Genomic DNA, 72,089 nt, shown 5'->3' with positions numbered 1-72,089 from the left:
TTCTGCGAGTAATGAGCTGATTACAACCGTGAGAGTTGTATTGGAATGGGTGTTCAGATTGAGTACCACTAATCGGGTCGTGGTAGTGTATAAGTTATCATTGATAGACTAATTAAGTAGAGTATCTACCTAGTGAATTATTATTCTTTCTTATCAATAGAGAGTCGTATTATTATACGAGGAAGGTTGCGGTGCAAGCATAGAATTCTAGTAACGATGATGTATAGAATGAGATCCCGGATTCGATTTTCGATGTCGAGGGAGTTTCAAAGGTGATTGTGTATAAGCTCGAGGAAAAGCATGGGTCCATAGAATGATGGACGGAATAGCAAAAATATTTAGGCATGTGAAATGCGATGCTATAATACTTGATGTTGATATAAATACATATATGTTTTGTTCTCCTATGACAAACCTCTATAGTTCAGAGGTAGGTTCCAAGCCAGATATTTTGTGGCAGTATATTTTTTCATATATACAATTCTCTTCAATTCGTTCTTTTCTCTTCTTTTCATTTCATGTAAGCTGAGAAGAACAACCCTTCCAGAAAGGGGAGGTATTGCCGAATGACTATCTATCTGTGTGATAGAAGCCTAGTAGGATACCATCTATTGTTTAATTGCTTGTCAAGTACTAAAGGCTGGCCACCTTCTGTACTAACTATGCGATATAACAAGTGTTCATGATCATAGTGATCTCTCAATAAATTCTTTTACTTCTATATGAAGGATTAAGCTTTCGAAAATAGAAACAGCTGAAAAAGGAGTAATAAAGTTGTGGTAGTATTCGGAATGGAAACACATTCGTGATACTAAGGTTGGCATGGTTATTAAAAGGTTATAGAATGCTAACGAGCAAAAGTATAACCAGTATAATATTAGGAACGGAAGGTAGTAGCGATTACGAACTGGAAAAGAATGGGTATTGAGAAGCAAAAGCTCTAATGTTAAAAGCTATAATGAGAGTCTGTGCAATAGACTTGAAAGAGTTTGGAATGATCACTTAACACGGATTGAGTTTTCTTACGATAATAGATCATATGTCAGTATTGAGATATCGCCTTATGAGATCCTTGAGGGAAGACAATGTCGATCTCCCTTATGTTAGGATGAAGTTGTAGAGCGCAAGATGCTCGGACCCGCAGTAGTCCAAAGGATCAAGGATATAATAGATTTTAATCAGAGGACGGCTGGTAGTAGCCCAAGATGGGAACACGAAGTATGTTGATTTGACATGAAAGGACAAGGAATAGGAAGTGGGGGACCTAGTGTTGTTATAGGTATTCCCTTGGAAAGGAAGGATGAGGTTCGGAAAGAAAGGGAAGCTAAGTCCACGAATTGTTGGACCCTTGGATATATTAAGACATATTGGGAAGATAGCATATGAGCTAGCCCTACCCCCGAATATGTAGCAAGTTCATAACGTGTTCCATGTATCAATGTTAAGAAAATGTAATCCGGATGCCAGATAAATAGGGGCATATGAGCGCATAGACATGCACCCAGACGTAACCTATATGGAGCAACCATGAAGGGTTATAGATCGAAAAGGGACAAGTGCTTAGGAGAAGGGTTATCAAACTAGTCAGAGTTTGGTGGTAGAACCATAATGTGGAAAATTGACTAGAGAGTTAGAAGGCACAATGCTAGAAAAGCATCCCCAACTGTTTTCTATCTGATTCCGGGACGGAATCCTTTTAAGGAGGGGAGACTGTAATAACCCCAAATTTTGGAGATTTTTGAAACCCGGATGAATAGTAACTTTTGCTGACAATGCTGATTAAGAAAAATTATCAGACCACGATATATAGGAGTACTGTTATGGAAATTCTAAGATCGTATTAGTATTCCATAAAGAAAATAAGTGTATGTAAAAGCTGTCGGATTTTGAAAACGAGCATTTTTATTTTTCCCCGAGATTTCCACCAGACATTAAGGGATTTAAGGAATTAATATTAAGATGAAGGATTTTAAATTCAAGGATTATAAAGGAGAATTAATTTAGGTATTAAAAATACCAAGAAGATTTTATCAATAAAACCATTAAGGTATTTAACCAAACGATCAACGAGATTGAGTGATAACCGGACAAAGAAATGAATAACGACTCTTGTAAATACCTTTGCAAGTGGCAAGGCAAGTGGATGGTTGATCAAACAAGAAACCAAGTGATAGTTAGGAAGGAATGGCTAGTTAATTATATAGTTAACTAGGGATGATCTCATCTCACCACAAATCACCAACACATGGCAAATGGTGAGATCATCTTCCACTAACTCCTTTGTTTATTATTAACCTAGCAAAATATCAAGAGAACCCATCATTATCCACCACATTATTCCACCAACACAATAAAGCAAAAGCATTTCCTCCCCCATTTCCATTGCTCTCGGCCAAAACAGAATCAGCACACTAAAACTGCTGTATCTCCTTCATTTCTCACTCAAATATTGTGTTCTATAGCTCATTGGAAAGGTATTGAGATGGCCTACAACTCTTGTTCACAAGTCTCGTCCAAATAATCAAGGTAAGACCCTCAGTTTTACAGTTCTTTAAATAGGACTTTTAGAAACTTCAAAGCCTAACTTTGTGTTCTTGATTTCTTTGGAAAGATCAAGCTTGTAGGAGGCTCCCTAAGGCTTCCTAGCAACTTAACACCTCCCAAGGAAGGTATAAACTTCAAACCCTAGCCTTTACTTTATTTGTTAGTAAGTTTAATGGTTGGTTTTGTGAAATGAGAAGTATGGATTGTGATTATTAGTAGTTTGGTTTGATTTGGAAGTATTTTGGTAATTGAAGCTTGATTATAGTTCATAGGTCTTGATTGTGGTTGTTTGAGTTGAAAACCTTGGAGATTATGGACTGATATGGTATGGTTTAGGTGAATTTTTGTTGTATTGATGGTTATGAGTTGGTTGGTGGTTAATTGGAGTAGTTTAAACATTGGTAATCGCGTAAACATAGCCGTCATAATGTCCGATTTACTTTAGACTGCTTTTGTTCATAACATTTGGACCTGAGAACTCCCTGATAGATTATTACCATTGCCATGTTTAGATAGTTCATGTAACGAGCTTCGTTTTGATATGTAGTTCGTTTGATTCCGATGTACGGTTTAGGAGAAACGATCGTTTTAAGTAACGGCGTTTCGCGAACGAAACTTTTCCCCTCGCCTTACTTTGAAACATAGGTTAAAGACCAAAAAGGGTTAATTAGTGTATGAAACAATTATGGTAAGAGTGTTAGGCAGTTGGTAAGACACTCGCGAAGGAATTGCCTTAAAACTTGTAATGGTTAAATTATAAAAAATGGTGGAGCCGAGGGTACTCGAGTGACTTAAGAGAATCAGTAAGCGCAAAGCGAGCGTTAGAGTCTAAGGTAGTTAGAGTATAGATTTACAAGTGACTTTGGTTTAATTCCAACTTACTTGTTGTTTATAGGTTACCAGACTCGTCCCGAGCCTTTTATCACCCCCAGTCGCTCAGGCAAGTTTTCTACCCGTTATAACTGTTGTTGTGATGAATATATGTATTTGCATTATCTTGCGATAGATGCATGTTGGTTAATTAGCAAATGATGCAATATATTGAAGCTTGCTGCTATGGTATATATATATGCATGCCTGTTTCGCATTCTTTCCATATATATCTGTTGATTCAGTTGATAATACATATGCTAGAGAATAACGGTAATTTGCATATACCCTTAGTATAGGGACCCAAAGGTGAAAACATTTTCTAAAACCGGGAGTCGAGGATCCCGAGTAGATTTTATATATATATATATAATTATATATATGGTTATAGTTTTCAAAACTATTAATCGAATAAGGTTTATTCGATAACTTTATTTTATTAATGAATATTATCTTGAATATTCATTCGAGGACTTATGACTCCTTTATATTATTTATTGAATATTACTTGGATATTCATTTGAGGATGTATGACTCCTTTATTTTATTTAATGAATATTATTTATAATATTCATTCAAGGTATTATGACTCCGCTTATTACTTAATAATATTCTTTATTGTATTAAAGAATAAGGTGTCGATAATCAAACTTACTTTTGATTATTCAAATAAAGATATTACTTTCGTATAAGTATATCTTTGATTATTTGCTATTCATTTCAAGTATAAGTTTTAATACTTCTACTTCAATTATTTTATAAAGATTATTCTTTATGGGAATATTATTTAAATAATAATATTCAGACATTTTCTAAATATTCTGGGGACTGATTTACTTCATTAAATCAGCTTCACTTCAAACATTCTTAAAAATGTTTTGCGAGTCTTCAAAATGATTTTTTTTAAAAGTTAGAGCGGATCCCAAAACTCATTTTTTTAAGATCCTCCTTTCGAAGGGGATTTAAATACTCGCTCAAAACCTGAGGGATCCGGCTCTGTGGTGTGTTTTATATTCGCAACAAGGTTGCTGTTTTGATAAATGAATTGATTACTTACCCAACACTCGGGAAGTAAAATTCTTGGAACAAGTTAATCCATTAACAGGCATCGCCTGCGAAATATCGGTGAGTTCTCCTTTCCAAATAGATACGACTTCTTGGTGGAGCCCTATCAACAAGTTTCTACTTGGGGAAAGTGGGGACAAGCTTTACGTTTCAGAGTCATGGATTTCATCTGAACTAGGAGTGGCATAAGTGGCCGAGTAGCGCCGGCCCAACCTTATTATATTGACCCAAATGGCCTGGAAGTTCCGCTAAGGCGGTCCATTCCTTAGGAGTTCAGTGTTCGGTTGACAAGTAAATCCGACAGGTTCTCCTCTACATGTAGAAAATGGTGGGGTTGTACTACTACGACTGATCATCGTAAGTGGTCTTCCTGGCGCGGCAAACTCCCGTAATGAGTTCATCATCCAATTGGATAATTTCTGCAACACTACCCAGAGCACTTCGATAGAAAGGCTACGGTTGGGCGATTGTTGAGTGTTGGCAGGGTCAAGTTTTCAAAATGATGTTTACATCAAATGAAGTATCTCGTAACTTCATTTTATTTTGATAATATTTTAAAGATTTAATCTATTCAAATCTTGCCTTATAGTCTCATCTATGTGATGAACTTTTGAAGCTAATTATAACTTGAACGGTGGTAGTTCAAGTAGTATTTGGGAAAGATATAAGTATATTGGGGTATCTTGTAACTTCATCTTTTAAACTTATATCTAATTAATAATTGTCTTATGAATGACAAAGATTTTCAGAAAAACGTTGAGACAAGGTTAGATATATGAGATCACCTTGCAACGATATTTTTTTTTATACAGTTATACACTGGGACTTTGTGTATATTGTGCATGGAAGAGGACTTCCAATATTTTGAAAAGTATATATGTATATATATATACTGAATATTTTGCGACTTCATCACATTAAGATATCAACTTGGTTCATTTCTTTTGACCAAGACTTTCATGAGTACTATGAGAAGGCTCATATATTGTTAATCATTATACATATTATTTTGGTGGGCTTGCTGCTCACCCTTGCTTTCTTCTTTCATCACACAACATCAGATAGACAAGATGAACCGGACCAAGCTCCCGATTCGCAAGAGGTTAGGAGACGTTCCGCAGTTTTCTAGAAGCACTGATGCCGCCATAGCTGAGGTAGGAACTACCAATAGGCTAGGCTTTCAACTTTTGATATATCAGATTATGTATATTTATGAATTGTAATAATGGCAAAGAAATGTAAATTTATTCAGAAACCTGTTTAAGGTGTATTGGCATATAATTGTGGAATAAAACGACTTGTGATTATTTTTGGATATTCATCTCTGAGACTATAACTTGTGGTGTGTGTTTATTGTGGAGTCACAGTACAGAGTAGTTGATTATTGATTAAGATTGGGTGTTGTTAAGGGAAATGGAACTCGTGACAACCCGGATCCCCGACCCCGGATTTGTGGGTGTTACAATTAAGAACATTCATACGGGTTATAAACCCTAATTTTGAAATTCGAAAATTAAACCCGCTTTTGAGCATGTTATTGAACTCCAAATCAGACGTATGACATATGAAAATCATCAGGAAAACAAGCTCTATAACATCCAAGCATCAAATCATACAAACAATCATCCGAACAAAAATTCATATTTTTAATCAAAATAATTCGAAAATAAATAAATTTATATAAAATCAACCTTTGATTCTGCAGTAAAACAGGTTCTGGAATCTGATAGTACTCCTTGTGACCTTCAATTTGGTTACTCCAACTTTCCAAACGGATTTCACTAACACCTTAAATTTGTGGTTTGATTCTCAGAAGGGTTTATGAATATATGATTTTTCTCTGTAAAATTATATAATTATCTGTCTGCAAATGATTTTGATACGAAATAAAATACGGTAAAAGGCTATTTATAATTACGGAAAATTAGTATCCCGTTGGATCATTCCGGATATAATACAGTACATTTATTTATAAAAACTGATCCAAACGGTATCGGTTTTCGGGATAATTATCCAAATCAGTACAATTTGTACTGCGGTCTTGGTCTCAGCGCCTGGTTACATGTATTACGAAGTGATAATTGGGATAGTTTAATAAAAAGCTCCCGTTCATCGAAAATACGGGTTTTATTGATTTACCGAAATGAATATTGTATCAAAAATGTTGCGCCGGGACCCGCGCAGAACAAACTGTACGCCGGATCGAAAAAGTCGAAACATGGAATATGCTCGAAATATTACAATTAGGTTAGGAAGGAGTTCTCGGAAGAGTTTCGGGTTCCAAAAACGTAACAACGGGTGACGTCGATTGGTTCCCGTTTTTATAGAATAAATTTTAAATGCTCGGAAAAAGATTTTATAAATTTCGTATGATTCTTATAAATTCATAAATCAACATATAAATGATTAGGAAGATATGACAATTATCTATATTTTATTTTGGACATATAAAAATTAAAATACTCAATTAATATTATTTTTAAATATCCAACCACAGATAACACTTAACAATTAATTCACAGAATAGATACTGAACACACATAGTATTTATTTAGTAGCAAAAATAATTACACGATATATCCCGGATATTACATCCTTCCCCCCTTAAAAGGATTCTGTCCTCAGAATCTCCTAAGAAACCAAATGCGGGTACTTTTCTCTCATATCACTTTCTAACTCCCAGGTTGACTCTTCAACCTTTGGGTTTTTCCATAATACTCTTACTAACTTTACCACTTTATTTCTCAATACTTTTTCTCTCTCCTCTAGAATCTCTACCAGACTCTCTACATATAACAAATCTTCCTGAAGCTCTATTGGCTCATATTCTATTACATGTCTGGAATCTGGATTGTACTTCTTAAGCATTGATACGTGAAAAACATTGTGAATGTGTTCCATGTGTGGTGGTAACGCCAATTCGTAAGCTACCTTGCCAACGCGCTTTAGGATTTCAAAAGGTCCGACATATCTGGGGCTTAGCTTTCCTTTCTTCCCAAACCTTGTTAGTCCTTTCCACGGTGATACTTTCAATAATACCAAGCTTCCTTCTTCCAATTCCATGTCCTTCCTTGACTGGTCTGCATACTTCCTCTGACGATCTTGTGCGGCTATTAATCACTTCTGGATAATGTCGACAACTTCCTTTATCTGCTGCACCAGTTCAGGTCCAAGTATCTTGCGTTCTCCTACTTCGTCCCAATGCACTGGAGATCTGTATTTGCGTCCATAAAGGGCTTCATAGGGTGGCATTCCAATACTGGCGTGATAACTGTTGTTGTAAGCAAATTCTACCAGAGGTAAATGTTCGTCCCAACTTCCTTTAAAATCAATAGCACAAACACGCAACATGTCCTCGATTGTTTGGATCGTTCTTTCACTTTGGCCATCCGACTGGGGGTGATAGGCCGTACTCATATTCAGTCTTGTTCCCAAACATTCTTGAAAACTTTTCCAAAATATTGAATTAAACCTTGGATCTCGATCAGATACGATAGACACTGGAACTCCATGACGAACTACAATTTCCTTCAGGTACATATGGACTAACTTGTCGAGCGAAAATCTTTCATTTATAGGCAGAAAATGAGCTGACTTGGTAAGTCTATCCACTATAACCCAAATGGCATAATGATTAGCCCTTGTCCTTGGTAATATAACTATGAAATCCATGGTAATATGTTCCCACTTCCACTCTGGAATCTCCAATGGCTGTAACAATCCACTTGGTCTCTGATGCTCTGCTTTAACTCTCTGACAGGTATAACATTTGCTAACCCATTCCGCAATTTCCCTCTTCATGTCTGGCCACCAATAATTTTCCTTTAAATCCCTGTATATTTTGGTACTTCTTGGGTGGATGGAATATCTTGAACTATGTGCCTCTTGTAAAATTTCATTCTTTAACTCCATCACCGGTGGAATCCAAATTCTAGATAAAAATCTCAGAATACCTTGATCATCCTCTTGCGTACATAATTCTTCACCTACCAAACGATTTAAATCTTGATCCATTACATCTTCCTGACATTTCTTTATTTTCTCCAATAACTCCGGTTGGAAAGTCATACTGTACACTTTCGCTTCCTCAGGCTTGCAAACTCTAATCTCCGATTCCAATTTCTGAAATTCCTTATATATATCTTCAGGTACTGATAACATATTCAACTTTTCCTTCCGACTCAATGCGTCTGCTACAACATTTGCCTTACCGGGATGATAATTAATCGAGCAGTCGTAATCCTTTATCAATTCTAACCATCTCCTTTGCCTCATATTAAATTCCTTCTGTGTGAATATGTACTTTAAGCTTTTGTGATCCGTGAAAATCTCGCACTTTTCTCCATACAGATAATGTCTCCAAATCTTCAAAGCAAAAACTATGGCTGCTAGTTCCAAATCATGAGTAGGATACTTTTGTTCATGTGGTTTCAATTGCCTTGACGCATATGCAATTACCTTTTCGTGCTGCATTAGAACACATCCTAATCCTTTGTGAGAAGCATCGCTATAAATTACGAAATTCCCTTGATCATCTGGAAGTGTCAAAACAGGTGCCATGATTAATCTTCGTTTCAACTCCTGAAAACTTTCTTCACACTTGTCGTTCCATATAAACTTTTCATTTTTCTGTGTAAGCTTTGTCAATGGTGTTGCAATTCTTGAGAAATTCTGGACGAATCGTCGATAATATCCTGCCAATCCTAAGAAACTTCTTACCTCCGTGGGTGTTTTGGGTCTTTCCCAATTCGTAATTGCCTCAATCTTTGCTGGGTCCACTTTGATCCCTTCATTACTAACTATGTGTCCTAAGAACTGAACTTCCTGTAGCCAAAACTCACACTTCGAGAATTTAGCATATAACTTCTTTTTCCTTAAAATCTCCAAAGTTGTCCTCAAATATTCCGCATGATCCTCTTCCGTCTTTGAATAAATTAAAATATCATCTATAAACACAATAACAAACTTGTCCAAATATTCCTTGAAAATTCTGTTCATCAGGTCCATAAACGCTGTCGGGGCATTAATCAATCCAAAAGACATTACTAAAAATTCATAATGTCCATACCTCGTTCTGAAAGCTGTCTTTGGTATATCTTCTGGCTTGATCTTCAGTTGATGATATCCCGATCTTAAATCAATTTTGGAAAAGTACTTGGCTCCCTTCAATTGGTCAAACAAATCGTCAATTCTAGGTAACAGATACTTGTTCTTGATCATAAGCTTATTGAGCTCCCTGTAGTCGATACACAGTCTCATGCTTCCATCTTTCTTCTTAACAAATAATATCGGTGCTCTCCACGGGGACACACTGGGTCTAATTACTCCTTTTTCTAACAGCTCTTGCAATTTCTTCGCTAGCTCTTTCATCTCAACGGGTGCCATTCTATACGGGGCCTTGGATACTGGTTCTGTTCCAGGTGCTAAGTCGATCGCAAATTCAATTTCTCTATTTGGAGGAAGTCCTGGCAATTCGTCGGGAAACACGCCTAGAAATCATTTACTACTGGAATATCTTCAAGTTTTGCTGGCCTGACTTCTGTCAATCATATATGCTACAAAATGCTCGCATCCTCGCCATAATAACTTCTTAGCTTGCATCATTGTTAAGAACTTCTTTACTTGCTTCTGGCCCTTGAACGTTACTATCCTTTCGTCAGGCATTTTCACCATTACCTTCTTATTTCGACAATCTATCTGGGCATCATGCTTAGATAACAAATCCATCCCTAATATAACGTCAAACTCCCCTAACTTAAATGGTATCAAATCTACGCAAAACCTACTACCAGAAATATCAATCTCACAATTCTCACAAACTTGATTAACAGATATACGTTCTTGATTTGTTAATTCTACAGTCATTATTTCATTTAAACACTCAGCTGGACAATTTAACTTACTAACAAAATCTTGTGAAACAAATGATCGGGTTGCTCCCGAATCTATTAATACTTTGGCACATAAAGAATTCACATTAAGCGTACCTACCACGACATTTGTATCCTGGATAGCATCCTTCACTAACATGTCGAAAACTCTAGCCCTTGGGGTCTCATTCACTGTTGGGGTAAATCCCATAATCCTCAATGCATTACTGATTGGGGCTGGTGTCTTGCAATCCCTGGCCATATGTCCTGGCTTTCCACATTTGAAGCACGTAAATCCAATGGCTGGAACCTTCACTGCTGGATTCCGAATAGGCTGATCCTTATTTGCTGGCTCTCTAGCTGGCTGATTTTGGCACTCCCTCGAATAGTGCCCTTTCTGATTATATTTAAAACACACAAACTTGACAATCTGGAAAAGTTAGTCTCAACTGATTTGGCTGATTCACATTAACTGGACGGTTGCCCTGGCCTCCATCTCCTGCATTCTGTTTCCTGAAATTAAAATTTCTCCCTGGATGAAACTTGCCTTTCTTAAAATTCGGAAACTTCCATGGTTGTGACTGACCTTCATTCCCTTCAAATTTCCTTTTCTTGCTTTGCTTTTCCTTCTAGAACATCTCACTCTCTGTCTCTGCGATCATAGCCTTCTGTACTACTCCTGTATAGGTGTCCAATTCAAAAATGGCTACCTTCCCTCTGATCCATGGTTTCAAACCTTGCTGGAATCTTTTAGCCTTCCTCCTGTCAGTATCCACATACGACGGTACATACCTTGACAATTCCTCAAACTTACCCTCATAATCTGTTACCGACATGTTCCCTTGCTTTAATTCTAAAAACTTCAGCTCCATTTGATCCTGAACAAAATAAGGAAAATACTTTTCTAAAAATAATTCCTTAAACCTATCCCAAGTAATAACATCTGTACCTTCCAATGTCTTCACCATCTCCCACCAATAGGTCGCCTCATTCTTCAGATAGTAACTTGAAAACTCAACCTTCTGTTCCTCCTTCACCTTCACTAAGGCAAATGCCTTCTCTATTTCCTTTAACCATACATTTGCTTCAATCGGCTCTAAGGAACCCTTGAATTCTGGTGGGTTTACTGCCTGAAAAGTTTTGAAGGTTACCTGGGGATTGGTCGGTCTTTGTTGTTGTTGTGCCAGGTGAACTATTTGTTGGGCTAAGATTTGAAGAATCTGGGCTATTGCTGGATCCATGGGTCCTGGGTTCACGTTCAGGTTTGTATCATCTTGGTTGTTATTGTTGTTGGTTTCTTCATTCTGGGTGTTGGTGCGGGTATTTCTTCTAGGAGGCATTTTTCTGTAAAGAATCAAACAACTTATTTAGCTTTTGAATCAATCTTTTGCATAAAAGAACAATTTTGCAAAACAAAAATATCTCTTTTTGAAAACAGTTGTAACTAAGTACATTGCATGCTTCTTTACAGATTATAAACAATTATGGAAAACAGGGTACATGGTATCACAGGGTATAACTGGTGCAATAAATAAGGTAAAGTAAAACAGGTGCGGTAAAGTAAATGACAATAATGGAAAGAAAAAGGTACCGATATATATAGATCAAAACTTTTGGGTAGTACAAGCGTAAAGACGCTTCGGAAGTAAAAGTAAAAGGGTACAACAACCTACTCACTCGTCAGCATCGCTGGTCTATAAAGATAACTTAAAAGTCTACTGATACACACTACACACTACTGTACATACTACATAACCATAACAACACTGCTCTGCATCTCCATCTCTGAATCTCTGACTTAACTCCAAGGAAACTCCGGTCCTGCCAACCTCTCAAAGTCCTCCATCACCTCAATAGCCCAGCCCATCAGTGCATCAGGGCCTCTGCCCAATAGTGTAGCTCTATGTAGCCTAGCCTCAAGAACCCTCCGTGTCACATGAATCTCCTCTCGAAGCTCCCTCACACCACGATCAACATCAGTAGTCCTAATGATATGTTGTAGCTTCCTAATCTGGGCCAACAAGGAATCACGCTCCAATAGAAGAGCCTCATACCGGTAGTAAGGAACTGGGGACAATGTAGACTGGAATGGGGCACTCGCAACTGAATGCCCAGTGGAATCTGAATCAGCTGGTGGAGGTCCTCTAACAGGTGGCCTCATGCCTAGGGGTGGAATAGCCTACAGTGGTACGGGCTGCAACACCGGTGGAGGTAGAATAGCCAATGCTGGTGGAATAACAGGACGTGGATCTGATGATGGTGCTCCAACTGACGGCTCTGAGTGACCAGCTGATACGGGAATAAAAGAGTCGGCCATCGCTGCTATCTGAAATCATATCGCAATATAAGAGTTTCGAACCACAACGGAAATTATACTAATACCGGTGATACCATAACACTCAACCTCTCGACGTTCTATCATTCTATTCCTTACTTCTAATCGTAACCCTCTACCCATTCCCGTCAACCTAGGCTTGTGTCAGTGACTTATAACCTGTAGCTCTGATACCAAACCTGTGGCGCCTTCCAAACCCTGGTCAGAAGTTTGGGGTCCACACACCTCATTTATAACCGGCTAATAACAATAATAAAGATAATGATATTATGCAGTGACCCTACTTACCAACCACCATGGACCGCAACAGGTTAAAGTATGCACACAAGCCAAATACACTATTATATTACAAACGTTTAAATCCCAACTATTCCAAACTCAAAACTGAGTATTAAACAATATTACAAACTTTTACAAACTTAAATTATTCCAAAAGAAGCCTACAAGCTCAGCTTCATCAATCTTAATCCCTAGCTCTCGTGCTGGACCGGGGATCCTCGTTACCAACCTGTTCCTTCTTAACTGGAAAAGCATATAAACAACATCGCACAAATGAGCTAACTAGCTCAGCAAGTCACAATGACAAGACTGAGAATAATGATCATCAGGTGAAAATGGTTACGATATCAAGTGAACAATGAATTATGATTTAGAATTGGACATTATACTTATATTTTAAAAACCAAGGCTAGGCTGCTGATCAGTCACGTACTAACCCCGAGCAAAGAAAAGCACACAACATTGCTCTAACTACTGGATCCAAGGCGCACATTGGCCTAACTTGACCATTATATGGTCTGACCACGAATCTGGTCCACAATTTTATAAAAACAATCCAATTCTAACGTAATAACAGAATGAACAATAATAAACAATAACCAGAATCATTAATAACAATGAGTGCTTAACAATGAAAGGGTTTCAATCCTTGTACGGATCAATAAGGTAATTTCAAAGCTTAGATGTTGGGTAATGAAAGAATTGGATAACAAAGGAATCAACGTTTCAGGGTTTCAAAGATTTGGGCTTTCAAAGCATAAAATACAAAGATTTGAATGTGTAAGCAATCTGGTTCAGTGTTTAATATTTAGTTTGTATGTATTTGTGGAGAAGTATCGTATACTTGAGGTTCGTGTTTGGGTATACAACAATCAATGGTCTAGAAAGAATCAGGTTACGGCTCAAGATCAATAACTGGAATCAAGGTTTAGGGTTCAGTACTTCAAAGCACTTGCAATATAAAACAGGAATATCAATCACGATAATATCTCGAGAAAGTTCAGAACACTTGCCTGGTATTAGCTTACTATACTGCACTCGCTTCCAATCTCAACCGTCTTACTCCTCAACTACCTGTTTCCCTTTCCTACGTCTTGCCTCTTCTGCTCATATATCATAAGCATCTTTCAATAATCAACTCATACGATTCTATTCAACACATACTTCTATCTACCCTTCGTTTCACCCAAATCCGATTAACGGATTGAAAGTTATGCAATAAGCAAGTAAACACAAAATATATAGACCAATAGTCAATCAACAAGTCACGTATAACACATAATACATCACGTAATCAATGATATATCATTTATAAAGAAGTCTCGGATCATAAATAGGCTTTCTGGTATTTAAAATTAATTTTAAAACATTTTTCGGAATTAAAACGGGTCATTGGATCAATTTCGGGGTAATAAACAGAGTTCGGTTGGCCAATTTTGGCTCCGAAACAATTTTATAATAATTATCGAACCTTGGAAGTAATTTAAAATAACATTTTAAAGCTCGAAACTATTTTTTGGAATTTTTAAATCATTTTTAAAGAATTAATCTAATTAAATAATTAATTAAAATCAATTAATAATTAATTAAATCAATTAATCAATTAATTTTTGAATTAATTGACCAACTAATCAATTAAAAATTAACTGAAATTAATTAACTAATTAATCCAGATTTATTTTTAAATTAAAAATAATTTTCGGAATTAAAATACTAATTTTTTAGAATTTTCAGAAATTAAAAATGAATTTTTATAATAAAAATAAATAGGAAATATGATTTTTAAACATTTTTAAAACATGAATCCTAAATTTGCAACGTCTGGAAACCTCAGGGACCAAACTGCATCGTTTTCAAAACTACAGGGGCCTGTTTGCAATTTTGCCAGGCCCGCCGTCGACTCGCCGGAGTGTGGCCGGAGAATACGATTCCGGCCAACTCAGGCCACCAAACTGTCCAGATCACAACTACACTTCACCAGGAACATATTCATGCAAACAAATCATTCTAATCATTCCTGTTCTGGCCGGAAATTGGCCAAGAACATCGCCGGTTTCCGGCGAACATCGTAAACCTTCAAAACACAACTCCCTTCGATTCACTAATCCTCTGTTAACGAGCTATATATCAATTGATTGCAAATTTCATAAGGAACACAATCCACTATAAATCAACAGCTAATAACCCCTGAATCAAAAACCCCCAAATTTCAATTAAGAACATTCATACGGGTTATAAACCCTAATTTTGAAATTCGAAAATTAAACCCGCTTTTGAGCATGTTATTGAACTCCAAATCAGACGTATGACATTTGAAAATCATCAGGAAAACAAGCTCTATAACATGCAAGCATCAAATCATACAAACAATCATCCGAACAAAAATTCATATTTTTAATCAAAATAATTCAAAAATAAATAAATTTATATAAAATCAACCTTTGATTCTGCAGTAAAACAGGTTCTGGAATCTGATAGTACTCCTTGAGACCTTCAATTTGGTTATTCCAACTTTCCAAACGGATTTCACTAACACCTTGAATTTGTGGTTTGATTCTCAGAAGGGTTTATGAATATATAATTTTTCTCTATAAAATTATATAATTATCTATCTACAAATGATTTTGATACGAAATAAAATACGGTAAAAGGCTATTTATAATTACGGAAAATTAGTATCCCGTTGGATCATTCCGGATATAAAACAGTACGTTTATTTATAAAAACTGATCCAAACGGTATCGATTTTCGGGATAATTATCCAAATCAGTACAATTTGTACTGCGGTCTTGGTCTCAGCGCCTGATAATTGGGATAGTTTAATAAAAAGCTCCCGTTTATCGAAAATACGGGTTTTATTGATTTACCGAAACGAATATTGTATCGAAAATGTTGCGCCGGGACCCGCGCAGAACAAACCGTACGCCGGATCGAAAAAGTCGAAACACGGAATATGCTCGGAGTATTACAATTAGGTTAGGAAGGAGTTCTCGGAAGAGTTTCGGTTTTCAAAAACGTAATAACGGGTGACGTCGATTGGTTCCCGTTTTTATAGAATAGATTTTAAATGCTCGGAAAAAGATTTTATAAATTTCGTATGATTCTTATAAATTCATAAATCAACATAAAAATGATTAGGAAGATATGAAAATTATCTATATTTTATTTTGGACATATAAAAATTAAAATACTCAATTAAAATTATTTTTAAATATCCAACCACAGATAACACTTAACAATTAATTCACATAATAGATACTGAACACACATAGTATTTATTTAGTAGCAAAAATAATTACCGGATATATCCCGGATATTACACATAAGAATAATAAAATAATCAATTAGAACTCAAGTCGAGTTCGTCGTCAGGTTATATAGGTAGTCTTGACAGTTTTACCCTCAAGGGAATTCCGACTCTAAGTTAGTAACACCTTGCCTATTGTGTCAGGTACCAGTGGAGCCTATGGGAGAGGTTGACCCGATTGATGATGTCATGGCCCCTTAGCGTGACCCTACTCCCGAGCCGAAAGACACACCTATTGATAACTCAGATGATGAACCTACAGAGGATGCCTTGGAGGAGGAGACTGACCTTCCTGTCCCGATAGCCGATGACATTGAGATGCCCCAGGGAGATGGCTTAGGCTGGAGGGATAAAAAGATGTACCCTCTCCTGACTGTTCGCTCTCCTACACCACACCCAGAGATGTAGAGTCCTTCGCCCTATACTGATGATGATAAGGAGGATGGGATGGATGCACAGACCTACGAGGCTTATGACATATCCTCTAGCGACCCAGACTCACCTCTACCACCCCCGGCGACCACACATGTAGCTGTACACGACTGGATAGTAGCTCAGCTTAACACTGAGCTCACCGCGGCATCTGCACGCTTCGTAGAGCTACGACAGGTACTGACAGCTGAGAGAGCCATCAGACTAGGATATCCAGGGGACTTCAGAGCTGTTTCCCCGGCCATAGCCCGCAGGGAGATCGATGGGATCGAGCTCCGTACCCGGGTTCAGATGAGGATGACGGCGGTGGGAGGATACATCTCGGTAGATGACGCAGAGCTGATGTTGGCAGGAGCGATGAGGAGGGTGCGAGACCTCACACGCAGTGATAGTGACTGAGGGATGAGTGACTATTTTTATGGACCTTATAAAGGGCTGGGTGACTTGTCACCAATTTTGTTAGGATAGCTAGTAGTAGATAGCGTTCCTAGCCCTTCAGGGTACACGGTTTATGTATTTGCATTTCAGTATTTAGGACAAGTAATGATGTATTATAATCAGGTCATGTATGAACTCGGATAAGTTGTTTTGTCCCCAAGATATAATTGGGAGACCCTATGGTATATATCTAGCAATTATTAAGAAATTGATTTCCATATTATTGCACTCGATAAAAACATGCTAGATAATGAATGGCATGCTTACCTATAAATTAATCCAATTGGAAAATATTTGCTAGATATATACCATAGGGTCTCCCAATTATATCTTGGGGACAAAACAACTTATCCGAGTTCATACATGACCTGATTATAATACATCATTACTTGTCCTAAATACTGAAATGCAAATACATAAACCGTGTACCCTGAAGGGCTAGGAACGCTATCTACTACTAGCTATCCTAACAAAATTGGTGACAAGTCACCCAGCCCTTTATAAGGTCCATAAAAATAGTCACTCATCCCTCAGTCACTATCACTGCGTGTGAGGTCTCGCACCCTCCTCATCGCTCCTGCCAACATCAGCTCTGCGTCATCTCGGTAGATGACGCAGAGCTGATGTTGGCAGGAGCGATGAGGAGGGTGCGAGACCTCACACGCAGTGATAGTGACTGAGGGATGAGTGACTATTTTTATGGACCTTATAAAGGGCTGGGTGACTTGTCACCAATTTTGTTAGGATAGCTAGTAGTAGATAGCGTTCCTAGCCCTTCAGGGTACACGGTTTATGTATTTGCATTTCAGTATTTAGGACAAGTAATGATGTATTATAATCAGGTCATGTATGAACTCGGATAAGTTGTTTTGTCCCCAAGATATAATTGGGAGACCCTATGGTATATATCTAGCAATTATTAAGAAATTGATTTCCATATTATTGCACTCGATAAAAACATGCTAGATAATGAATGGCATGCTTACCTATAAATTAATCCAATTGGAAAATATTTGCAACTATATTGACTAATTTTCATTATCAGAACAATGCCACCCCGTAGAAGAGGAACCAGGGCACAGCCCGCAGAATCTGTTAACCAACAACGGAATGGACCTGACCCTGTAGTGAATAAAGAAAGTGAAGAAGACCTAGACTATAATGAATATGATGAGGAAGAATATGTAGAAGAAGAGGCTGAGGATACCCATCAGAGAGGGAACCCCATGAATGAGTTTATGGAAATTTTAAGGGCAAATCTTAACCAACAGCCCATTCCACCACAGCCGCATATTGCCCAGCAGACTGCGGCCGCTGCCTTCAGGGCGTTCAAATCCCTCAAACCCCCAGAGTTTCTAAGATCTTCCGACCCCGTTGAAGCACGGGCCTGGCTCAAGGAAATAGAAAACTCCTTCGAGATACTAGGTGTAGAAGAATGACACAAAACCATTTTTGCTTCTTACTTGTTGAAAGGGGAAGCTAATTACTGGTGGGAGTCCAAACGAAACCTCGAGACAGATGTTGTAATTCCATGGGATAGATTTACCCAATTGTTCTTAAACAAATATTTCCATAGGTTTATGGAAACTCAGATGGAGATTAAGTTTCTAGAGTTGAAACAAGATAAGATGACTGTGACAGAGTATGAGGCCAAGTTTACTGAGCTGTCACGATTTCTTCCTGAGTTCGTGAATACTGAAGAGAAGAAAGCGCGAAGGTTTCAGCTTGGTCTGAAATAGTGGATCCAGAACCGAGTGGCAGTACTAGAGCTGACAGATTACGCCACTTTAGTGCAGAAAGCCTCGATTGTTGAAGCTGGCAGTGAGCAAAGTTTGAAGGAAAAGGAAAATAGGAAGAGGAAGATAGGAAGCCAAGGAGGAGGGACCGAGAATAGGAGCCTTCCGAGCAGGCTCGTCAGGGGAGTGGTGTCCCAACTTGCGAGAGGCCCCGGATTTAGAAAGGCCCCTAGTGAGAATGTTGGCTAGGGCGACGGACAATCTAGAGCAACATTTTATAGCCAGCCCCGCGCCCCAATACCGGAGTGTCAAACATGTGGAAAGAGACACTTTGGAGTGTGTAGCCAGGCGAGAGCCCCTCTAAAATGCTATAAGTGTGACCAAACCGGACACCTTGCCACCCACTGCAACGGGCCTAGCGTGACATGTTTCCAGTGTGGAAAGGTAGGGTACATGAGGAAGGATTGCCCGACATTGAAGCCCCCAGTCTCAGGGATGAGCAGAGCTACATCCAATCGGACCCCAACTGCTAGGACCTTCAACATGACCGTTCAGGACGCTGTCCGGAACACTGACGTGATAGCAGGTACCCTTCTGTTAAATTCCGAACATGCAAATGTCCTATTTGATTCTAGAGCAACCAAGTCATTTATATTTCAAGATTTTGCTAAAAAGTTAAAACTTAACATCGTACCCTTACGTGAGGTATTACAAGTGGAAATAGAAAACAAAGAAATAATTCTTGTAGATCAAGTATACCCCAAATGCAAGTTGAAATTAGAAGGAAAAGTCTTTGAGGTTTACCTAATTCCATTTGCGTTAGGAGAATTTGATATAATCTTAGGAATAGATTGGTTATCCAATAATGGAGCACAAATAGATTGTGAGCGGAAGAGGGTGAAGATAAGAGTGCAAAATGGAAATGAAGTAGTGTTTAGAGGTCAACGACAGACCCAAAAATTTCTGACCATGCTATAGGCAAAAAGATTATTTAAGAAAGGTAATGAGGCCTATTTAGCCTATGTGATGGATACTAAGAAGGAAGTTCCTAACATACAGGACATACCCATAGTAAATGAATTTGAGGATGTGTTTCCAGAGAACTTTCCAGGATTGCCACCTGACAGAGTAATAGAATTCTCTATAGAATTAGCACCAGGAACGGCACCAGTATCCAAGGCCCCTTATCGGCTAGCCCCAGTTGAGATGAAGGAACTAGCTTCTCAACTACAAAAGTTATTAGATAATGGGATGATAAGACCCAGTGTGTCGCCATGGGGAGCGCCAATACTATTCGTAAAGAAAAAGGACGGCAGTATGAGATTATGCATGGACTACCGAGAGTTGAATAAGATGACTATTAAGAATAGGTACCCTCTCCCTAGGATTGATGACCTATTCGACCAGCTCAAGGGTGCTGTATACTTTTCCAAAATAGATTTGAGGATAGGATATCACCAGTTGAAAATCAAACCTGAGGATATACCAAAGACTGCTTTTCGCACTAGGTATGGACACTATGAGTTTTTAGTCATGTCGTTTGGGCTAATCAATGCACCCGCAACCTTCATGGATTTGATGAACAGAGTGCTCAAAATGTACCTAAATATAAGTGAGATAGTTTTTATAGATGATATTCTAATCTACTCAAACACTGAGCAAAAACATGCGAAACATTTGAGGATAGTCTTAGAAATCCTGAGGAATGAGAAATTATACGCCAAGTTCTTGAAATGCGAGTTTTGGTTAAGGGAAGTTTATTTCTTAGGACACGTGGTGAGTAGCAAAGGAGTTTTAATTGACCCCGCCAAGATAGAAGTGGTATCCAACTGGGAAAGACCAAATACCCCAACATAGGTTAGGAGTTTTATGGGTTTAGTAGGATATTATCAGAGATTCGTGCTAGGATATTATCGGAGATTCGTACAAACTGGGAAAGTTTGTATAGACAGAGAAATGTGAGAAAAGTTTTCAGGAACTGAAAAGGAGACTGGTGTCAGCACCAGTGCTCGCTCTTCCCGATAGAAAGGGAGAGTTTGTGATATACAGTGACGCATCGCATAAAGGACTAGGATGTGTGCTTATGTAGCACAAAAAGGTTATCGCGTATGCCTCTCGGCAATTGAAGGAGTATGAGATCAGTACCCAACACACGATCTAGAATTAGCAGCCATAGTGTTTTCCCTTAAAATTTGGAGGCACTACCTGTATGGTGAGAAATATGAGATTTACACAAACCATAAGAGTGTCAAATATATTTTTACTCAGAAAGAACTAAACATGAGATAGAGGAGGTGGTTAAAGTTGATTAAAGACTACGACTGTGAAATTTTGTATCACCCGGGTAAAGCCAATGTGGTGGCTGACGCCCTTAGTAGGAAGGAAAGAGTCAAAATGATAATGACATTTGGGGAGTTAAGTAAAGAATTTAAGAAGATGGAAATTGACGTGAGAATGACCGGTAAAGGAATAGAAGGATTATTTGAGATTAACCTAGTGCCGGAACTGACTGAAAAGATACAAGCATGTCAGGAAAAGAAGATGAATGAAGAAAGGGGAACATTGACCGGTGAGGAAATGAGATGCGAGAAGGACGAGAAAGGGATCATGAGGTATGCGTCCCGAATTTGGATTCCAAATGTGCAAGAGTTAAAGGATGAGCTGATGCACGAAGGGCACAGCTCCAGATATTCAATCCACCCAGGAAGTACGAAGATTTACCGTGACCTTAAGAAATATTATTGGTGGCCTAACATGAAAAAGAAGTAGCAGAGTGGGTCAGCAAGCGCTAGACATGCCAGAGAATGAAGGCGGAATATCAGCGATCGAGTGGACTATTACGGCCCCTAAAAATTCCGGAATGGAAATGGGAGCATATAGCCATGGACTTTTTGACAGGCCTACCAAGAACGAAAACCAATCAAGACGCCATATGGGTTATCACAGATAGACTGACCAAGTCCGCGCACTTCCTACCAATCAACGAAAGGTACACCGTAGACAAGCTGGTGGATATCTACTTGAAGGAAATTATAGTGAGACGCGTTGTTCCTGTTGCCATAGTATTAGATAGAGACCCAAGGTTTAATTCTCAATTTTGGAGAAGCTTCCAAGAATGTGTGGGCACCAGACTAAATATGAGTACCGCTTACCACCCCCAGAATGAAGGGAAAAATGAAAGGACTATTCAGACCGTAGAAGATATGATGCGAGTGTGTGCCATCTACTTTAGAGGGAATTAGAATGACAACTTACCCCTGATCGAATTTGCCTACAACAATAGCTATCACGCTAGCATAGGAATGCCTCCGTATGAAGCTCTTTACGGAAGGAGATGCAGCTCTCCCCTATGTTGGGATGAAGTGGGAGAACACAAAATAATAGGACCAGGGTTAGTCCAGCAAACCAGGGAAATGGTGGGACTCATCAGGAAGAGACTGGTAGCAGCTCAAGACAGCCAAAAGAAGTACGCCGACCAGACCAGAAAATATATAGAATATGAAGTAGGGGATTTAGTGCTATTGAAGGTATCTCCGTGGAAAGGAGTGATAAGATTTGGAAAAAAAGGGAAGCTAAGTCCCAAATTCATAGGACCTTTTGAAATTTTGAGGAGAATAGGACCTCTAGCTTACGAGCTCGCCTTACCTCCTAATCTGCAACAGGTGCACAACGTGTTCCACGTGTCGATGTTAAGAAAGTACCATGCGGATGCGCGACATGTGATAGAATATGAGCAGGTAGATTTACAAACAGACCTGACCTATGTTGAGCAGCAAGTAAGGATAATGGACCAAAAAGAACAAGTGTTGAGGAATAAGACAGTGAAGCTGGTTAGAATCTTGTGGAGAAATCAAAATGTCGAAGAGTCAACATGGGAACTAGAAGACGCAATAAGGAATAGATATCCCCATCTATTTTCTGATTGATTCCAGGACGGAATCCTTGTTAGATGGGAAGACTGTAATAACTCGAATTTTTGAGACCTTGTAAAAAAATTTAATGAATAGTAACCCTGATGGACGGGGAAAAATTTTTAGCCCACACTATGCTATGCATGGGAAAATGAGTTTCGAAGTTGATATTACGATTATACGTACCAAATGAGTGTATGTAAACGTTATTAGTTTTCGAAGAAAACGAACTTTGAAAAACGACCATATTTACAAATCATCGAGGATTACGGGAATCACAATATAATTACGATTTTAAAACCCTACGGATTTATATCTTAGGATGATACTTCAAAATATAAGGAATATATACGAAAGGATTTACGTCACAAACCGTTTACGAGAAATTATTACGAAAACGTTTAAGCGACCGAACGGACACGTAAATGATTAAATAAAAGTATCGCACTAATTAACCATGGTAGAAAAGTAACCATGGTTTCTTTATTAAATAGTAAGCTAAGGAAGTAGGAAGATCATCTAAGGGCTAGGAGAATAGTAAAGCTAATGGCTAAACTAATTAGCTTAGCTTGTAATCTAGAAAGGCTAGCTAGTATTGTCCAAAGATTTGCCAACATAAATCTATCCTAGGACTTATACTAGAGAATAAACAAGATATCACAAGCATTATTTCAAGAAGCAACCAAGAGGCCAATACAATTTCTCTCCCTCTCTCCCAAGAACCACTACTAGAAATAGTGCCTATGACATCACCCCTTTAACATCGGTTAGAAATGTCACCGATGTTAAAAGCAATTTTAATATCGGTTGCTTTAAAACCGATGTTAAAGGTGTTGTAAGACATCAGTATCTAAACCAACCGATGTCTATAATCATTTTTAAAAAAAATAAAAAATGCCTGCTTCTTTCTTTCCCCCGTAAATACACCAAAAAATTCTCCCTTAACCAATTTTTTTATTTTCAGTTTCCCCCCAATAACCAAAACAGTTTCCCCTTTCTCTCTCTCAGCTCTCTCATTCTCTCTTCTCTCTCTCTCTCTCATTATATCATTCTCTCTTCTCTTTTCTCTCTCACTGTCTTGTCCCTCATCTCTCTTCTCTCGCATCTCTTACTGTCTCTCTTCTCACTCACTCTCTTTAACCTAAAACCCCTAAAATTTATAAGAATTAAACTCGATTAATTCATAAATCGAGGTCGATTGGTGCCGAAGAGCCTTGAACGAAGTCTGGACTACTCGATTAGTGTGTGAAAAGTATATTTTTTGAATTTAATTTCAAATTTTATGCTTTGATTTTAATCGAGTTTGTTTTTTTATTTTATGTTTTTTCGAGTTTGATTTTAGGTCTCTAGAGCTGGGTTTAGTTAATCTTGAAGTGGGTTTACTCGATTAGGTAAGATTTCACATGCATGTGTATGTTTTGTTAGTTTAATAGATGCATGTGTTCCTGCTTGTTCTTGTTTAATTTTAATAGATGCATGTGTATGGATCCTATTTATTTTATGTTGTGTATGTTCTTGTTCTTGTTCTGTTTAGTTTATGTTGTTTATGTTGTGTTCCTCATTGTATGTTCTTGTTCTTGTTCTTGTTTATGTTCTTGTTTATGTTCTTGTTTATGTTCTTGTTTAGTTTAGGTGTGGAATTGTATATGTGTAAACATGTGTAGTTGTAAATATTTAATTTTTGAATAACTTATCATTTGGATTAGACAGCTGATGTAACCATCTACATTTTTTCAGGTAGGGGTTATGTAAGAACCCAAATTTTTGACATCGGTAAAAGATCTTTATGAATGGTAATATAATAACTTAAATTTTTGAGACCTTGTAAAACGTTTAATGAATAGTAACCTTGACGGGCGGGGAAAACTTTTAAGCCCACACTATGTAGTGCACGAGAAAATGAGTTTCAGAGTTAATATTACGATTATACGTACCAAATGAGTGTATATAAACGCTATTAGTTTTCGAAGAAAACGAACTTAAACGACCATATTTACGACTTATCGAGGATTATGGGAATCACAATATAATTACAAGATTAAAACCCTACAGATTTATATTCAAGTATGATAATTAAAAATATAAGGAATAAATACGAAAGGAATTACGTCGCGAACCATTTACGAATAAGTATTACGAAAACGTTTAAGCGACCGAGCGAACGCGTAAACGATTAAATAAACGTAACACACTATCTAAACCATGGTAAGAGAGTAACCATGGTTACTTTATCAAATAATAAGCTAACCATAGGATTATCAAGCAAGCTATCCAAATAATGTGCTAAGAAAGCTAACATAAGTAGTTTCTAGGAAGCTACCAAAGATTTGTCCTTAAGATTTGAAACCAAGAATCAACCTAGAATGCCATACTACGATATTAAAATCAATTGCAAGATATCAACCCATATTCCTAGAAGTTACCTAGAAAATCAACCAAGCTAAGCAACCAAGAGGAGTATAAATACCCCCCTTGATGCTCCATTCGGCCCTAATGATAAAGAATGGGAAATCCAATTCAAAATCTCAAGTTCTAGACATCATAAAATTATCCCATTAATTCTCAAGCCTCCTAGCAATTAAACTAAGGTAATAAAATTCTTTCATCTCTTTTTATCAAGGTTTGATGGGCGAAATAAATTCAAGAAACTAACTAGTGAATAGTATGAATAGTAACCTCTCCTTGGTTTCTTGATTTTAATGGTGGTTCTAGGCTCCAAAAATCATACCAAGCACTTCCAAGCCTCCACCATACTCAAGAACACATCTCAAGATTTCAAGAAAGGTAAAAATCTTTGGCTCAACTTTATTTAAGATTCATTTTTAAGATCCATTTCGTATGTGGTAAAAAACTTAGTTTAAGAAGTGGTATTGTTGAGATCTTGAAGTTTAAGTTGAGTAGATTTAAGGTTGATTGTTGTTGCCTCAAGAACATAATTTTATTGAGAGGAGTTTGTATGATGATGATGAAATGATGATTTTTGGTGGTTGTGTTAAGAGTTAGGGCGTAAAAAAACCCTGATCGTAAACGTAACTCCGTTAAAACCAACGAATCATAACTTTAAGTTTCTGCAGAAAGTCCCGGAGTTTTAAACTGTATTTTATTGAAAAATAACGCTTTATTATGATAGGAAATGTTATAAGGATCATTTAGGCGCTTGAATCGCTTGATTCCGATTTACGGATCAAAAGTAAAGGTCGTTTTAGTAAAAGTGATTTACGCAACAAAAACTATTACAAATCACGAACTTTGAAAATATAAAGGATCAACATAAAAGTGTTCATAAATCATGAAATTTTTACAGAGAGTAAAATATTGAGTTTCCTAACTTCCATAAAAAATTCAAATGAAAACAATGATTTTTCAGTTTTATAAAAATATCGGAGCCGAGACGGCGAGAGTAGAAACCGTAAGAATCCATAAGCGGAGCTGACGACGATAAAGAGAATGAACCTAAGATACTTAGAAAAATGAAGCGACCATGATGTGAATAAGGACTTAAAGGAATAAGAAGGGTAGTATAAGTTGAGAGGGTGCATAATAAATAGCGCATGAGTGCGAGTCGCCGTAAATTAGAGCGGGACCTAACGAGATTAATTGTGTTTATGGTCATAGATTTCCGAGCGGAACCTAGAGCGTCCTCCACCTCGAGATACCCAGACAAGTTTACAAACCCAACTCCATTTTTACTGTTGTGTTGTGAAAGGATTGTTTTACTATCATCGCTCAAATACCATGTTCGCCATGAGGCGTAGTTGTTGAATTTTCACATAATATAGCGATATTGTACAATAAGTATATATCGTGAAATGTTATTTCGCTTTAAGCATGACATATTATATAAGACCGAGGGTCGGTTGGGATTTAAGATAAAACCCGGAAATCATTCCGGAGATATTATAGGACGGGTATAAGTCCACAATAGTACATTTTAAAGGGACTCATCGTCCATTTACGAAACATTAAAACACCTCGAACTTTTAAAACGATTTCCCAACGAGCATATTCCCTTAACTATATTTTATTGATTCGGATAATAAATACTTTATACGTATTCCCTTATTATAGGAGTAGTATACTTCAACGTTTATTTATTCAAACCCGATTAATCATTATAGATTATTAATTATGTAAACACGAACTAGTTGAGGAATATTATTTAAATAAATCTTTTAGAGAGTAAACTCATTCGAGTTATCATTAATATCAATTATCATTTAATTAATTATAGACTATTATTTAATTAATTATTATTTATTAAAGGATTGTTATTGATTTAAAGATCATAGATCCTGATATAAAACATACTTTCTGATTTAGAAGCATTATTCGAATAATTTCAGATCGTCGGTGAATATTATCCCGACTTATTATTATATTGAATATAGTTTCGAGAAGAAACTTTTCCCCCTTATTAATTATCTGTTGACAACGGTCAACTCACATCCTTAGTACTTCCTCCGAAATTCTCGGAAGTACGTATATACATATATATGCACTTATATCTTAGGGAGATAAACTATTTCTATCAACAAGCAAAACGCTTGGAGAACTTCGATGTGGTTCGAGTTCTCGAGATTGATAGAATTCTTTTAAAGGACAAGGGAGGGGTAGACTTTGGTACTATGTGTGCTAGATGGGCTACCAAAGGTACCGCAGGCGAAGGTACTCAGTGTACTCAGGAACTTGTGAAGTATGTGTATACCCGAAAATGGGACACGTAGTCCGAATGCGGCAAGGGTGATACCCGAGAGATGACGGTTTCATCCTTTTACTAGTAGAAAAGGTTAATATTTTTGTAGTACGACTGATCATCATATGCGGTGGCTCCGGTGAATGTCCAAACTCTTCCTATTGGAATTGAAATGCAATACCGTAACACAAGCCTAGGTGCTGGGATTACTATTAAGGTATTCGCAGGTTAATAAAATCCACTAAAGGATTGTTTTCATAAGAAGGTGTGTATCACTGAGGAAAACTATTTTTGAAGAAAACGTATTTATCATATATGAAGTTTTTACTTGAGTTTATCATACAGTCATTTCATACTGTATATTATTATGCTGGGCATTATAGCTCACTCTTGCTTTCTTTTAAATGACACAACACAACAGATAACCAGTATGCCGGTGTGGGACTTAGTCGATTGCAGTCATGTGGAGGATCCCTGGCAGCTTTGTCTCATGTGCGCTAGAGTATCAGATAGGTATAAGATATCAGTCGTAATTATTGTAACTTCAAATAGAGGTTATAAATAATTGTTTGAGATCCTGTAAAGTACATTTGAGTGTAATAAAAGAAGATTACACTTTGTACGTCGTTTCTAAGGCTATAACTTGGGTGTGCGAGTATGAGATTGGGGTGTTGGATTATTGAATTAATAACAGGTTACACATGAGTGAAGGATGGCGTGACGACCCAGATTCCTGACCCCGGATTTGGGGGCGTTACAGAAATGGTATCAGAGTATTAAGTTATAGTACTCAGAAATGAGAGTGTTAGGAGTTTGTCTAGATGTGAGATTTCGTAAGAGCTCATATAGAGTTCATCATTGGACTATCGGATGTAGCCCCAATGTGTAGGTTAGGATAAGTGTATATTTGAGGAATTAAGGTATGACTAATGAGGCCATTGGAGATTATCAGAACGATGAGGAGAAAAATTAGAATCATATTTGATTTGGCAAAAATATGGATGTAGAACTTGGAGCTGAGTCTCTAGAGCATTTGGGGTAAAGATGATATTACCAACACCATATGTAAATTTTGATAACACGAGCCTTGATACTCGTAGTTCTTTATAGGTTGCCCGTGAAGGGCATCACATGTGAGGATCATGAAGTCTAATTATTAGCATACATTTGAGGTTATTGGCCCAAACCAGTTGACCATATCATTTTACTAAGGAGGATGGGAATGTCGTATTAATCACAAACTCACCAGAGATAGTGTCCAATATACCCTTGAGGATTCTAATTCTATTACGGAATATTTGAATGTAATATAAGAATGTCATCATAGGACGAGTACACTATGTGATATTATTAGTGCACTTAACATGTAAGGTTATGATGGTTTAGCTCAGAAATTGAGAGCATTGAGTTGATAGCATGTCTATAATTAAATGGCATATGATTATAACGAGCGATGGTTTGATCTTAAAACCTTTTTAAAAGGATAGACCAGTGAGTCTAGAGCGGAATTCTTCGGTAAAAATGATGCCAGAGGCAACGTATATATACACGTAGACCTCTGATATATTCGGTAATGTATGTTCAATTACACACACATGCCACTGAACTTATGGACTGCATCGAGATCCCTAAGAGATCTCTTTGATCTGTTCCCAGGGGGAACTGGCCACTTATAGTTAGTAACGGATGCGTGTAGCAGGCAACTATCGGCTTAACGGATGTTTTAGAATATTTCTGAGTAAGGTCTTCGAGGTAAAACACCCGAATGACAGATATACGTGCGAAGGTCAAGTTAGTAAACGATTTTAAAATGATGTTGAAAGAGAAACTATTTGAAACATGGAATTACAAAGAAGAAGAGGTGGGATCATCCTCATATGGATAATGAAGAGAGTTAGGATAATCAGTGAAATATTTTGACACATACTCACTATCATGTTACTCCCTCCAAATTGTTGATCATTCGTATCGCCTTGATAAGTCATATCAGGCAATCCTTTTCGTTCCCTACTTTGAACTTCTGATGTGACTATATTGAATAGTCTTTCTCCATATCAGGACTTGTTCAATTCTTTTAGTTAAATCCATGAACTTTCATTCATAGATTATGATCTTCTTGTTCAACTCAGAAATATTTATACCTCATTTCAATTATCCAATAGATTTTTATATATATATAAATTTTCCCTCAATTCATCGATGAATATTCATAATGAGTATCTTCATTAGATTCTTCTTTCATACATACTCTTCTCAGTCGAGATTGTAAATATCTAACAAATTGTTAAAAATGTGGATGATCTAATATCCATATATTCCTCGGGAATCCTTTTCCTCTAATCGGGATAAAATTTTATATTGAACTTTGAAATCATAATAAAGGTATCAATTTGATATTGGTATTCCGATTCAATTCTATATAAAGATCTGATAAAGTATGTGAACTAGGGTACCTATGAGTGTACCCTTTATTTTGAAAGAAATATTTGATAAGAGGCTATCGATTGTTCCGATGCCAAGACCACTCGGTTTAGAGTTATAATTGTCCTTCTCGGCCCAAATTTAAAAACTCTTTATTTCAAAATCGTCATCCAGGTAGCCACAATTTCTTCAGTGGTTACGATGTTGAGATTTTTGCAAACAAACTGAAATATGCCTAGATGCATATGTTCTCATGAATGACTAGTTAATTGTCCTAACTAGTCAAAATTTTAATTAATACGACAAACAGCCTAGCTAATCATTCTAGCTAGTTGCTATGGGCCAAACCAATTGTACTGGCCATTTTCTTAGCCGGTTAATAATATTGCTTGATATGGACTAGTTATTATTTTGCTAGTTTCACTTCCAATAAAATTTTGATTATTCATAACGCATTATATATGCCAGATTTAATTGTTGATGAAATTTTCAAAAAATGATTTACTTGAGACCTAACTAGGTCGCCCACTCAAACGAGAATTCATATTCAGTTTTATGAAATATTTTTTTCATGAAATATTTTATTCTTTCATTGTGTAATGAATATCCAATTAAAATTACAAAGTGATTGAAGAACAATATACTTCCTTATTTATTAATCATTGAATCGAATTCCTTCTTTCAAAATAGCACCTCTTTGAGACCTCAATGGTTAACCTTTGGTTGAGGATGTTATTCGATATTTATTTCATTTTTCGAGAAGAAAAGTATTCTTTCAATGGGAAAATCTTACAAAAATCATTCGTATGATGTTATTATTCAGCAATCATTACTTTCAGTGGATATTCTCCATAAATATCACAATATAAAATTCTAAGGACATGGAAGGATAATCCTTATTGTATTCTTCCTTCCAAGTTATAAATTTTCTGAGTGTTGTGACTCTTTATTCAGAGCTCATAAATTGTTCAAATGTTAGATTTTGAAATCTTGTTAAGATTATCTAAATTTCATCGATATCGTGAAAATCTTTTTCCAAGGCTAATTGCCTTCCCAATAAAGAGAAATATATTTGAGAACCGATTGTTGTAATATGAGACTGAAAGCCCAGTGCTATGATGGTGCAATCGGAGTATCGTGAGGAGTAAGTTGTCTTAAAAAGAAGAACACCATGTTTATTTATTATCATAAGTATCTTTAATATGGTTATAGAAGAATGAAAATAGGGATACAACGTGATTAGTGAGGTACACTTCTGTGAAACATTATCGGGTTAGGTGCTAATAAATTCTGGAAAGATCAAGCATGTACGAATTTGAGGAATAAGATTTTTAAAAGGTAAAGGTAAGGTTAGTAGAAATCCCGTGCTAGAAATACTCGATGATAAAAATAGGATGTTGCGTGAAGTCTAATGATATGTCTACGCAGCTTAAGGACCGTGACATAAGGCTTTCTGATAATAATCTAGAATAATTGCGATAAGGTTCGGACTGAAAGGGACAAGGAGTTTATTTATTAGGAAATTTGGAAAAAAAAAATTCACTGAACACGAGATAGAGGATATAGTCAAGATTATCAAAGGCCATGATTGAGGAATTTATTATCATCAAGGAAAGGCCAATGTGGTGGCCGACACTTTAAGTAGGAAAAGATATATTGAGGATGAAAAATATCAGAATAACTGATGAGAAGGATCGCATGAAAAGAACGCTTTATTACTTAACAAAAAGACTTAAAGATGCCTAAAAACGTAAACCGATATTAGTCGTGACAGAATATGAAAGGGGATGTCATCGAGTAGGTAAGTAAGTATTCGACAAAGTTGTAAAATAAAAATTGAAAGGCGAGGGTTAAAATTTTGGCGATTTCAATTGTCGATAACCCAAATAGGGTTAAAAGTTAATTATTACAAATTTTGAAGGAGGATTATTAAGAACCAAGTTAGCCATCGTGCTATTTGAGGATTTTGAGTGATAGATTAAATAAGACCGCTTACTTTATTATGCAAACAATAGATGTCCACTTTACAAATTGATATGAACGCGGAAGAGATAATTGGGACAGAGAGACCCCGTGATGACTGCGCCACACAAGAACCCAAGATTTAATTTCACAACGGGACTATTTCCCAAGATATTTTATGAAAAAGGACGGACAGAGGCACAACTTAGAGTTCTCAAATCGACAAGTAGAACGAGAGGACTATCTTGAACATTGAAGATACGTCTAACGGTTTACCTTTTATTTGGAAAGGTTTAGATAATCGTCTATTGTTGATAGATAATTCGTGTAGATGTACTTACCACGCTAGCATACGAAAAATAGTAGCCGATATCCCTTGCGAAGGGCAACGTGAAAAGAATGAAGGATGTAATTGTCAGAACTGATAGAAGGCAAAGAAGATCGAACACGCCCTATAAAGACCACTAGTAGCAGGTACCAATAAACGTGAATACGTCTAAGGCGCTAGCGAGAATAACGAGTACGACCCAGAAAGTGTCGTAGTACTATAGGTATTATACAGGGAATGATTAAAGAAGTTCGACCGATGACGGAAGCTGAACGTTGCACGATCCTAAAACGTGTCAATAAATTGCGTATGAAATGGTGCTTCCTTCAAGATGGCAACAGGACGATGACGTGCTTTACCTTACTACGGGAAGAAATGTTAAAACTGGCGCTAAGCATGTAGCAGGAGACGAGCGTGTAGAAATGCGACAAGAACTTCTTACGTAGAATAATCGACAGAGATGATGCATCCAAAATGGGAAAACATTAAGGAATGAAACTCTAGCACTAGTAGGAACGATGTAGAGGGAAGCGAATAAGTTGAAGGATGATTCCAAACACTAGAAGATGCACTAATCGTCCATGTTATCAGTTTTTAAGGGAAATGAAGTTGCCAGTTGACGTTAATCGAATTATCAACAATAACGAGTTATCAAGCGTGCATTGGAACAGCTACGAAGCTTGTACGGAAGAAAGAATCGTCCTCTCTTAGGTTGGGAAGAAATTGGTAAGCGGAGGATATTGGACCGTAGTTGAGTCAACAGACCAAAGAAGTTCCTAGAATTTATCAGAACCAGGCTAGTGGCAGCCCCGGATGAACAATAGAGGTATGCGGACCAGGACTATAAAGACAGAAAGTACGAAGTAGCAGACCAAGTATTGTTGAAAGTACCTCCCGAGGAGGGAGTGATGAGATTCGAAAGGGAAAGAAATGTTGAACCCAAGATTTATTTGATCATTTAAAGGATTAAAGGACTAAGAAAGTTGACTTATAAATTAGCACCATCGTCGAACGGTCACCAAGTTTATAATGAGTACCACGAATCGAGGTTAGGAAATTTAACCGTCAGAACTAAACATATGATTGAAAATGAGCAAATAAACTCGTAGCGGACTTAGCGTCTATCGAGTAACGTGTAAAGGTCATAAGACTACAAGGAAGAGTGCATGGAAATATATTGGATGGATGAGTGAAAATTTTATGAAGAGATCAAATACTGCAAGGTCAACGCGAGAACTCGAGGTTATCATGCGAGAAGCATATCCCTACCCGTTTCTGAACTGATTCCGGGACGGAATCCTTTTAAGGGGGGAAGACTGTAAGAACCCAAATTTTTGACATCGGTAAAAGACCTTTACGAATGGTAATATAATAACTAAAATTTTTGAGACCTTGTAAAACGTTTAATGAATAGTAACCCTGATAAACGGGGAAAACTTTTAAGCCCACACTATGTAGTGCACGAGAAAATGAGTTTCGGAGTTGATATTACGATTATACGTACCAAATGAGTGTATGTAAACGCTATTAGTTTGCGAAGAAAACGAACTTTGAAAAATGACCGTATTTACGGCTTATCGAGGATTACGGGAATCACAATATAATTACAAGATTAAAACCCTACGGATTTATATTCAAGTATGATAATTAAAATTATAAGGAATAAATACGAAAGGAATTACGGCGCGAACCATTTACGAATAAGTATTACGAAAATGTTTAAGTGACCGAGCAAACGCGTAAATGATTAAATAAACGTAACACACTATCTAAACCATGGTAAGAGAGTAACCATGGTTACTTTGTCAAATAATAAGCTAACCATAGGATTATCAAGCAAGCTATCCAAATAATGTGCTAAGAAAGCTAACACAAGTAGTTTCTAGGAAGCTACCAAAGATTTGTCCCTAAGATTTGAAACCAAGAATCAACCTAGAATGCTATACTAGGAGAATAAAATCAATTGCAAGATATCAACCCATCTTCCTAGAAGTTACCTAGCAAATCAACCAAGCTAAGCAACCAAGAGGAGTATAAATACCCCCTTGATGCTCCATTCGGCCCTAATGATAAAGAATGGGAAATCTAATTCAAAATCTCAAGTTCTAGCCATGGTAAAATCATCCCATTAATACTAAAGCCTCCTAGAAATTAAACTAAGGTAATAAAATTCTTTCATCTCATTTTATCAAGGTTTGATGGGTGAAATAAATTCAAGAAACTCACTAGTGAATAGTATAAATAGTAACCTCTTCTTGGTTTCTTGATTTCAATGGTGGTTCTAGGGTCCAAAAATCATACCAAGCACTTCCAAGCCTCCACCATACTCAAGAACACATCTCAATCTTTCAAGAAAGGTAAAAATATTTGGCCCAACTTTATTTAAGATTCATTTTTAAGATCCATTTAGTATGTGGTAGAAAACTTAGTTTAAGAAGTGGTATTGTTGAGATCTTGAAGTTTAAGTTGAGTAGATTTAAGGTTGATTGTTATTGCCTCAAGAACATGATGTTCATGAGAGGATTTTGTATGATGGTGATAAAATGATGATTGTTGGTGGTTGTGTTAAGAGTTAGGGTGTAAAAGAAACCCCGATCGTAAACGTAACTCCGTTAAAACCAACGAATCGTAACTTTAAGTTTCTACAGAAAGTCCCGGAGTTTTAAACTGTATTTTATTGAAAAATAACCCTTTATTATGATAGGAAATGTTATAAAGATCGTTTAGGCTCTTGAATCGCTTGATTCTGATTTACGGATCAAAAGTAATGGTCGTTTTAGTAAAAGTGATTTACGCAACAAAAACTGCTACAAATCACGAACTTTGAAAATATAAAGGATCGACTTAAATGTGTTCCTAAATCATGAAATTTTTACAGAGAGTAACATATTGAGTTTCCTAATTTCCATAAAAATTTCAAGTGAAAACAATGATTTTTCTGTTTTATAAAAATATCGGAGCCGAGACCGCGAGAGTAGAAACCGTAAGAATCCATAAGCGGAGCCGACGACGATAAAGAGAATGAACCTAAGATACTTAGAAAAATGAAGCGACCATGATATGAATAAGGATTTAAAGGAATAAGAAGGGTAGTATAAGTTGAGAGGGTGCATAATAAATAGCGCATGAATGCGAGTCGCCGTAAATTAGAACATGACCTAACGAGATGAATTGTATTTATGGTCATAGATTTCCGAGCGGAACCTAGAGCATCTTCCATCTCGAGATACACAGGCAAGTTTACAAACCCAACCCCATTTTTACTGTTATGTTGTGAAAGGATTATTTTACTATCATCGCTCAAATACCATGTTTGCCATGATGCGTAGTTGTTGAATTTTCACATAATATAGAGATGTTGTACAATAAGTATATATCGTGAAATGTTATTTCGCTTTAAGCGTGACATATTATATAAGACCGAGGATCGGTCGGGATTTAAGATAAAACCCGAAAATCATTCCGGAGATATTATAGGACGGGTATAAGTCCATAATAGTACGTTTTAAAGGGACTCATCGTCTATTTACGAAATATTTAAACACCTCGAACTTTTAAAACGATTTCCCAACGAGCATATTCCGTCAACTATATTTTATTGATTCGGATAATAAATACTATATACGTATTCCCTTATTATAGGAGTAGTATACTTCAACATTTATTTATTCAAACCCGATTAATCATTATAGATTATTAATTATGTAAACACAAACTAGTTGAGGAATATTATTTAAATAAATCTTTTAGAGAGTAAACACATTCGAGGTATGATTAATATCAATTATCATCTAATTAATTGTAGAATATTATTTAATTAATTACTATTTATTAAAGGATTGTTATTGATTTAAAGATCATAGATCCTGATATAAAACATACTTTCTAATTTAGAAGTATTATTCGAATAATTTCAGATCGTCGGTGAATATTATCCCGACTTATTATTATATTGAATGTAGTTTCGAGAATAAACTTTTCCCCTTTATTAATTATCTGTTGACAACGGTCAACTCACATCCTTAGTACTTCCTCCGAAATTCTCGGAAGTACGTATATATATATACACTTATATCTTAAAGAGATAAACTATTTCTATCAACAAGCAAAACGCTTGGGGAACTTCGATGTGGTTCGAGTTCTCGAAATTGATAGAATTCTTTTAAAGGACAAGGGAGGGGTAGACTCTGGTAATATTTGTGCTAGATGGGCTACCAAAGGTACCGCAGGCGAATGTACTCAGTGTACTCAGGAACTTGTGAAGTATGTGTATACCGGAAAATAGGACATGTAGCCCGAATGCGGCAAGGGTGATACCCGAGAGATGAAGTTTTGTCCTTTTACTAGTAGAAAAGGTTACTATTTCTGTAGTACGACTGATCATCGTATGCGGTGGCTCCGGTGAATGTCCAAACTCTTCCAATTGGAATTGAAATGCAATACCGTAACCCAAGCCTAGGTGCTAGGATTACTATTAAGGTATTCACAGGTTAATAAAATCAACTAAAGGATTGTTTTCATAAAAAGGTGTGTATCACCGAGGAAAACTAGTTTTGAAGAAAACGTATTTATCATATATGACATTTTTACTTGAGTTTATCATACATTCATTTCATACTGTACATTATTATGCTGGGAATTATAGCTCACTCTTGCTTTCTTTTAAATGACACAACACAACAGATAACCAGTATGCCAGTGTGGGACTTAGTCGCTTGCAGTCATGGGGAGGATCCCTGGCAGCTTTGTCTCAGGTGTGCTAGAGTATCAGATAGGTATAAGATATCAGTCGTAATTATTGTAACTTCAAATAGAAGTTATAAATAATTGTTTGAGATCCTCTAAAGTACATTTGAGTGTAATAAAAGAAGATTACATTTTCTACGTCGTTTCTACGGCTATAACTTGGGTGTGCGAGTATGAGATTGAGGTCTGTTAGATTATTGAATCAATATCAGGTTACACATGAATGAAGGATGGCGTGACGACCCAGATTCCTGACCCCGGATTTGATGGCGTTACAGGTTATTATCATTCCAAGAAAGTACATAATGGGAAAGGTGGACAAGAGAGCCATGAAAACATTGGTGATACTGATATCTGCTTCTTTTAGTGTACTGGTCACTGGATGTATTTTTATATTCATATTGACAAATGGAGTGTCAAAGGAGATGAAACTAAGAGCTGAATTAATAAGCCATTTAGAAGCAAGAAGGAAGGCAGAGGCCTCAAGCAATTACAAAAGCCAGTTTTTAGCAAAGATGAGGTGACTATGAATTTTAACTCTTAATCTAACAGATTATGGAAGATGTAACTCTTTGTTTTGCACCCTCAATGAGATGGGATATAAAAACCAAAACCCTCCAGTTTAAGATTTATAAACCTATATCTATTCATTATACGGGATATATATGGTCTAATCAGTTTATGAAATTGAATCTATGAAACTGACTAATGTTTAGGAAATTAGAACAAAGTATATAATATAGGCTTATATTGTATTATTATACACATTATTGAAGACTTATATCTAAACGAGATACTTGGACCTCATGTTGGTAGCTATTGCTTTATGCTTAGACATAGCAAATAGTTGTAAACCTTCTTGTATTTTTCTAGTGTAATTTCTGGATTTATTTTTTGAAAAAATAGCATACCTCCAGAATTTCAAAAAATGTGTTCTCGAACTTCTTACAAATAGAGCGTGAACCTACATCTATTTTTTATGTAAATTTTAGTAGGCATCTTAGAAGTACAACTTGTCTGTTGTTCTAGTTATATGTATATATAAGAATCCCTAATAGAAAGATATTCTATACATGTTGGCCAGTAAGTTAGCATTTTTACATGATGATGATCATTTTTCAATTGTGTAACAGTCATGAATTTCTGGGAAAAAGATAACTAATTGATTCTCTGCTTCGAAGTTGAGGACACTGCATGTGGTATAATTTCTTAGTCCCTTAAAAAATAAGACTGATTTAGCATAGCCAGATCAAATTTATCATCCAAGTACTGTAAGTCATCATTTATACCCCACATTGGTGTGTACGTATTTGTAATTATTTAGTTTTTGCAGGAATTGATCCAAGCAAATGGGAATCTGTATTTGGGAGCTTCTAGCAATCCGATCCTTCAACAACTCGATTGTAAGCTATCTTAGAATCTTAATTACATATTGTAGGAGTTTCCAGTAAAAAAATGGCGCAATTTTGTTATCATTTTGCTGAAGGTTCCCAATTTTCTGAAACTTCATAATTTTCAGGCATGATGGAACTGGGCTTGGTCTATGTATTGTCCGGACCTTGGTGAGCTCTTAATTTAATGCTTTTGTCCTGATAAAAACAAGTGCAGGAAATGAGAATAGAGTATTTGCATCCGATGAAAAAAAAATAAAAGCATCCTAGGTTAATTAGAAGAGACCCTCCAGGTATTAATCATCGTAAACCCTCAGTTAATTTTATTAGAAATTATATAATATTTGTACAAGGTATAGTTATACTGTAAGTTGTTTTCTTAAATTATGACATTAAACTACCTTCTTGCACATAAAGGTGAGAGAAATATTGTCGATCTCTGAGTAACAGTGCATCCTAGCAAACAATTTGGCATGCTCTAACTGCAGTGAGGTTTACAGGTGAATCAGATGGGTGGAGAAATTAAATTTGTTAACAAAAATGGAGCAGGAAGTCTCGTGCAACTTTATCTGCTTCTCTGGACAACACAACACTACAATTTGAACTATTCAGACTTTCAGAGCATAACCTGACAGTAAATACAACTTTTTATCAATTTACCATGTATCTTAAAATGACTTCTTCAGTAAAAAACACACATATCTACCAATCATGGTGTACAATGCAAGAAAGCTATGTTGATTAATCAAATGAATTAATGTCTTTAACTATTTTTTCCCTGACCTCTCATCTGTATATTAACACAGAAGCATAAAAAAAATGAGCAGAAGAGCAATCAATCGGTTGTAGACAGTTTGTTACAATTTCATACATTTGTCTATAGTTCTGATGCAAGCTTTTGGATGTATAGCCAGTTTTCCTAAAACCTCAAGGTGTTAGGAATTGGGTTTACAAGGATCATATCTCATATTTTAACAGTAATCTTGTGAAATTTTAATACAGGTTCTGCTTGCACTTAGTGGAAAAATGGGTAGCTTGATTATGTCCAGTTAGTTGCAGAAACATGGTATCTTCACCTATGAAGCATGTGACTGGAATGAACTGTTGGACAAACTTAATATTTTAGACTAAGTTGTGAATCATTTTGAGACTCCATATGAGTTAGACACATTATGTGTTAGTGGTGTGTATTTATTGGAACGTATTCTCCTCTTCGAGGGGATTCCAACGCATATTTACACGCTCAAAATGAGTAAAAGGTGAATGAGAACTGATGTTCCAAAGTTTTACCTTTTAATATGAAAAGTGGTTTTATACCACATCGAGAGTAGCACAAACCTATTCCTTAGTTTTTCTTATAAATACCATGTACCACATCGAAAAGAAAAACAAGTCCTTTCAAGCCTCTCTTTATAAATAGAGTCTTAGGGCATCAGTTTTATTAAGTCAAGGGAATAAGAGTCCTCTCTTTCATTCTCGGTCTCTTTAGTCTTAAATTTTCCAATACTCCGGTGATAGTTCTCGGGCTTAGTTCAAGTTCGCTGAGAGTATATTCGATCTATCGATTATACTGATATCTCATTTTATCCTGGGAGGCTATCGACTCGCACATACGGTGAGAGGCGAAATAGCTTTAAGGAGACAGTTTCAACTGGACTCGAGGATTTCCATTTGGTTATATTCTTCCTTTCTCTGTTTGATTTCGTTTACTCACGCACACACTTATTTGATTTATATGTATTAATCGCAGATTGTATTCACAATCTTAAAGCTATTTTTTTTATATACATATGTGACTGATACATCTGTGTCTGCTTGTTTTGTTGAGTAACAGATCGATGGAGAACCAAACTATGAACGATCCGATGAACATGAAGGCTGATCCCAACACACAGATCACTGGATCTGATGGGGTTCACCAGCAGCCGATTAACCCTAACGCACGGATCGTACGATCTGATGGGGGTCAAACGCCTGTTGGACATGTGCCTTCGGGACATGTGCCTGTGGGACACACTGTCATTGGACAGTTTAGTGTTCCTCTTAGACAGATATCGGCAGGATTCACTCCTCTGATCATACCTGCGGTGCCTACTGGTGTGCATACACCTGTAGTACAGACACACGTACCATCTGTTCCACCTGTGGTGCCTGCTGCACCTGTTATACCAACTGTGCCTGCTGCACATGCTAAAAAACCTGAGAAGTTCAACGGAACGAACTTCAAACGTTGGCAACAAAAGATGCACTTTTATCTGACCATGTTGCATATGGATCGCTTCCTTAAGGAAGAACCATCGTTGCTCACTGCTGAGAGTAACATGCAGACTGTGTATACTGCTGATGCTTGGAAGCACTCTGACTACATCTGTCGGAACTATGTGTTAAATTGTTTGTCTGACTCGTTGTATAACATATACAGCGCGAAGCCAACAGCTAAGGTCTTATGGGAGTCACTTGACCATAAGTATAAAACCGAGGACGCTGGGGCAAAGAAGTGGATTGTTGGCCGCTTTCTTGATTATAAGATGGCAGACTCTAAGACTGTGGTCAGTCAGGTGAAGGAACTGCATGTGATCATTCATGACATTCATGCTGAGGGAATGGTCATAAGTGAGTCTTTCCAAGTTGCTGCTGTTATTGAAAAGCTTCCACCTGGATGGAAAGATTTCGAGAACTACCTTAAGCACAAGTGAAAGGAGATGTCTATGGAGGATCTTATTGTTAGACTTCGTATTGAAGAAGACAACAGAGGGTCCGAGAAGAAAGTTAATGTTGCCACTGAGAAGGTAAACATGGTAGAGCACGCTCAAAGCTCCAAGCCCAAGAAGACTAATTCTAGTAAAGGGGCAAAGCTGGCACCCAAAGGAGGGATTTCGAAGTCAAATTTCAGGGGAAGTGCTACAGCTGTAATAAAGTTGGTCATAGGTCTTCTGACTGCAAGAAGCCCAAGAAGCCCAACAAGAAGAAAGAAGCAAACATGGTAGAGAATATCTCCAAAGATATGGGTTATATAGACCTCTGTGCTACGGTCTCTGAAGTGAACCTGGTCGGTTCTAATCCACGTGAATGGTGGATTGATACTGGTGCTACTAGGCATATTTGCTCAGACAAGGCAATTTTCTCTAGCCTCAAAGCTTCCGATGCTGGTGAGAAGCTCTACATGGGGAATTCAGCAACTTCTACCATTGAGGGTGAAGGCATGGTGATCCTGAAGATGACCTCTGGGAAGAATCTGACTTTGAAGAATGTACTTTATGTGCCTGATATTCACAAGAACCTTGTGTCTGGTTCTCTGTTGAGTAAGCATGGCTTTCGCATTATAATAGAGTCAGATAAAGTAATTTTATCAAAGAGTGTTATGTTTGTAGGCAAGGGTTATTTAACTGATGGGCTTTTTAAGCTCAATGTAATGTCCGTTAAGGACGATAATGAAATGAAAAATTCTTCTGCTTACTTGCTTGAGTCTCCTAATTTATGGCATGCTAGATTAGGACATGTAAATTATGACACTTTATGATGTTTAAGTGCAAAAGAATACATACCTAAACTTACTATCGATTCAAAACATAAGTGTGAGACTTGTGTTGAGGCAAAATTAACGAGATCATCATTTAAACGTGTGGAAAGGAACACCAAAGTGCTAGACCTAATACATAGCGACATATGTGATTTAAAATTCGCTCCAACAAGAGGAGGAAACAAGTATTTTATTACATTCATTGATGATTGTACAAAATACTGCTATGTATATTTGTTGAAAAGCAAAGACGAAGCTATAGTTAAATTTAAAATCTATAAAGAAGAAGTTGAGACACAACAGACTGAGAAAATCAAAATGATACGAAGTGATCGTGGAGGTGAATATGTTGAACCATTTGGAGAATTCTGTTCACAACATGGTATAATCCATGAGGTCACTGCACCATACTCCCCTCAGTCAAATGGTATGGCTGAAAGGAAGAATCGCACTCTGAAAGAAATGATGAATGTGATGTTGTTAAGCTCTGGGCTTCCACAATCGATGTGGGGAGAAGCCATCTTAAGCGCAAATAATATTTTAAATATTACGATGCGCAAGAATAAGGATGTAAGTCCTTATGAAATGTGGAAGAAAAAGAAACCAAGTTACCAACACCTGAAAGTGTAGGGGTGCCTTGTAAAGGTACTGATCCCTACACCGAAGAAGATGAAGATAGGTCCTAAGACTGTGGATTGTATTTTCATCGGATATCCTCCACATAGTACTGCATATCGGTTTCTTGTTCATGAATCCAAGATTCCTGATATTCAAAAGAATACCATTATGGAATCAAGGAATGCCTCATTCTTTGAGACGATGTTTCCCTGTAATCCAGGAAACCAACAACCTACGACGTCTAAACGATCTCATGAGTCTGTAGATGACGATAATGAGAGTGACGAAAGTGAAGACAAAAATGTGGGGGTAGTGAGAAGGAGCAAAAGACAACGAACGGAGAAATCCTATGGGTCTGATTTTATGACCTATTTGCTCGAAGAAGGTGACCCAAAAACCTATAAGGAGGCGGTTACCTCACCTGATGGACCTATGTGGAAAGAGGCCATCAAGAATGAAGTTGATTTAATTATGCAGAATCATACTTGGGAACTAGTGGACTTGCCAACTGGTTGCAAACCATTAGGTAGCAAGTGGGTTTTCAAGAAGAAGTTGAAAACTGATGGCACTATTGATAAGTATAAGGCCAGACTTGTGATTAAAGGATACAAACAACAAAAAGGCCTTGATTATTTTGATACATATTCTCCTATAACGAGAATAACGTCCATAAGGATGATGTTTGCTATTGCTGCAATGCGTAATCTAACTGTACATCAAATGGATATGAAAACAGCCTTCCTAAATGGGGACATAGATGAGGAAATCTATATAGAACAACCCGAAGGGTTTGTTGTCCCAGGACAAGAAAAGAAAGTTTGTAGATTGGTGAAATCATTGTATGGTTTGAAGCAAGCACCTATGAAATGGCATGAAAAATTTGACGAGGTCGTGCTGGCTAATGGCTTCAAAATCAATGAATGTGATAGCTGTGCCTATTACAACGATAACGAGAGTGGCTATGTCATGATGACGCTATATGTAGATGATCTACTTATTGCCGGAAGCAATGATAAAGTGATCAAATCTACCAAGGACATGTTGAAATCAAGATTCGACATGAAAGACATGGGACTAGCAAATGTAATTCTGGGAATTCAAATTTCTAGAACATCAGAGGGTCTCGCATTAATTCAACCACATTATATTGACAAGATCCTTGAGAAGTTTCTTAAGGATGACTTTGAGAAATCTAGGACACCTGTGGATATGACTTTGCACCTATCCAAGAACAAAGGTGTAGCTGTTTCTCAATTGGAATACTCAAGGATAATTGGTAGTCTGATGTACCTCATGAGCTGTACAAGACCAGACATTGCATACTCAATTAGCAAGTTGAGTAGGTTTATGAGTAATCCGGGAGCTGATCACTGGAAAGCGATCATAAGGGTACTAAGGTACTTGAGGGGAACTCGAGACTATGGACTGCACTATGGCAGATACCCAGCAGTATTAGAAGGATATACTGACGCATATTAGATATCTAGCAAGAAAGCACTTAAGTCTACGAGCGGCTATGTGTTTACATTAGCTGGAGCGGCAATATCATGGAAATCCTCACAACAAACGGTGATAACTCATTCCACGATGGAAGCTGAGTTTGTGGCACTAGATATATGCGCCAAAGAGGCTGAATATCTACGTCAGTTTCTGGAGGATATTCCAAGATGGCCAAAGCCTGTAACTGCAATAGGGATTCATTGTGATAGTCAATCCGCTATTGGCAGAGCGCAGAGCACGATGTATAATGGAAAGTCTCGTCATATACGATGACGACACAGTTCCATTAGACAATTGATCTCAACCGGAATTATCACTATTGACTATATACCGTCAAAAGATAATATTGCGGATCCACTAACCAAAGGGTTATCAAAAGAAGTGGTTGAGAAATCATCGAGAGGGATGGGCCTTAAGCCTATTGCTTAACGGCATCATGGTGGACACCCAACCATTGCTGATTGGAGATCCCAAGAACTTGGTTCAATGGGACAACTAAATCATGATGACCAAATCACTGTGGGGGTAACCCCTGGCCTGTTCCTATGATGAGGAAACAGTGAGACCCGTAAGGTACGAGGTTAACCTTTGAGCTTTTAATGATCTTTGATGAATACATGGAGTTCAGGAGTGAACGCATGGAATTCAGTTGAGTAAACGCGGGTTACTCTATAAGATAAAGATCACCTATGTGGGAGAGAAGTGGGGCCGCTTTAAAGGAGAATTGCGAGGCACGATTCTTTAAAAACTCCTGCAGAACCAGGACGATGTTCCATGGCCAAAATGGACATAATCATGAGAACTGAATAAGTCAGGAAAGATATAGTGATGAGTATGTCATCGTTTACACAAACGGTCGAACAGTTCAAGGACATCACGTCATACTGTCTACCAGTAAAGTCGATATACTTATTCGAGCGAAGGTTCAAGGAGCATTCTCTACCTATCGTATGTTATATCTGACCGCCGGAACTATCACCAAGTCAAGCTCCGCGTCTGTCTGTCTATGTGGTGCGTGCTACTGGACCATCAATCTCATTTATGGGGGATTGTTGGACAAACTTAGTATTTTAGACTAAGTTGTGAATTATTTTGAGACTCCATATGAGTGAGACACATTATGTGTTAGTGGTGTGTATTTATTGCAACGTATTCTCCTCTTCGAGGGGATTCCAACGCATATTTACACGCTCAAAATGAGTAAAAGGTGAATGAGAACTGATGTTCCAAAGTTTTACCTTTTAATATGAAAAGTGGTTTTGTACGACATCGAGAGTAGCACAAACCTATTCCTTAGTTTTTCTTATAAATACCATGTACCACATCGAAAAGAAAAACAAGTTCTTTCAAGCCTCTCTTTATAAATAGAGTCTTAGGGCATCAGTTTTATTAAGTCAAGGGAATAAGAGTCCTCTCTTTCATTCTCGGTCTCTTTAGTCTTAAATTTTCCAATACTCCGGTGATAGTTCTCGGGCTTAGTTCAAGTTCGCTGAGAGTATATTCAATCTATCAATTATACTGATATCTCATTTTATCCTGGGCGGCTATCGACTCGCACATACGGTGAGAGGCGAAAAAGCTTTAAGGAGACAGTTTCAACTGGACTCGAGGATTTCCATTTGGTTATATTCTTCCTTTCTCTGTTTGATTTTGTTTACTCACGCACACACTTATTTGATTTATATGTATTAATTGCAGATTGTATTCATATGAACTAACAGCAATTCTTCAGGAACTCTTTCAAGATGGGAGTTTCCTGCAAAATTCAACAAATAATTGTTCAATTGCTGAAAAACTTAACCCTGGAAACAAGAGGATAATTTTCATCATACTAGTTGATATAATTTTACTTGACCTGAGCACTGACATATGGAAGGAACAACTAAATTTCTTGGATAGATATCATGGCAGAGACAAGTTTTCCTGGATACTGAATCATGACACCTCCAGTAATATCATGAAGGAGCTTTATAAGAAAGGGCATCTATTTATGGTAAACCGACCACTGTGCAAAACAAAGATGATCCAAATAATAGAATCTGCTATAATAGAGAGTGAACTATAGACGAAAATTGCTCCTCTGGTATCTAAAATTGGTCACAAGGAGACGCATAAATGTCTTGAAATGGGTCCTATTCAGTCTGACGGCAAGTTGGAGAGGAATTACAATACTAGTGATGCATTTGTAGAGCATTTCAATGAAACCTTTTTGTCACAAAATGAAGCAGGTAATAATTTTTTTGTGAAGTTAATAGATGTTCACTCAGACATATATGAGTTGAGGAGACATCAAAATGATCAAACTGGCGCTAAAAATGACAACCGATGTAGGTTTAAAGATAATGGATAAACAAACTTCTCTTGAAGGTCTACGGATACTTCTGGCAGAAGATACACCTGTACTCTAGAGAGTTGCAACCATAATGCTTGAAAAGCTGGGCGCAAAAGTTGTAGCAGTGGGAGATGGCATGCAGGTAGTTAATGCATTACACTTTTAACCTAAGCCAGAAAGTTATGAAGATGAATGTTTCCAGGCAGATGACAAACCATGTAATCAAACAGAAGAATATGACTTCCCTGTGTACGATTTAATCCTTATGGATTGTCAGGTAAAACTTGACCTATATGCCTGTATTTACTTTTTCCTTTGTAGAAGCAGTCCCGTTATGTCAACATTTTGATATAATCTAGTAATGCAACATGGAGTGGGTTCTAAGTATAGAACACTTTCCACAGTGAGCTCAGAAATTTGCATATATTTTATTTTCATGAGGCTTATATGTATATAAATATTTGATCATTGTTTTAGACTAACAGTTACATTATATAACTTGTATATATGCAACCTCCATTGCAAACCAGATGCCAAAGATGGATGGATATGAAGCAACAAAAGCTATTAGAAGATCGGAAATAGGAAGCACTTTGCACATTCCTATAGTCGCACTGACTGCCCATGCAATGTCATCAGATGAAGCCAAGTGCCTAGAAGGTGTGCATGGATGCATATCTAACAAAACCGATTGATCGTAACTTGATGGTATCCACCATTCTTTCTTTAACGAGGAGAGAAACTTAGTTCAAACATCAATCTATGTAATAACCAGAAAAGGTCAGCTGATACCAATACACCTCATATCTTTGTAGAGCCTTGAGTAAAACCACTGGTAAGGGAACCATATGCTTTTGCAAACTTTAGTGGTCTCTTATATTGGTAAATTTTAGACGTATATTAAGTTGTACAAATTTTAGTTGGAATATGGAGATGAATATGGATGGGTAGATTGGTTTTTGGTTGTAGATATGGATGTTAGTTGTTTGTTGGACGTCAGAATGGTTAGATGTTGGTTGTCGGAGAATGCGGTTGGATTTTGGTTGTAGACATGCAAGTTGATTTAGTATATAATTTGGTTGTTTGTTGGATGTTCATTTGGTATTTTTTTTAGCTTTTTCTGTGTTTATGCACAAATGCACAGGCTTATTTTAAAAAAAATAAGAACTCAAACATCGGTTCTTGTTATAAAACTGATGTGAATCAACTAAAAACACATCACCTACTCAAACTTAAAACGATGTCTAAACCAAGAAAACAAATCAAATTATTGGAAAGAAAATGATTTCTACAGTGTTAAAACACATCGCCTTATGCAAGTATATAAAAGTAAAACGAAATAAAACCGATGTTAAAGTAGAAATTTCACATCGCTTCTTCAAACAAAACTGATGTTATAGTACATGTCTAACATCGGTTTAGCAAATGAACCGATGTAAAATACGGACTAAGACATAGATTTGTTTAGGAATCTAATGTCTATCAATTAAAAGTGCTTCCCTGTTATATGTTTAAAGTGCTATTTAAACTCCTAAATACCATTTTTGACAATCTAGTTTTAACATTTTATTCAAAAAAGGGCTAATTATACATCATGTTATGGATTAAAAACTAATATGTATATATATATATAATTGCTGTATTTAGTACTAAGGAACGTGAGCTTCAAGGCTCGATTTGACTGCTCTTGTGTTTCGTGACTCAATCTGCCTTAACAAGATGCCTACGTACCTTGCTGATTGCCAAGGATCAAGTCAAAAAATGTAGTTCTGATTTGTGGGGTGAGGCCCCTTATATAGATGTGGGAGTCCTTGAATTGGATTTGGTATAGGAGACTTGGTGGTCAAGTCTCTGAATTAGGATAGACTTAGGAGTCCTAGGGAATAGGAAGCTGATTCCTTATCCCATGAGGTTCCTTGGAGGCCAATCTAGAAGGATTTATATCCCCACTAGGACTTATCTTAATAGCTGTTTTTCTCCCTTATTTATTAATTACGAAATTAATAAATAATCAGGGTTTTTGGGCCTTCTTTGTTCCATCAGGCCTGATCTGGTCCATCAGGCCTGATCAACATGTTAACCTTTCTGGTCTGAATATCATACATCTTCTTATTGGGCATCACAGCCCAATCTTGTATAATTAATGTAATATCAGGATTTATTTATCCCTATCACATCAGTTTGCTAAAAAAATCGATGTTTGTTTACATCTTTAACATCGGCTAAAAACCGATGTTAAAGACCCCTGCCTTTATCTACACATGCGAAGACATCGGTTTGAAAAAAAAAGACATCGGTTATAAACCGATGTCTAAGGGCATTTTTCTAGTAGTGAACATCACATTCAGCCCTTTAAAAAAAAGGATATCAAATTCAAATCACCAAGCTCTAGCCATGGAAAAATTCCCCTATTAATTCTCAAGCTTCATACCTCCTAAACTAAGGTAAGATAAATCTTTAAGCTCTTTTTATCAAGATTTGATGAGTGAAATAAATTCAAGAAAGATGATCGTGAATAGTATGAATAGTAACTTTTTTTTGGTTTCTTGATTTTAATGGTTGTTTTAGGTTCCAAAAACCCTACCAAGCACTCCTAAGACTTCACCATCATCAAGAACACATCACAACCTCTCAAGAAAGGTATAAATCTTTGACCCATCCTTACTTAATATTTAAGTTCAAGATTCTTTTAGAACAGTTTTGGTGGAAGTATGGTTCTAATCTTGATATTTAGCTAAGTAAATTTAAGGTTGATGGTTGTTGCCTCAAAAATATGATGTTTTTGAGAGTAGTTAGTGTGGTGATTATGATATTTGGATTGTTGGTGGTAGTATAAAGATTTAAGGCATAAACGAAACTCGGATCGTAACCGTAATCTCGCTAAAACGAACAAAACGTAACATTAAATTTCTGCAGAAATTCCCGAAGATGTAAACTGTAGTTTCTGGAAATAACACTTGACTATGATATAAAATGTTATAAGGATAGTTTAGGCGCTTGAATCGCGTGATTCCGATTTACGGATCAAAAGTTATGGTCGTTTTACTAAAAGTGATTTACGCGACAAAAACTGCTACGAATTACGAACTTTGAAAATAAAAAGGGTCAACTTAAAATGTTCATAAATCATGTAATTTTTAAATAGAGTAGTAAATTGAGTTCCTTAACTGCTATAAATATTTCAAGTGAAAATAATGATTTTTCAATTTAATAAAAATATCGGAGCCGGGACCGCGTGATTAGAATACCGTAGAATCCATAAACGGAGCCGAAGATGAAAATGAAAATGGACTTAAGATACTTTGAAAAAGGAAGCAACCGTAATGTGAATAAGGACTTAAAGAAATTATAAGGGAAATATAAGTTGAGAGGGTTCATAATAAGTAGCATATAAGTGCGAGTCGTCATAAATTAGAGCGGGACCTAACAAAACGAATTGTGTTTATGGTTATAGATTTCCGAGTGGAACCTTGAGCATCCTCCACCTCGAGATACCCAAGCAAGTTTAGGAACCCAACTACCATTTACTGTTGTGTTGTGAAAGGATTATCTTATTATCATTACATAAATACCATGCTTGCCATGATACTTAGTATTGAGTTTCGTATAATATAGCGATGTTGTACGATACGTATATTTTTACAAAATATTTAACTTGCCATAAGCGTGACGTATATTATAAGACCGAAAGTCGATCGGGATTTTAAAATAAAAACCCGGGAATCATTAAGGTGATATTTATAGGACGATTAAAGTCCATAGTAGTTACGTATTAAGGGACTCAACGTCCACTTACGAAATATTAATTACCTCGAACTTTTATTAAAACGATTTCCAAAGATCGTATTCCCTCAACTATATTTTATTGTTCGAATAATAAATAGTAATTAACTATTCATTTATTATGGGAGAAGTATACTCCAACGATTATTTATTTCAAACCCGATAAAATATTAAAGATTATTAAATTACTTAAACATTAATTAGTTGAGGAATATTATTTCAATATTCTTTTAAAAGCATAAATATTCGAAGTTTAATTATTTAGCGATTGATATTTAATTATTAAATATTTATTAAATGATATAGTTATGATTTAAAAATCATAAACCCCTATTTAAAGTACTTTCTGATTTTCGAAAAATCATTTGAATAATTTCAGATTGTCATAGAAAATTATCTCGACTTATTTTAAATATTTTTTAATATAGTTTCAAAAGAAATTCCCCCTTATTTAATTATCTATTGACAATGGTCAACTCACATCCTTAGTGTTTCCTCCGAGAAATTCGGAAGTACGTATACATATACATATATACGCTAATAAAACAAGATGTTTCTATCAACAAGCAAAATACTTGGGGGAACTTCATTGTGGTTCGAGTTCTCAAGATATGATAGAATTCTGTTAAAGGATAAGGGAGGAGTAGACTCTAGTACTATGTGTGCTAGATGGACTACCAAAGGTACCGCAGGCGAAGGTACTCTGTGTACTCAGGAACTTGTGAAGTATGTGTATACCCAAAAATGGGACACGTAGCCCGAATGCGGCAAGGGTGATAAACGGGATACGAAGGTGTTGTCCTTCTACTAGTAGAAAAGGTTACTATTTTTCCCGTAGTATGACTGTTCATCGTATGCGGCGTCTCCAATTAACATTCTACTATTTTTCCAACTGGAATTGTAATGCAATACCATAACCCAAGCTTAGTGCTGGGTTTACCAATAAGGTATTTGCAGGATAATAAATCCACTAAAGAATTATTTTCAAAAGAAGGTGTGTATCACCAATAAAAACTATTTTTGAATAAAACATATTTATCATATATGATGTTTTACTTGAGTTATCATACAATCATTTCATACTGTACATTATTATGTCGGGCATTATAGCTCACACTTGTTTTCTTAAATTGACACAACACAACAGTGAATCAAGATGCCTATCATGAAACTCACAGTCAGGAAACGGGTAGGAAACGGCCAGCTGTTCCGTAGGTTGTTTGGTGGTGTACCACAGGTAGACCGAATAAGATGGATTGGTTTTCAGTTATTTTTAGTTCGGCTTATTTACAGGTAGGACTTATGTAAAGTAATGAATAAGAGACAAATATTTGGCCGACGGACTAGCCTTACTTTAAGGTTATTCCCCGGTAAGACTTAATTACTTTTGGGTTGTAATAATTATCACTTTGTGGATTGATTTACTCTAGTAATGAATGGTTCATTTCCAAGACAATAACCGTGTGTGTGTGATAAGTGTGGGGTCATAAAGTGTGATTATTTATATATTATGATGTGAGGTATGTGGTATATAGTGTTTAATATGGCGTGACCTCCTAGATCCCTGTCCCCGGATTTTGGGGCGCCACAGAAATGGTATCAATGCCTTAGGTTATCAAATCTTGGAAACGATAGGATATAAAATATGTGGACATAAGAATAATAAATAATCAATGAGAACTCAAGTTGAGTTCATTGTCAGGCTATATGGGTAGTCTTGACAATTTTACCCTCAAGGGAATTCCGACCCTAAGTTAGTAACACCTTGCCTATTGTGTCAGGTACCAGTGGAGCCTATGGGGGAGGTTGACCCGATTGATGATGTCATGGCCCCTGAGCATGACCCTATTCCCGAGCCGGAGGACCAACCTATTGATGACTCAGATGATGACCCTACTGAGGATGCCCCGGAGGAGGAGACTAAACTTCCCGTCCCCATAGCCGATGACATTGAGATGCCCCAGGGAGATGGCTTAGGATAGAGGGATATAGAGATGTACCCTCTCCCGACTGTTCCCTCTCCTACACCACACCCAGGGATGCAGAGTCCTTCGCCCTATACTGATGATGACGAGGAAGATGGGATGGATGCACAGACCTACGAGGCTTATGACATATCCTCTAGCGACCCAGACTCACCTCTACCACTCCCGGAGACCATATATATAGATGTACACGACTGGATAATAGCTCAGCTTAACACTGAGCTCACCGCGGCATCTGCCCGCATCGTAGAGCTACGACAGGCACTGACAGCTGAGAGAGCCATCGGACTAGGATATCTAGGGGACTTCAGAGCTGCTTCCCCGACCATAGCCCGCAGGGAGATCGATGTGATCGAGCTTCGTACCCGGGTTCAGATAAGGATGACGGCGGTGGGAGGATACATCTCGGTAGATGATTCAGAGCTGATGTTGGCAGGAGCGATGAGGAGGGTGCGAGACCTCATGCGCTAGGGGAGAGCGCGGGGCGGATCGGGGCGGGTTTTGGGTAAAACCGAAACCGCATACCCTCGGTTTTTAAAATTTGAAACCGCAACCGAAACTACGGGTTCGGTTTCGGTTTTAAAAATCTCGGTTCGGTTTTTATCGGATCAGGTTCGGTTATTAAACCGCGTCCAATAAAATTAGCAAAATAAATACTAGTAATAAAATTTTTAAACATTCAAAGTATAAATACAAAATATATTTTTTCCGAAACAATAATACAAAATCATAATAAATTACAATAATCTAAAAAGAAGCAAGCACTATGAGCCATTGTTCATCATACAGTGCACAACATCTAATACTTGTCTCTCCACCTGTATCATATTTATAAAAAACAAAACAAATAATAATCATTAGATAATCAGTTTTATTCAAATGCTATAGATTAAGTATAACATGACAGTGCCACAATTATAAAGCTAGCTTTACCAAAACCATAATATGAAAATCAACTGCACTTACTAATAGCATCTAAACAGACAAATTTAAACACCAACAAAGTATATGTGACAGACAATAAGTTCAAAATAGTGAACAATATGCAGAAAACAGCAGACCAAAAACAACAGACTAGAAATTTACTGCCCAATCCTCATTCTGACACCAGCCCAACACCTAATTTATAACTATTTTTAACTTCTGTTAAAAATTATTTGTATTTATTAATTTTCAAAACATATATATATACATTAAATATATTTTATTTATTTATTTATTTTTAATTATCGATTCGGATTGGGTTTTCTCGGTTCGGTTTTCACCTACAACCGAACCCGTATAATCGGTTTCGGGTTCGATTTTTAATTTTGCGGTTTCGGTTTCGGATCAGATTTTTGCGGTTCGGATTTTAACGGTTTTAAGCGGTTTCCGTTTCGGATTCGGATTTTTTAGTTTTCTCCTCAGCCCTATCACGCGGAGTGACAGTGACTGAGGGATGAATGACTATTTTTATGGTCCTTGTAAAGGGCTGGGTGACTTGTCACCAATTTTGTTAGGATAGCTAGTAGTAGATAGCGTTCCTAGCCCTTCAGGATACACGGTTTATGTATTTGCATTTCAGTATTCAGGACAAGTAATGATGTATTATAATCAGGTCATATATGAACTCGGATAAGTTGTTTTGTCCCCAAGATATATTTGGGAGACCCTATGGTATATATCTAGCAGTTATTAAGAAATTAATTTCCATATTATTGCACTCGATAAAAACATGCTAGATAATGAATGGCATGCTTACCTATAAATAAATTAATCCAATTGTAAAATATTTGCAACTATATTGACTAATTTTTAGTATCAGAACAATGCCACCCCGTAAAAGAGGAACCAGGGCACAGCCAGCAGAATCTGTTAACCAACAACGGAATGGACTTGACCCCATACTGAATGAAGAAAGTGAAGAAGACCTAGACTATAATGAATATGATGAGGAAGAATATGTAGAAGAAGAGGCTGAGGATACCCATCAAGGAGGGAACCACATGAATGAGTTTATGGAACTTTTAAGGGAAAATCTGAACCAACAGCCTATTCCACCACAGCCGCATATTGCCCAACAGACTGCGGCCACTGCCTTCAGGGCGTTCAAAAACCTCAAACCCCCAGAGTTTCTAAGATCTGCCGACCCCATTGAAGCACGGGCCTAGCTCAAGGAAATAAAAATGTCCTTCGAGATACTAGGTGTGGAAGAATGACACAAAACCATTTTCGCTTCTTACATGTTGAAAGGGGTAGCTAATTACTGGTGGGAGTCCAAATGAAACCTCGAGACAGATGTTGTAATTCCATAGGATGGATTTACCCGATTGTTCTTAGACAAATATTTCCCTAGGTTTATGGAAACTCAGATGGAGATTAAGTTTCTAGAGTTAAAACAGGATAAGATGATTGTGGCAGAGTATGAGGCCAAGTTTACTGAGCTGTCACGATTTGTGCCTGAGTTCATGAATACTGAAGAGAAAAAAGTGCGAAGGTTTCAGCTTGGTCTGAAACAGTGGATCCAGAACCGAGTGGCAGTACTAGAGCTGACAGATTATGCCACCTTAGTGCAGAAAGCCTCGATTGTTGAAGCTGGCAGTGAACAAAGTTTGAAGGAAAAGGAAAATAGGAATAGGAAGATAGGAAGCCAAGGAGGAGGGACCGGGAACAGGAGCCTACCGAGCAGGTTCGTCAGGGGAGTGGTGTCCCAACCTGCGAGAGGCCCCAGATTTAGAAAGGCCCCTAGTGAGAGTGTTGGTTAGGGCGGCAGACAATCTAAGGCAACATTTTATAGCCAGCCCTGCGCCCCAATAACAGAGTGTCAAACATGTGGAAAGAGACACTTTGAAGTGTGTAGCCAGGCGAGAGCCCCTCTGAAATGCTATAAGTGTGACCAAACCGGACACCTTGCCACCCACTGCAACCGGCCCAGCATGACTTGTTTCCAGTATGGAAAGGTAGGGCACATGAGGAAGGATTTCCCGACATTGAAACCCCCAGTCTTAGGGATGAGAAGAGCTGCATCCAATCGGCCCCCAGCTGCTAGGACCTTCAACATGACCGTTCAGGATGTTGTCCGGAACACTGACGTGATAGAAGGTACCCTTCTGTTAAATTCTGAACATGCAAATGTCCTATTTGATTCTAGAGCAACCAAGTCATTTATATCTCAAGATGTTTCTAAAGTTAAAACTTAACGTCGTACCCTTGTGTGAGGTATTACAAGTGGAAATAGAAAACAAATAAATAATTCATGTAGATCAAGTACACCCCAAATGCAAGTTGAAATTAGAAGGAAAAGTCTTTGAGGTTGACCTAATTCCATTTGTGTTTGGAGAATTTGATATAATCTTAGGAATGGATTGGTTATCCAATAATGGAGCACAAATAGATAGTGAGCGGAAGAGGGTGAAGATAAGAAGGCAAAATAGAAATGAGGTAGTGTTTAGAGGTCAACGACAGGCCCAGAAATTTCTGACCATGCTATAGGCAAAAGGATTATTAAAGGCCCCTTATGGATACTAAGAAGGAAGTTCTTAACATACAGGACATACCCATAGTAAATGAATTCGAGGATATGTTTCCAGAGAACTTACCAGGATTGCTACCTGACAGAGCAATAGAATTCGCTATAGAATTAGCACCAGGAACGACACCAGTATCCAAGGCCCCTTATCTGCTAGCCCCAGTTGAGATGAAGGAACTAGCTTCTCAACTGCAAGATTATTAGATAATGGGATGATAAGACCCAGTGTGTCACCATGGGGAGGGCCAGTACTGTTCGTAAAGAAAAAAGGATGGCATTATGAGATTATGCATGGACTACCGAGAGTTGAATAAGCTGACTATTAAGAATAGGTACCCTCTCCCTAGGATTGATGACCTATTCGACCAGCTCAAGGGTGTTGTACACTTTTCCAAAATAGATTTGAGGACAGGATATCACCATATGAAAATCAAACCTGAGGATATACCAAAGACTGCTTTTTTCAATAGGTATGGACACTATGAGTTCTTAGTCATGTCGTTTGGGCTAACCAATGCACCCGCAACCTTCATGGATTTGATGAACAGTGTAAGAACCCAAATTTTTGACATCGGTAAAAGACCTTTTTGAATAGTAATATAATAACTTGAATTTTTGAGACCTTGTAAAATGTTTGATGAAAAGTAACCCTGACAGACGGGGAATTTTTTTTTAGCCCACACTATGTTGTGCACGAGAAAATGAGTTTCGGAGTTGATAACATGATTATACGTACCAAAATGTGTGTATGTAAACCCATTACTTTTCGAAGAAAACGAATTTTGAAAAATGACCATATTTACGAATCATCGAGGATTACGAGGATCATAATATAATTACGCATTTAAAACCCTACGGATTTATATTCAAGTATGATAATTCAAAACATAATGAATAAATACGAAATGAATTACGTCACGAACCATTTACAAAAAAGTATTAAGAAAAAGTTTAAGCGACCGAGCGAACGCGTAAATGATTAAATAAATGTAATGCACTAACTAACCATGGTAGGAAAGTAACCATGGTTACTTTATCAAATAGTGAGCTAATGTGTAGGATGATCAACCAAGGCTACCAAATAGTGAGCTAGAGAGCTAAACAAGTGGCTTAGCTTGTAATCTACCAAAGGCTAGCTAGTTTTTGTCTAAAATTTGCCAACATAAATCAAATCCTAGGATATAAACTAGAGAATAAAAATCAATACAAGATACCACTTGAATTATTTCCAAGAAGAAACCAAGAAGCAACCAAGAAACAACCAAGAAGCAAGCATAAAAATTCTCCTTCTCTCCCCAAAACCTCCCATTCGGCCCTTCTTCTTAAAACCAAGAAATCAAAATCAAAACTTCAAGCTCTAGCCATGGATAAATCCTCCCATTAATTCTCAAGCTTCCTATCAACCAAACTAAGGTAAGATAAATCTTTGAGCTCTTTTTATCAAGGTTTGATTGGTGAAATAAAATCCAGAAAGTTGATAATGAATAGTGTGAATAGTAACTCTTCTTTGGTTTCTTGATTTCAATGGTGGTTTTAGGTTCCAAAAACTATACTAAGCACTCCCAAGACTTCACCATCATCATGAACACATCTCAAGCTCTCAAGAAAGGTAAAAATCTTTGACCCCAGCTTTATTTAAGATTCAATTTCAAGATCCGTTTAGTATGTAGTTGTAAACCTAGTTTTAGTGGTGGTATTATTGAAATCTTGATGTTTAGCTAAATAGAATTAAGGTTGATTGTTGTTACCTCAAGAACATGATGTTCTTGAGAGGAGTTAGTGTATTGATGATGATATGTTGATTGGTGGTGGTAGTATAAAGATCTAAGGCGTAAACGAAACTCCAATCGTAAACGTAATCTCGTTAAAATGAACAAAATGTAACTTTAAGTTTCTGCAGAAAGTCCCGAAGATGTAAACTGTATTTTCTTGAAACATACCCTTGATTATGATATAAAATATTATAATAATCATTTAGGCGCTTGAACTTCTTGATTCCGATTTACGGATCAAAAGTTATGGCCATTTTACTAAAAGTGACAAAAACTGCTACTAATTACAAACTTTGAAAATATTAAGGATCGACTTAAAAATATTCATAAATCATGAAAATTTTACAGAGAGTAGTAAATTGAGTTTCCTAATTTCTATAAAGATTTCAATTGAAAATAATGATTTTTAAAGTTTATAAAAATATCAGAGCCGAGACCGTGCGATAAGAAACCGTAGATTCCATAAGCAGAGCCAACGACGAATATGAAAATGGACTTAAGATACTTTGAAAAAGGAAGCGACCATAACGTGAATAAGGACTTAAAGAAATAATAAGGGTAATATAAGTTTAGAGGGTGCATAATGATTAGCGCATGAGTGCGGGTAGCCGTAAATTAGAACGGGACGTAACAAAACGACTTGTGTTATAATTATAGATTTCCGAGCGGAACCTAGAGCATCCTCCACCTCAAGATACCCAGGCAAGTTTTCAAACCCTGCCTTTTAAGAACTGTTGTGTTGTGAATATTTTACAAAACTGTGATATATACATGAGATTGCTTTAAACTATTTTACGAAGTTTGAGATGTATTGCATTACTCAATTGTTGATAATTTCTAGTATATGTTCATACCGAATTCGAAATGTTATATTTAGAACGAGAGTCGGTCAGTGTAAGCTTATAAAAACCCAGAGGTATCCCGGAGGAGTTTATAATTGAGAACATTAACGCTAGCTTGGCGTTTATATATTTTAGACCGAGGATTGGTCAGTAAAAATTGATAAAAACCCGAAAGTATTTCGGAGGTGTTTTAATTAGAATATTAACACTATAATAGAGCGTGATGTATAGGTTGTAAGACCGAGAGTCGATCAGTTTTGTGTTATAAAATATAAACCCAAAAATCATCCCGGTGATATTATAGGACGATTAAATGTACATAGTAGTGCGTTTTAAAAGGACTCAACGTCCATTTACAAAATACTAAACACCTCGAACTTTTATTAAAACGATTTCCAAAGATCGTATTCCCTCAACTATACTTTATCATTCAAATAATAAATATCTATTTACTACTCATTTATTATGGAAGAATTATTCTCCAGTGAATATTTATTTCAGACTCGATTATATATTTAAGATTATTATATTACTTAAACATAAATTAGTTGAGGAATATTATTTCAAATATTCTTTTAAAAGTATAATTATTCGAGGTTTAATTATTCAATGATTAATATCTGATTATTACGCATTAGTTATTTAATTGGTTTAATTATGATTTAAAAATCATAGAACCTGATTCAAAATACTTTCTGATTTTCGGAAAATCATTTGAATAATTTCAGATCGTCGGAGAATATTATCTCGACTTATTTTAAATATTTGGATTATAGTTTCAAAAAAAACTCCCCCTTATTTAATTATCTGTTGACAACGGTCAACTCACATCCTTAGTACTTCCTTCGAAAACTTTCGGAAGTACATATATATATATGAAGTAAAGTTATACCTATCAACAAGCAAAATGTTTGGGGGAACTTCGATGTGGTTCGAGTTCTCGGGATATGATAGGATCTCCTAAAGGACAAGGGAGGGGTAGGATCCAAGTACTTCATGTATTGGATAGACTACTGGTACCGTAGGAGATGGTACAACATATACCTAAGGACCTGCAAAGTGTGTGTATACCCGAAATGAGGACACATAGCCCGTATGCGGCAAGGGTGATAACCGAGATACGAAGGTGTCGTCCTTCTACTAGTATAAAAGGTTACTTTTATTGTAGTACGACTGATCATCGTATGCGGTGGCTCCAACGAATGTCCTATTCTTCCAATTGGAATTGTGATGCAATACCGTAACCCAAGCCTAAGTGTTGGGTTTACCATTAAGATATTCGCAGGATAATAAAATCCACTAAAGAATTGTTTTCATGAGAAGGTGTGTGTCACCAAGGAAAATTATTTTTGAATAAAACATAATTATCATATATGATGTTTTACGTGAGTTTATCATACAGTCATTTTCACACTGTATATTATTATGTTGGGCATTATAGCTCACTCTTGCTTTCTTCTAAATGACACAACACAACAGATAACCAATATGCCGGTGTGGGACTTAGTCGCTTGCAGTCATGGGGAGAATTCCTGGCAGCTTTGTCTCAGGTGTGCCAGAGTATTAGATAGGTATAAGATATTAGTCATAATTATTGTAACTTCATGTATAGGTTATGAATAATTGTTTGAGATTCTGTAAAGTACATTTGAGTTTTAATAACAGATGATACTTATTGTACATCGTTTCTAAGGCTATAACTTGTGAGTGTGTGAGATTGGGGGTTTGTGATATGGAATTATTAGATTATCGAGTTAATGGAGGTTACACATGATTGAAGGATTGCATGACGACCCAGGTTCATGATGTCGGATTTGGGGGCGTTACAGAAATGGTATCAGAGCATTAAGTTATAGTACTTAGAGACGAGAGTGTTAGGATTTTGTCTAGATGTGAGATTTCGTAAGAGCTCATATAGAGTTCATCATTGGAGTACCGGATGTAGCCTCAATGTGTAGGTTAGATTAAATGTATATTTGAGGTATTAAAGTGTGACTAATAGAACCATTTGAGATTATCAGAATGATGAGAAGAAAAATTATAATCATATATGATTTGGCAAGGATGTGGATGTAGAACTAGGAGCTGAGTATCCGGGGCATTTGGGGTAAAGGCGATATTACCAACACCATATGTAAATTTTGATAACACGAGCCTTGTTACTCATAGTTCTTTATAGGTTTCCCATGAAGGGGCATCACATGTGAGAACCGTAAAGTCTAATTATTAATATACAGTTGAGGTTATTGACCTAAAGTAGTTAAAGGTGTCATTTTACCAAGGAAGATGTGAATATTGTATTAATCACGAGTTCACCAGAGATAGTGTCCAATATACCCTTAAGGATATTTTCTATTAAGGAAGATTTAAATGTAATGTAAGAATGTTAACGTAAGATGACTACACTACATGATATTATTACTGCGCTTAACATGTAAGGATATGATGGTTTAGATTAAAAATTAAGAGCATCGAGAATCGATGGCATGTCTATAATTAAATGGCGTAAGATTCTAACGAGCGATGGTTCGATCTTAGAACTTTTTAAAAAAGGATAGACCAGTGAGTCTAGAGTGGGATTCTTAGGTAGATATGATGTTAGAGGCTACGTATATATATACCCGTAGACCTCTAATATATTCGGTAACATATGTTCAATTACACACACATGCCACTGAACTTATGGACTGCATTGAGATCCCTGAGAGATCTCTTTGATCTGTTCCCAGAAACTGGCCACATATAGTTAGTAACGGATGTGTGTAGTAGGCGACTATCGGCTTAACAGATGTTTTTGGAATATTTCTGAATAAGGTCTTCAAGGTAAAATACCGGAATGACAGATATACGTGCGAAAGTCAAGTTAGTAAGCTATTTTAAAATGATGTTGAAAGAGAAACTATTTGAAACATGGAATTACGAAGAAGAAGAGGTGGGATCATCCTCAGATGGATAATGACGAGAGTTGGGATAATCAGTGAAATATTTTGGCACCTACTCACTGTCACGTTCCTCCCTCCAAATTGTTGATCATTCATTTTTCCTTGATAAGTTATTCAGGCAATCCTTTTCGTTCCCTACTTTGAACTTCTGATGTGACCATCTTGAATATTCTTTCTCCGCATCAGGACTTGTTCAATTCTTTTAGTTAATCCATGAACTTTCATTCATAAATTATGATCTTCTTGTTCAACTCAGAGATATTTATACTTTATTTCAATTATCCAAGAGATTATATATATATATATATATATAAATGTTCCCTCAATTCATCGATGAATATTCATAGTGAGTATCTTCATTTGATTCATCTTTCATACTTACTCTTCTCATTCAAGATTATAAATATCTAACAAATAGTTAAAAATATGGATGATCTAATATCCATATATTCCTCGAGAATCCTTTTCCTCTAATCAGGATGAAATTATATATTGAACTTTGAAATCATAGTAACGGTATCAATTTGATATTGGTATTCCGATTCATTTCTATTTAAAGATCTGATAAAGTATGTGAACTAGGGCTCCTATGAGTGTACCCTTTATTTGGAAATAAATATTTGATAAGAGGCTATCGATTGTTCCGATACCAAGACCACTCGATTCAGAGTTATAATTGTCGTTCTCAGCCCAAATTTAAAAACTCTTTATTTCAAAATCGTCATCCAGGTAGCCAAAATTTCTTCAGTGGTTACGATGTTGAGATTTTTACAAACAAACTGAAATATGCGTAGTTGCATATGTTCTCATAAATGACTAGTTAATTGTCTTAACTAGTCAAAATTTTAATTAATACGATGAAAGCCTAGCTAATCGTCCTAGCTAGTTGTTATGGGCCAAACCAATTGTGCTGGCCATTTTCTTAGCCGGTTGATAATATTTCTTGATATGGACTAGTTACTATTTTGCTAGTTCCACTTCCAATAAAATTTTGATTATTCCATAGTGCACTATATATGCCAGATTTAATTATTGATGAAGTTTTCAAAGAATGATTTAATTGAGACCTAACTAGGTCGCCCACTCAAACGAGAATTCATATTTAGTTTTATGAAATATTTTGTTCATGAAATATTTTATTCTTTCGTTTGTATAACGAATATCCAATTAAAATTACAAAGTGATTGAAGAACAATATACTTCCTTATTTATTAATCATTGGATAAAATTCCTTCTTTCAAAATAGCACATCTTTGAGACCTCAATGGTTAACCTTTGGTTGAGGATGTTATTCGATATTTCTTTCATTATTTGAGAAGAAAAGTATTCTTTTAATGGGAACATCTTACAAGTATCATTCGTATGATGTTATTATTTAGCAATCATTGCTTTCAATGGATATTCTCCATAATATAACCATATAAAATTCTAAGAACACGGAAGGATAATCCTTGTTGTATTCTTCCTTCCAAGTTATAAATTTTCTGAGTGTTGTGACTCTTTTATTTAGAGCTCATTATTTCTTCAGATAATAGATTTTGAAATCTTGTTAAGATTGTCTAAATTACATCGATATCGCGAAAGTCATTTTTCCAAGGCTGATTGCCTTCCGAACAAAGAGAGGTATAGTTGAGAATCTATTGTTGTAATATGAGACTAAAAGCTCAGTGCTATGATGGTGCAATCGGAGCATCGTGATGAGTAAGTTGTTTTAAAAAGGGAATACCATGTTTAGTTATTATCATAAGGATCTTTAACATGGTTATAGAAGGACGATAATAGAGATATAACATGATTAGTGAGGTACGCTTCCATGAAACACTATTGGGATACGAACTAATGAATTCGGGAAAGACCAATCATGTATGAATTTGAGGAATAAGATTTTCAAAAAGTGAACATAAGATTAGCAATAACCTCTTGTTAGAAATACTCGGCGATAAAAACAGGATTTTGTATGAAATATAATGATACATCTATGCAGCTTAAGGATCATGACATAAGGCTTCCAAATAATGATCTAGAATAATTGTGATAAGGTTCGGAGTGAAGGGACAAGAAGTTTACTTATGAGAAAATTTTAGAATTTTTTTTTACACTGAACACGAGATAGAGGCCATAGTCAAATTGATCAAAGGCTATGATTGAGAAATCTATTATCATCAAGGAAAGGCCAATGTGGTAGCCGACACTTTAATTAGGAAAAGATATATTGAGGACGACAAATCTCAGAATAACTGATGAGAAGGATCGCATGAAAAGAACCCTTTATTACTTAACAGAAAGACTTAAAGGTGCCTAAAAACGTAAATGGATATTAGTCATGACAGAATATGAAAAGCAATGTCATTGAGTAGGTAAGTAAGTATTCGACATGGTTGAAAATGAAAACGGAAAGGCGAGGGTTAAAATTTTGGCGATTTCGACTTGTAGATGACCCAAATAGGAGTAAGAATTAATTATTTTAAATTTTGAAGGAGGATTATCAAGAACCAAGTTAGCCGTCGTGCTATTTGAGGATTTTGAGTGATAGATTAAATAAGACCGTTTACTATATTATGCAAACAATAGATGTCCACTCTACAAAATTGTTATGAACGCGAAAGAGATAATTGGGATAGAGAGACCCTGTGACGACTGTGCCACGCAAGGACCCAAGATTTAATTAACGGGACTATTTCCCAAGATAGTTTGCGGAAAAAAAGGACGGACAGAGGAATGACTTAGAGTTCTTAAATCGACAAGTAGAATGAGAGGACTATCCTAACCATTGAAGATACGTCTAGCGGCTTACCTTTTATTTGAAATGGTTAGGAGAATCACCTATCGTTGACAGAAAATTCGTATAGATATACTTACCACGCGAACATACGGAAAATAGACGATGATATCCCTCATGAAGGATAACGTGGAAGAATGAAGAATGTTATGGTGAGGACGGACGGAAGGCAAGAAAGATCGTACATGTAACACCCCCAGATCCGGGGTCAGGGATCCGGGTCATCACGGTCTTTCTTTCCACAATATCACTTCACTTAATTAATAATAAATAACCTCAAGCTGTGACCCTACACTAACACACACCACCACACGTCATAGTCTCAGAGATGAAATTGAAATAAGTACAAGTCCTTGAATCCATAATTAAAAGTTATTACAACCCAAAATGATTACTTGATAAATTTACAGTTAATTGCCATTATCTGCCACAAGTTATAATTATACATAATTGATTCTCAAAAGTAGAATGCCTGATCTACCAATAGATCTACCTCTACAGCTATAGCAGCAACAACATCAACGGGAAGACGCGGGACGCTTCCCACGCGCTTGCGCTGGGTCTGCTGGAGTCTGGCCATATTTCCTAACTGTTGTTGTGTGATGAAGAAATAAAGCAAGAGTGAGCCTTACAGCTCGCAAGATAATATATAGTGATAACAATAATACAAGTATCTAAATGGATACTTACTAGAATTCTTTATCATGTTTAAAAAAGTAAATCAGTCTCAATATAAAGAAATATCTGAATATTATTATTTAAATAATATTCCCATAAAGAGTAATTGAGGTAGAAGTTGGAAAACTTATACTTGAAATGAATAGTAAATAATCAAAGATATACTTATACGAAAGTAATATCTTTATTTGAATATCAAAAGTAAGTTTGATTATCGAACATTATTCTTTAATAAATAAAGAATATTAATAAATAATAAGCGGAGTCATAATACCTCGAATGAATATTATAAATAATATTCATTAAATAAAATAAAGGAGTCATACATCCTCAAATGAATATCCAAGTAATATTCAATAAATAATATAAAGGAGTCATAAGTCCTCGAATGAATATTCAAGATAATATTCATTAATAAAATAAAGTTATCGAATAAACCTTATTCGATAAATAGTTTTGAAAACTATTACCATATATATATAAAAATATATATATATATATATAAAATCTACTCGGGATCCTCGACTCCCGGTTTTAGAAAATGCTTTCACCTTTGGGTCCCTATACTAAGGGTATATGCAAATTACCGCTATTCTCTAGCATAGGTATTATCAACTGTACCAACAGATATATATGGCAAGAATACGAAACAGGCATGCATATGTACCATATCACATGCTACAATATATCACAAGAATTTGCTAATAACAAATATGCATTTATCGCAAGATCATGCATATACACATATATATCACAACAACAGTTATAATGGGTAGAAAACTTGCCTGAGCGACTGGGGGTGATAAAAGGCTCGGGACGAGTCTGGTAACCTATAAACAACAAGTAAGTTGGAATTAAACCAAAGTCACTTGTAAATCTATACTTTAACTAACTTAGACTCTAACACTTGTTTTGCGCTTACTGATTCTCTTAAGTCAATCGAGTACCCTCGGCTCCACCATTTTTTATAATTTAACCATTACGAGTTTTAAGGCGATTCCTTCGCGAGTGTCTTACCAACTGCCTAACACTCTTACCATAATTGTTTCATACACTAATTAACCCTTTTTGGTCTTTAACCTATGTTCAAAGTAAGGCGAGGGGAAAAGTTTCGTTCTCGAAACGCAGTTACTTAAAACGGTCGTTTCTCCTAAACCGTACATCGGAATCAAACGAACTACATACCAAAACGAAGCTCGTAACATGAACTATCTAAACATGGAAATGGTCAACATCTAGCAGGGGGTTCTCGGGTCCTAATGTTATGAACAAAAGCAGTCTAAAGTAAATCGGACATTACGACGGCTATGTTTACGCGATTTCCCAAATTTAAACCATTCCAAAACCATCACAATTCAACCCCAATTCACAACCCAATCAAACCTCCATCTAAACTACATTACAACAGCCCCAAATCAACTCATTATAATCAATCTACTTAATCCAAAAACTTGAATTTAAACTATACTACATTCTTTAACCAAATCATAAGATTTCAACAAATCAATCACCACCATTCCAACCCAAACTCTTAAACAAACAAGTTTCAAGCTACTCTTTACCCTCACAACCATAATCAACCTAATATACAAATTAAAGCTAGGGTTTGGAGATGGTATACCTTCCTTGAAGTGGTGTGAGTAGCTAGGAAGCCTTAGGAAAGCTTGGATCTTAAAGGAAAAACAAGAAAATCAAGTTAAAATTCTTGAAGTCACTATTCATTGTCTTCTTCATTGATTTCTTAAAGAAGATTGAGAAATAATTGAAGGCTTAAACTCATAAGATAGCCCTAACTATGCATAAGGATGACTAGGGAATTATCTTACCAATTTAGGAAGCCTTGATCTTGAGTTTTGAATTTTCTTTCTCTTTGAAATAGTAAAAAGCCGAGAGCATGAAGAAAATAAAATGCCTTGTGTTCTTGTTTTGATGAAAACTGAATTGTTTGGCTTGGTTGGTTGAATATTTGATTTGTTTTTGGTTAATTACCAATTTAACCTTGATATTTGTGTGGTTAATATTCCACCACATTTCCTTCCCTCTTATGTCATGCTTGCATCACTTTATGATGTCATCATCCCTCCTTTGTCCTCTTTCTATTGGTTGGATGACATCATCCCCACTAATCTCTTTGATTAACTTCCTAATTGTTTGCCTAATAACCGCTGATCTGTTATCCGGTTCGCTTAACTTTCGTTTTCGTTTATCGTTTGAGGGATCATACCCGGGATCTTATTACTTAAGTTCCCTTAACCTTTCTCAATATATTATATTCCTTTTATGATCCTCTCTTATAATCCTTTAATTTAAATCCTTTTTATCCTGTTACCTTATACTCAATTCTTTCCGTATCTAATGGATTTCCGGGAAAAATCAAAGTGTTCGGAATTGGATTCTGATGATCTTTACATACACTTATATACCATGTAGAGTACTAATAAAATCTCAGAATATCCATAACAGAACCCCTACATAGTGTGGCATGAAAAGTTTTCTCATTCAGCTAAAACACTATTCACAAGGGTTACAAAAAGTTCAAAATTTTGGGGGTTATTACAGTCTCCCCTCCTTAAAAGGATTCCGTCCCGGAATCAAATAGAAAACAAATGGGGGTACTTTTCTAGCATTGCGCTCTCTAGTTCCCAAGTTGATTCTTCCACATTATGATTCTGCCATAGTACTCTGATTAGCTTGATCACTTTGTTCCGAAGCACCTGCTCCTTCTTATCTATAATCCTTATTGGCTTCTCCACGTAAGTCAGATCTGGTTGCATATCCACCTGCTCGTACTCCACTATGTGTCTGGCATCCCGATGATACTTCCTTAGCATTGATACATGGAACACATTATGAACTTGTTGCAAGTTAGGGGTAAGGCTAGCTCGTAAGCTAACTTTCCAATCCGTCTTAATATCTCAAAAGGTCCAATGTATCTTGGGCTTAGTTTTCCTTTCTTTCCAAATCTCATTAATCCCTTCCAAGGGGATACCTTTAGCAGTACTAAGTCCCCGACTTCATATTCCTTGTCCTTTCGGGCTAGGTCTGCATATTTCTTCTGTCTGTCTTGGGCTGCTACAAGCCGTCCTCTGATAAGATCCACTATATCTTTGGTCCTTTGGACCACTTCGGGTCCGAGCATCTTCCGCTCTCCTACTTCATCCCAGTATAAGGGAGATCGACACCTTCTTCCATACAGGGCCTCATAAGGTGGCATTCCGATGCTAGCATGAAAGCTATTGTTATAAGAAAACTCGATCAACGGCAAGTGATCATCCCAACTTCCTTTAAGGTCTATTTTACAGACTCTCAACATATCCTCTAGTGTCTGGATGGTCCTTTCACTCTGCCCATCCGTCTGGGGATGGTACGCGGTACTCATATTTAACTTGGTCCCCGAACATTCTTGAAAGCTCCTCCAAAATCTGGAGTTGAATCTGGGGTCTCGGTCTGAGACAATGGACGCTGGGACTCCATGTCGCGTCACTATTTCCTTAAGGTAAATGTCCACCAGTCTATCGACTTTGTATCTCTCATTGATAGGAATGAAATGGGCTGACTTTGTCAGTCGGTCGATAATTACCCATATGGCGTCATGATTGGCTTTCGTCCTTGGCAAGCCTACAACAAAATCCATCGCTATCTGTTCCCATTTCCACTCGGGAATCTCCAGGGGTCGTAAAAGTCCACTGGGTCTCTGGTGTTCTGCCTTTACCCTTTGGCAAGTCAAACATTTGTTTACCCATTCTGCTACGTCCCTCTTCATGTTGGGCCACCAGTAATATTCCTTCAAATCCCTATACATCTTGGTACTTCTCGGGTGAATGGAATACCTTGAACTATGGCTTTCATCCAAAATCTCATCTTTAAGCTCTTGAACGTTCGGAACCCAAATCCGGTAGGAGTACCTCATTATCCCTTTATCATCTTTCTCAGTATGGATCTCCTCTCCAGTCATTAACATTCTGCCTTCATTCATTATTTTCTCTTGGCACAATCGGATCTTTTCCAATAACTCTGGCTGCATTGAGATCTCAAAAAGCTTTTCAGTTTCGGTTCCGGTTACCTTTACTTCTATTTCCATTCTCTCAAAATCCCTTATCAATTCTTCCGAATTCGTTATCATTCTGAGTCTTTCCTTTCTACTAAGGGCGTCAGCCACCACATTGGCTTTCCCCGGATGATAGAAAATCTCACAATTATAGTCCTTGATTAGTTCTAACCATCTCCTCTGGCGCATGTTGAGCTCTTTCTGCGTAAATATGTACTTGAGGCTCTTATGGTCTGTGAAAATCTCGCACTTCTCTCCATACAAGTAGTGCCTCCAAATTTTTAAGGCAAATACTATTGCCGCGAGCTCAAGGTCATGAGTAGGATATCTAATCTCGTATTCTTTCAGTTGTCTCGATGCATACGCAATCACTTTACCGTGCTGCATAAGCACACACCCTAATCCTTTGTGTGACGCGTCACTATATATCACAAAATCTCCTTTTCCATCCGGCAATGCCAACACCGGGGCCGTTACCAACCTTTTCTTTAATTCTTGAAAACTGTTCTCGCATTTCTCCGTCCATTCAAACTTCTTTGTCTTACGAGTAAGTCGTGTCAAAGGGGCTGCGATCTTCGCAAAGTCCTGTACAAATCTACGATAGTAGCCGGCCAATCCTATGAAACTCCTTACCTCTGTGGGTGTGGTTGGCCTTTCCCAATTTGAGACCGCCTCTATCTTGGAGGGGTCGACCAATACTCCTTCTTTATTGATCACATGTCCCAAAAACTGTACTTCATTCTGCCAGAATTCACACTTCGAGAATTTGGCATACAACTGCTCCTCTTTGAGTATTCCTAGAGCTATCCCCAAATGCTCTGCATGTTCTGCCTCAGTCCTGGAGTAGATCAAAATATCATCGATAAAAACTATCACACACTTGTCCAAGTACTTCTTAAATACTCTATTTATTAAATCCATGAAAGCCGATGGGGCATTGGTTAATCCAAAGGACATTACCAAGAACTCATAATGCCCATACCTAGTACGGAACACTGTCTTGGAAATACCTTCGGGTTTAATCTTTAGTTGGTGATATCCAGTTCTCAGGTCAATCTTGGAAAAATAAACAGCATCATTTAGCTGGTCGAACAGATCGTCTATTCTAGGTAATGGGTACCTGTTCTTTATGGTTAGCTTGTTCAACTCTCGATAGTCGATGCACAGCCTCATGCTCCCATCTTTCTTCTTAACAAATAAAACCGGTGCTCCCTACGGAGACACACTGGGTCTTATCATACTCTTATCCAAGAGTTCCTGCAATTGGATAGCTAATTCCTTCATTTCTAACGGGGCTAACCGGTAAGGTGCTTTTGAAACTGGCGCCATCCCGAGAGCCAATTCAATAGCAAATTCAATTACTTTATCGGGTGGTAATCCCGGAAGGTCTTGTGGGAATACATCTTCAAATTCGTTAACTACGGGAATATCTTGTAATTGGGCACCTCCTTCTGCGTGTCCACCACATAGGCTAGGTAGGCCTCATTTCCTTTTCGTAGCATCCTTCTGGCCTGGGCCATAGTCAAAAATTTCTGCGTCTGCCTTTTTCCTCTAAATATAACTTCTTTCTTTCCTGGGATATTTAACTTAACTTTCTTCCCTTTACAGTCTATCTGAGCATCATTGCTAGATAGCCAGTCCATTCCCAAAATTACATCAAACTCCCCTAATTTAAAAGGAATCAGATCAACACTAAAAGATTGCTCCCCTATGCCTATCTCACAGGCGGGGTGAATCTGGTTAACAGGAATAATCTCATGATTGGCTATTTCTACTTGTAAGGGTTCTATCAAGGGTTCAGCCTTAAGTCTTAACTTACGTGCAAGGTCCTTTGATATAAAAGATTTAGTTGCTCCCGAATCAAATAAAACGTTTGCACTGACTGAATTTAGAGAAAGGGTACCTGCTATCACATCTGAATCTTTCATAGCATCCTGGACTGTCATGTTGAAAGTCCTTGCAGTAGGTAGCTTATTGGAGGCAGCCCTGCTGGCTCCTAAGCTGCTGGTTTGTTCATTGGGCATTCCCTCTTCCAATGACCCGGGCGTCCACATTGATGACAATTGGTGGTTGGAATGACGATAGGGGCTGACGAAGGGCATTTCTGAGAATAGTGGCCCACTTGCCCACACTTAAAGCAGGTTACTGGCTTTCCCTTACATTCCCCATAATGCATTCTTCCACAAGTGTTACAGGCTGGCAATGGGGGTCGAGACTGGTTGGAATAGGACATTCTTGACTTCTGGCCGCTCTGGCTCACATTCATGCTCATTGGCCGCTTAAACCCAGTGTTCCTTCCCGGTAGGGACACTGCTCCTCGATTAAATCTAGTTGGGAAGCTCCTTCCTGCGGAACCTCTACCCATGCTCATACTTTTCCTCTTTATTCCCTTCTTCTCCCTTTCCTTCTGCATCTGTTCACTTTCGGCATCTACAATCGTTGCCTTTTGTACCAGAGTGGCATAATCCGTAAGCTCAAGGATTGCCACCCTATTCTGAATCCACGGTTTCAGTCCCTGCTGAAACCTCCTAGCTTCCTTTTCCTCGGTGCTCACAAACTCCGGCACAAACCTTGATAACTCAGTAAATTTCGCTTCGTACTCTGCTACAGACAAGTTATTCTGCTTTAGCTCCAAGAACTTGAGCTCCATCTGGTTTTCCATAAACCTCGGAAAATACTTTCCCAGAAATAACTGACTGAACCTCTCCCAGGTTATGATAGCATCTGTGTCCATGTTTTTCTTGGCCTCCCACCAGTAGTTAGCCTCTCCTTTCAGAAGGTAGGTAGCAAATACAGTCTTCTGTGCCTCATCGGTACTCAGAATCTCAAAGGATTTCTCCATTTCCTTTAACCATGCCCTTGCCTCAACTGGGTCGGCTGATCCGTAGAACTCAGGGGGCTTAAGGGACTTAAAAGCCCTGAAAGAGTTTGCCACGGCATTGTTATTTCCTTGAGGGGGTGGGTTGGGTTGACGTTCCAAATTCTGCCTTAGGAGTTGCATGAACTGGCCCATGGGATCCATGCCTGGGTTTGGTACTGGTTGCTCAACCTCAGTTTCTCCTTCTTCAGCCTCTATTTCAAATCCCTCAACATCATATGTTTCCTCTTCCTCTTCATACAGGGAGTCATCCTGTTCCACATAATCCTCATCTTCCTCTTCACTGTGTTCCTGGTTTCTATTGTCCTGATTATGGCTTCCCTGGTCCTCAGATCCAGGGTTCGCCCTAGTTCCAATCTTTCTTGGCGGCATGATTCTGATAAAAAAATATTATTGGGAAATTCAACGTTAGGTCACAATCATATACAACATTGTGCCTTACACAGCTCTTATAATGGGGAGAACGTATCTCACAATTCTATTACATTATGACAGTTCTAATACGAAGTGTAGTAATAATAATGATAAAAACAGTGATCTCGTCACTAAGAAACTGAACCGAAAGGAAACAAATAT

General features: G+C 37.0%; 1 pseudogene; it reads left to right on the top strand.

Moving 5' to 3' along the window:
* Positions 1–37,242: 37,242 nt before the first annotated feature.
* LOC141696044 (histidine kinase 1-like) lies at positions 37,243–47,045 on the top strand (annotated as a pseudogene).
* Positions 47,046–72,089: the final 25,044 nt, after the last annotated feature.

This window comes from Apium graveolens, chromosome 11 (assembly GCF_009905375.1).
Source record: "Apium graveolens cultivar Ventura chromosome 11, ASM990537v1, whole genome shotgun sequence".
Taxonomy (NCBI): Eukaryota; Viridiplantae; Streptophyta; class Magnoliopsida; order Apiales; family Apiaceae; genus Apium; species Apium graveolens.
This window is presented reverse-complemented; position numbering and strand designations above follow the sequence as displayed.